Source organism: Panthera tigris, chromosome B2, assembly GCF_018350195.1.
Source record: "Panthera tigris isolate Pti1 chromosome B2, P.tigris_Pti1_mat1.1, whole genome shotgun sequence".
NCBI lineage: Eukaryota > Metazoa > Chordata > Mammalia > Carnivora > Felidae > Panthera > Panthera tigris.
In genome coordinates this window covers 18,431,018-18,503,106 of record NC_056664.1, presented here as the reverse complement: position 1 = coordinate 18,503,106, position 72,089 = coordinate 18,431,018, and the positions used below count along the sequence as shown (strand labels likewise).

General features: G+C 41.9%; 3 long non-coding RNA genes across 3 annotated transcripts; 2 read left to right on the top strand and 1 right to left on the bottom strand.

Moving 5' to 3' along the window:
• Positions 1-35,554: 35,554 nt before the first annotated feature.
• LOC122238560 lies at positions 35,555-37,354 on the top strand. Its single transcript, XR_006217494.1, has 3 exons — positions 35,555-35,674; positions 36,587-36,644; positions 37,006-37,354. It is a non-coding gene; the product is annotated as an uncharacterized LOC122238560 (long non-coding RNA).
• A 1,515-nt stretch (positions 37,355-38,869) lies between these two features.
• Positions 38,870-55,633, bottom strand: LOC122238562. Its single transcript, XR_006217496.1, has 3 exons — positions 54,976-55,633; positions 53,091-53,166; positions 38,870-39,037 (listed from the first exon to the last, which is right to left on the bottom strand). It is a non-coding gene; the product is annotated as an uncharacterized LOC122238562 (long non-coding RNA).
• On the top strand, positions 44,444-52,148 carry LOC122238561. The gene is made up of 4 exons (XR_006217495.1): positions 44,444-44,589; positions 44,949-45,102; positions 45,955-46,777; positions 52,110-52,148. It is a non-coding gene; the product is annotated as an uncharacterized LOC122238561 (long non-coding RNA).
• Positions 55,634-72,089: the final 16,456 nt, after the last annotated feature.

Below are 72,089 nucleotides of genomic sequence, written 5' to 3'. Positions count from 1 at the left end.
GCACCTCCCCACTCACGCTCTCTCTCTCTTTTTCTGTCTCTCTCTCTCTCTCTCGAAAATAAACATTAAAAAAGCTTTTTAATTAAAAAAATTTTAAGTGTGTGTATGTGTGTATGACTATGAAAAAAACATATAAAAAAGGAAAAATGAAAAGTTTGATCTACATGAATAAAACAGCACTTTTTCTTGATGCTTTGATGCTCTCTTTTTATGTTAAAACCTTCTGCATGAAACAGAGAAATGTCTAAATTCATATTCCATGAAATCTGTGAGCTCAGCTACTGCTCCTTCTTTAATGTGATGTCTTTAGGATATGAACCCATTACTATAATGATCTGATTGGTAAAGAGAGGCCATTAGATAGTTTTCTCCAAAGAGATAGCTGTCAGAAAGAAATAGTGATTACAGGGAGAAAAGCTTTTTTTCTAAAACTTCCATTTTGCCATTTTATCTACAGTAAAAAAATTTATTCTTCCGTGCCCAATAAATTCCCAAGAGTTTGGAGTTCTGATAATAGTAGATTCCTTTACATGCACAGTAATTGTTGAATACTCATTACAAATGGGTTTCCAAAGTGCATTTTTGATGCATGCATATTGTTTCAATGAATGAAAATGTGCTTGCACTGAGGGAAAAAAGACACTGGAATGCCTGATACTGATTACCTTGCATTAATCTATGAAACACAGAAAAAAGAAAAATCAAGCTGCTCGAATAACCTCTTCTTACCAATAGTGTAAAGTCTACCGTGTTCACTTAACTATTATCCAATGTATATGTCTTCCTTTCCAGATTTAGGGCATGTCTGAATATTTCCAGTTCCTTTCTGATATTATAAATTGGAAATGCTCACTTAGAACACATGGGCTCTTGGATCAAAGGTGATCAATTATTATGACTGCACAGGAAGGTATTTCTGTATTTTAAAACCACAGCAGTGGGTTTCCGGAGGGTTCTTTTGCAAAAAAAAAAAAAAAAAAAAAAAAATTTTTTTTGAATGTGTCACCTAGAAAAACCCAGAGAAGTAAGACTGGATGTTTCAATCAAGGAATGGTTGTTGGTGGGCAGATCAGTAAGGAGTTCAGACTCTGAAACTAGGAGATAAGTAAATCTTCAGCAAACTGCAGCAGAGAGCTAAGGTGGACAAAACGAGTTTCCATGAATCATTGATCAAATATTTATTTAGTGTCTACTATGGGCCAGACAAAAATCCTGGCCAGGAGGAAGCCCACATTCTTGTGGCATTCATATCCTAGTGAGACTTATTATAGTCTAGTGAATTTTGGCATCCCTCTAAAGGGATTAGACTCATCCCTAGTTTAATACAATTGTGGTCAAGTTCATAATAAATGAAGTTTTATTAAAAAAAAAAAACCCAAGTTAGTGAACATACTTCAGGAGAAATAAGCAGTAAAAGGAGAAAAAGGAAAAAAAGTGTGATTAGAGTTGAAGTTTAAGTGAGATTTACCAACTTTCTTATTTTTTATTGGGAAGAAGGCAACTTCTGATCTTTATTCCTTCTTAATGTTTCCTGCGTGTCGTATTTTTTTTTTTTCACATCCAGCACGAAGCCCAAGGTGTGGTGAACTCAAGACCCTGAGATCAAGACCTGAGCTGAGATCGAGAGTCGGACGCTTAACCACTGAGCCACCTAGGCACCCTGTGTTATATTTGTTTTCTATTGCTGGGCAACAAACCACTATAAAATTAGGGGCTTAAAACACCAAAGATGTATTATCTCACAATTTTTATGGATATGGGCTCTAGGTCTCACCAGGTTGAAATCAAATTGTTGGTGGGGGCTTGACCTCATCTGGGGCTCATTGTCTTCTTCCAAGGTCACCGGTTGGTTGCAACCAGAATTGATTGCCTTGCAGATGTGGGACTGAGGTCACCATTTCCTTGCTGACTGCTGGCTGTGGGTGGCTCTCAGTCCCTAGATTCTCCCAGCTTATAGCCCATCTCATAGCAGAATATTTACATCAGAGAATCTCTACTCTTGGGGACTCAACTGATGGAGTGTCACCCAGAATCATATCCCTTTGAATGAACTCAAAGTCAACTCATCTACAAAATCCCTTCACCTTCGCCATGTATCCATCATATAATGTAACCTAACCACAAGGGTGGACATCTCATCGTAGTCACAGATTCTGTGCGCTTTCAAGTGGAGGGAACCACACACCGTATACCCACCAGGGAAATCTTGGGAGCCATCTTGGAGTTCTGCCCAAGACGTAGTCTCCATCATCTGCTCTTTTGTGGTTACCTCCAGGGTCATGCTACCTCTCTTCTGCTTACCCAGTGGCAAGAGCCAGAGATCTGGAGTAGAATAAGGTGAAAGTAACGCCATGTAGTGTTTAAAATAAAGTGAGTTTGGCCTCAGATAGACTGTTCAGCTTGACTCGTAACTCTACCACTTGGCTTCGATGTTCTCCCTTATAAAATGGGCAGATCTCTTTTGTAAAGTTGATACAAGAAGGGAGTGTGTACCGAAGCATTTAGCACAACGCCTGGCACACAGCTCCATGCCGATGAGAACCATACCCGCCTTGTTCCTCCTTGCAACTCACCAAATGTTAATAATAATAAAAAAAAAAGTGGGTAAATGAAAAAGAGGAGCGCTGGCTTTTGAAATGAAGTCTGGAGGAGATAAAAGAAGATGGAAGGGGCGGGGGTGAAGACTGTGGTTTTGAGCATCTCTCCTTACGTTCAGTCAGAAACGAGGGAGCTGAGAGACGTATAGAGGGATAAATGGCTCAGGTGTCGGTGGGAGATTTTCGTGGGCAGCCGAAAGGCTGGACATCACAAGGCTTCAGTCGGACCCTAAAAGAGACTCAGAGGAAAGACGCACACAGCCAGGAAGGCACGAGACACTGGGGTGGCGGGGCAGACTAGGCTCAGCACCATACCGACTTGAACAAAGCGATTCACTCAGCCGGGATTCGCTAGAAATTCCGTGAAGGGGGCTGCTGAGCAGTTTCTCAGTAAGCAAAGGATGGCAAGTGAAATGCACAATACCACATCCTGTATTGCAGAGTATCACTGCTTTGGGCTTTATGTCGCGTTGGTGTTTATTTATATTAATGACCTCCATAGCATTTTAAAAGTCACTTTTGACTTCAGTCCCTCAACCATATATTTTTCCTCTGGTCTCAAGGACTTCGGATTTGGGAAGGAACTGCTCTGTCTGTGCGTCTTTGGATGCATGCATGTGCATCGCATTGGTTTAAAACATAGGCATGTGTGTGGGGCGCCTGGGTGGCTCAGTCGCTTAAGTGGCCGACTTCGGCTCAGGTCATGATTTCTCGGTCCGTGAGTTCGAGCCCCGCGTCGGGCTCTGTGCTGACAGCTCAGAGCCTGGAGCCTGTTTCAGATTCTGTGTCTCCCTCTCTCTGACCCTCCCCCGTTCATGCTTTGTCTCTCTCTGTCTCAAAAATAAATAAACGTTAAAAAAATAAAAAAAAAATAGGCGTGTGTGTATGCATGTCTATGTCCATATATATGAGAAATATATGTGGATGTACAAATACCATATATACTGAACATAGGGACACATACACACATGCAATGAGTCCCTTGCTCTCTTTCAGGATATCAAAACCTCTAGCAGAGACTCTGTATCATATGGTTCTCATATAGTCCAACATTTATAGCACCGGTTAAGTGCTGAGCACAACATGAACACTTAACAGATACTAAAAATGTTTTTCAACTTTAAGAGAGAAGACGTTTAAAAATCCAGTCCCTTTTAAAGGGTTTTAAGTGGCATAAAAATTCAAAGAAATGGAGGCACTGTTTGGTTAATTAGAGCATCTTCTAGTAAAAGCTGGATATGGCTGACTGAACGTTAAGTGGCAAAATGGCAGCTTTTACAAGATAATCCTGAACACAAAAATTCCTGAGACAGAGGAAACTACTTGGAAATATTTCTCTCTAAAGTAATTCAAAATTGTGCAGCATTTTCTGAATTTTATTATGCTCCTTAAAGCATGGAAGATTGAAAGAGAAACCACCAGGATTTATTTGAATGACTGAGAAAATATTTTCTCAAATAGTTTACAAGTAGAAAAGGGTGCGTGATTGTGGTAGCGCAGGAAGGAAGGAAGGAAGGAAGGAAGGAAAAGAGGGAGGAAGAGAGGGAGCAAAGAAACAAAAAGGAAGAAAAGAAACATTGTATCTATGAATTAACTCCAGACCAAAGTATATGCTTCCTTCATTCTTAGGTCATCTTAATTCATTCATGAAACTTCCAGAAGCATTTCCATAATTGAATGGACTACCATAGTCAAAGAAGTTCTGTGGTATTCTTGTCCAAAGGCCAAACACCTTCAAGGAGATTTAAGATTTGCCCTTAGGAGGTGCCTGGATGGCTCTGTTGGTTAAGCACCCAACTCTTGGTTTCAGCTCAGGTCATGATCTCAGGGTTTGTGGGTTTGAGCCCCACATGGACACTATCCCTTTTTTACTTATTTTTTTCAATTTTTTAAATATTTATTTATTTTTGAAAGAGAGAGAGAGAGAGAGAGAGAGAGAGAGTAAGTGGGGGCGGGACAGAATGAGAGGGAGACAGACTCTGAAGCAAGCTCCAGGCTCTGAGCTGTCAGCACAGAGCCCGACGCCGGGCTCGAACCGGGAGATCATGAGCTGAGCCGACTTCGGACGATTAACTGAGCCACCCAGGTTCCCTGACGCTATCCCTTTTTAAAGTCTTAATCTGCCTCCCATTTGCTGAACACTCAACAGGGAGAAACTAGGTAGCTCTTACGGTTTGCAGAAATTATAGAAAATGCCTAAACAGAGGTATAATGAAGCCCAGGGCCATGCCAGCAGTGGAAGTAAAATTTCTCGTCAGGCCCTCCCTTAGCAGGGAGGCCCCTACTACAGGCCCCTGTAGTGAGGACCTTCAATAACCAAACACACTCCCAGGGAGAAATGCCAAGGTCTGAAGGTAAAGAAGGTCATCTCAACCCTGCCCAGCGGGGAGCTAGAGGTGGGGTGGCAGAGGGAAAGAAAGGTGGCAGTATTTAACCGCTTCACCCCTGGAAACTCGAACCCATCCTTCCCCACCCCTACCACCACCGTCACCACCTCTTGCTCAACGGAAGGGCTTCAAAGGAAATGGGTGGAAAGGGTAGCTCATGGGCAGGGAGACTGCACACAGTTCTCCAGGCCACCTGGACAGCCAGCTCGGCCAACTCGCTGTCAACTGGTCCCCTCTGGTGGGGCTTCTGCGTCGCCCAAAAGAAAACCCAGTTGGTGGTTAACCAAGGCCTTTGATCCTCCGGTGTTTCCACTATCAGTGCTTTTCCCCTCTTTTCCTGTCTTGCCCCAAACTTTGAAGATAATGACTCTTAAACATTTGCAAGTAATTAGAAGGTGTGGCTGCCAAGAAAAAGTGAGTATTTTTCTTCTAAATGGGAAGAGTGGATGCTTTGGCCCTTCACACATCTCTAATTATATCCCATGTGCTTATTTGGTCTCTGATAAACTGATCTGGCCCCGGTTGGAAAACCACACCTAGGAACTAATGAGCCCAACCTGCAACAATAATAGCCATTAGGAGAGGAGAAGCCAAGTGTCATCATGAGTCAATTACTTGTCATTTACTGACAACTTGCTTTTCAGTTTTAATGCATTAGCGACTGAGGGGAGGGGACTGTAGATTCCCCTACCAAAAAAAAAACAAAAACAAAAAACCGATTTAAAAATTTATTATACGTTGTTCCCTTTTTTATTGTGCATGTAAACAACCTGGCTGAAAAGCGCTCTATCTACCTTCATTCTTAGAATTGTTCATAGTGTATGTGTTTCATGTGCGTGTGCAATAAAAGGACACATACATATGAAATGTGAGATATTCTTTATTCTCTACTGCTAGTGGTAAAGGGATCCGAAGGGTTAGAAGAAGAAAATATATCAATAAACCAATCAGTGGGATAAACCACCTCACCCATAAGAACCATCCAACAGCTGCCCTCAAGGATAAATCTATAAGTGATGGCTTGGCTCATTCAATCATTCTCCCACTTGACTGGTCCATCTCTCAGAGTCGGGAATAATAGATGACAAAATGGTCAAAACCCATGAAAAACAAGCAAAAGGGAAATCTTGGGGGAGGCACACAATTATCTCACTCTGTAGGTAGGTTTTGGCCAACGTCTATGAAGGAAACCTTGCCTCTTATATTTCTATCTCGGATGCAGAAAAGACATTTAAGGTCATTTAGCGCAATTCTTTCAGTTAACAAGGAGTAAACAGAGGCAAGGAGGGGCTGTCTGGATGACCCAATTTCACACGATTGGTTGATTACACGTTCTGGTCCTCTGGTCCCACCGCAATGATTGCTATCCTGGTCTGGCTGGTCTTGTCTATGTCCCCCAGCCACCAGGCAGGACGCTGTGCCTGCCGAGATGACTTGGAGGCTTCACTGCCTGTAGAACAGCACCCGGGAAGCTGGGTTGTTAGATGAAGGCACTTGGAGAGTTTCATGGTGATTTTGTAAAAGAAAACAAACAAAAAAAAAACGTACGTGGAGACAATTATTAAAGCAGCCAATTGGGGCGCCTGGGTGACTCAGTCGGTTAAGCGTCCAACTTCGGCTCAGGTCATGATCTCACAGTTTGCGAGTTTGAGGCCCGCGTCGGGCTCGGTGCTGACAGCTCAGAGCCTGGAACCTGCTTCGGATTCTGTGTCTCCCTCTCTGTCTCTCTCTCTCTCTGCTCCTGCCCTGCTCACACGCTGTCTCCCTCTCAAAAATAAAGAAAGATTAAAAAAAAAAAATTAAAAATTAAATAAATAAATAAATAAAGTAGCCAAATGTGCTTCTTCCTCTTCTCAAATATGTGACCATCTGGTGACTCGCCTATTCTCGGAAATTTTTTTAAGGTTTTATTTATTTTATTTTTTTTATTTTTGAGAGAGAGAGAGTGCTTACATGGGAGGGGGGGAGGGACAGAGACAGAGAGGGAGGGAGAGAATCCCAAGCAGGCTCCACACTGTCAGCACAGAGCCCATCTCGGAGCTCGAGCCCGTGAACCGTGAGATCCTAACCTGAGCCGAAATCAAGAGTCGGACAGTAAACCCACAGAGCCAGCCAGGCACCCTTGGAATTTTGTTTTCTTTTGTCTTATAACTGTCTCGTTGTCTTCACTACTCTAATGTGTGTATGTGTGTGCACACGTATACATGTATGCATGTGTGTAAATACACACGTTTTCCTCCTGGCTAAACTACTCAGTCCAGAAAGGCACATGAAAAAAATATTTATCTCACCTTTTTGACCTTAAAAACTGACCACAGCAGAGATATTTTACCTCATGTGCTACCGCTATAGGGTTTCTCAATTTTTTGCCTGAAGGCAGGTCTCTAAGACAAAATAAGGTCTCGGAATAGAGGGGTTGTTTGTTTGTTTGTTTGTTTGTTTGTTTTTGCGGGGGGGATACTATTTGTTTTAGTTTTTTGGTAGGAATTCAAAGTAGACAGGTGAGAGACTTTAGGGGCCTTAGGTCATCAAGAACAGAGGTATCCACAGGCACCATCATGAAAAGCAACGTTTATTGTTTTGTTTCTTCCTGTTCACCTCATGACTGGTCAGTATCTGTATCCTTAAGGAACATGGGAGTATGAGTCATTTGCAGCATTCGATTAACCTCTTGGAGTGGAAGGAAAAGTCAAAAAACTTTGAAAGCAAAGAAGCCACACAGTAATAAAACTAATAAATACTAAACGCAGCTAGATTAAAAATCCAGGCTTTCTAGATGTCAGAGATATCAGTCATTGTTTTCAATGTTTTACGTGTGTTAAGTCATTTAATGCTTGTGACAGCTGTGTGAGATGGACGCTATGAGTACACCCGCATAGCAGAGGAGGAAACTGAGGCACAGAGACGTTAAACAACAAGGTTACAAGGTTGGCACTGGACCTGGGATCTGAGCCTGTACTCTTGCACCATATTCCACACTGGCTCCTGATTAAAAGGTAGGCTTGGTTCAAGATACCAGGAAACATCAAGCTGACATTCTAGGAATGGAAAGTTTCTGGAAGCCTCAGGGGCCTCTTCGTTTGAACACTCAACCTACTCACAACCTGATATAAATGAGGTTTGAGAAATCCAGGCAAGACCGGGATGCCTACGGCGATAGAATTTGTGCAGGACACCGTCTGTGGAATGGGCTATGGCCTCATCCTGACGCCCATTTGTCCCGAACTAAAACAGAAATCTCTCTCCCAGGGGTTTCCTCTCTTACTCTCTGTTCCCAAGCCCGTTGGCCCAAGAATTCTCTGAGAAATGTTAATGATGGGATGAGTTTCGGCCAGCTTTTAGGCAGTAACCCTAACCCTGGACAAGCAAAGCAATGGTTCCAGAGAAGTCAGGAGCCTGTGATGCTCATAAACACAGGAGCATCCAGAGAAAAAGAGAGAAACCTAGAAGATCCAGCCAGGGCTGCTTATCAGAGTTCAACCAAACTCTTCCGAGTGAAGAAACAGACACATAAATAACACAAGACAGGCAGTGATAGGGACGCCTGGGTGGCTCATTCTGTTAAGCATCCGACTCTTGAGTTCCGCTCAGGTCATGATCTCGTGGTTTCTGAGATCGAGCCCCGAGTCTAGGAGCCCGCTTGGGATTCTCTCTCTCCTCTCTCTCTGCCCCTCTCCCCCACCGCCTGAAAATAAATAAATTAACTTAAAAAAAAAAAAAAAAAAGACAGGCAGTGATCAATGTGGTTACAGAGGAACAAGCTGGTAGTTGGAATATAGGAAGACAGTTCATGAAGAAATCATGGTTCTTTCTTCCCACCCACCCCTTCCGTTCCTCCTCCCCAGAAAGAGAGGCATTCGGCACGCGTAGTGAACACCAAATGGAATTAGGTCATTTCAAAAAGAAAGCGAATATTTAAATAAAGAGAGGCTTGACGAAGTAAGCCAACAACGTGCCTTCCTGGGTGGGGACCATATAAAACACGCAACGCTGAAAAGTATCAGTTCATCAAAAGGTAATACATGAGTATTGCAAGCTTTTTCCATGATTTGTCTGAATTTACAAACATGTGTGAGTATGTCAGAGAGGTCTGCTTCAGAGTATCTCAGCTTATTTCTGGAAGAAGTTTATCAAATTTTATACCACTTACTATCTTTAATTTAGGAAAGAATATATTCACCCAAGTATTAAAATGAAGAAAAGAGAGCAAATATACCCCTTTCAAAGGTGTCTTTTAAAGGAATAATAAGCAGACAAACTTTTTCCTTATTAAAGTATAGAAGCACTTTCGAGGCACCTGGGTGGTTCAGTCTGTTAAGCGTCTGACTTCTGCTCAGGTCGTGATCTCACGGTTCGTGTGTTCAAGCCCCGCGTCGGGCTCTGCGCTGACAGCTCAGAGCCTGGAGCCCGCTTTGGATTCTGTGTCTCCCTTTCCCTCTCGCTCTGCCCCTCCCCCCACTCATGCTCTGTCTTTCTCTCTGTGGTTCCTGGGTTCAAGCCCCGCGTTGGGCTCTGCACTGACAGCTCAGAGCCTGGAGCCTGCTTCGGATTCTGTGTCCCCCTCTCTCTCTGCCCTTCCCCTGCTCATGCTGTGTCTGTCTCTCTCTCTCAAAAATAAATAGTAAACATTAAAAAAAATTTTTCAATAAAGTATAGAAGCACTTTAATAAATACTCACATTATAAAGGATGAAGCTACTACCAAATAGAAATTAGCCAACATAATAATACACCTTTGTATCTCTTAAAGGTTTTATGGATTTTTAAGGTTTTCCAAAAAAACTCACAATTTAAGCTTTCACAGTGGCCCCTAAATATGAAATTCATGAACTGGACGCCACTATCTGAAGCTGAGGGCAGATAAAAAACAGTAAGTTCAAATTTTACCTATACATTTAAACGTTTTATTTTATTGTATAGACTGAGCCTTTATCCCACACCTGTGGACTTTACCTGTTTCAAAAATCTGTATCTATGAATCCAGGAGGGAAGTTGCAGTAATTTTCACAAGATTTTTTTTTAGGCCTTATATAACAAATGTTTCCATTTGATTCTGACAACACCGTGAGGCATTTTCTAGCTTGACTCTTAGAGAGTCAGTTGTTCAAACTGATAGGGGGAATCTTATCTCTCTCCAAGCTTTTTTTCCCTCAACCAAAGACAATCTTTGACCTACCACAAAGAAACCAGATTGCAAAAAATGCGAATTTTAGCACCTAGCTCAGTAAAATTGCAATGACTCGATTTTCAGGTTTGGTAAGAATTTAGGCCATCATTTGGGCCATTCTTACCCCATTAGGAAAAGGAATTCCCGAGATTCTCAATAAAATGTTGCTTTAGGTTTACATTCGTATATATTAGATAAGTGTATGTAATATATGTTCAGCTGTAAATCTGATAGACACAAAGAAATAAACTATTAAATTAAGGTATGTGTAGATAATAGGTCTTCACTCTTCAAATGGATGTTTTCCTTTTCCATGTTCAAACAGATCATGTTCCATATTTATCTATCATAGCCCCTGTCAGAGAGGCAGCTTTATAATAAAACATCAGCCAGCACCTCTTCTGTGCCCAACCTTGGCCCTTATCTTTATGTCCTGCTGTTATAGTTAAGACTCTCACGGCCTTGTTGGAGGCAAGAGAATAGAGATGGTTACTGAAAAGTACATGGGCAGTCCATTGTGCATCGAAAAGCGAGAGCTGACTTTCGTATAAAGTAGGTGGGAAGGGGAGGTGGAGGGGGGGGAGTAGGTGGGGGGGGGAGGAAGGAAGGAAGAAGAGAAATTATGCTTTGCAAGTAGAAAATTATACAAATAATTCCATATATTGTATTTTTTTGACCTGCGTATTGTGATAGAAATAAGAATTACTTACTTTGAGACCTCTACTACTGAAAAATTATTTGCTGATCATTAATTTTCATCATCTAAGTCCAGAAAGGCTAGATTAGGAACTAGAAATCTTTACAGTTCCTTCCAATTTTACCTCCCATAGTTACCGAAGTAATTAAAGAGTAACCATGCTGGGCGCCTGGGCAGCTTGGTGGGTTAAGTGTCGGCTCAGGTCATCATCTCACCGTTCGTGAGTTCGAGACCCGTGTCAGGCTCTGTGCTGACAGTCTGCTTTGGATTCTGGGTCTCCCTCTCTCTCTGCCCCCTCCCCCACACACTCTATCTCTCTCTCAAAAATAAATAAACATTAAAATTTTTTTTAAAAATAAAAGAGCAACCACTACTCCCACTGGTTCAAAGTTAAAAGCTATAACCCCCTGTTAACTAGATTTACTATAGTGATCGTTTTGCAATAGATACAAATATCAAACCATTGTGGGGTACATCCAAAACGAGTATAGGGTTATGTGTGAATCATGCCGTAAAATTCATACATACATACGTAAAACCTATAGGGTCTTCTAGAAAAACATTTTTATGTTTGCCTTCAAGTCAATACACACGTGAATAAGAGAACTTACCATATTGGTTGAGTTGCAAAATGTTCAAAACCAGCCGCGTCTTTGAACTCTATTACTTGAAGGTATTTGTCTTGAAATTGACAACTTGGGCACTTCCTGACGCTGTTTGTCCTCAGACCCACCCTGGAACTCTGTATTTCTACTTCTAAGAGTCATAGTGTTTGCTTTCAGGTGCAGTTCGTAAGACGCATTCCGTCCTCAGCAAAATCAAACAAGTTTGGTTATTAAACCCTTCGATCCTTGAAACTTGCGTTTTGTTGAAAGCCGGCCTATAAAAAGGCTCTCTAGCCCAGCTTTTTTATATCAGTTAGAACTTACTTCTCTTCTGCTGTCTTTCGTGGCAACCTCCTTCCTTTGAAGCCTCCTTGCTACTCACCCTGACAAAACTGTGAGAGGCTTGTTTAGAGAACCAAGTTCTAAAGCTCACCCCATCTGATCCTGACAGTGGTGGGAAACGAGCCTAGGATGTTTTCACAGTACAGCGCAGCCCAGACCACTTTCTATTTTATATGCTGTAGTTTCAGCCTCTCTCAGTCAAGGTGTAGAGCAACTATCCTCCAAAATCAGTCTCAAAATCTGATGATTTTTAAATTCTATCAGTGATCCTTCAAAGTTGCGATTTCTGGTATTAAGTCTAGAGCACAAAACTCATCATTTAAAAGTTGCAATTGTTTTTACCTCCTCATTTACGCTTCTCAAACACATCATTTTGCTTATGGCTCAGCTACTATAGTGATATTGATGACTAATAGGAAAAAAAATTGCAGAGGAGAAACAATTCTGGCAAACTGATAGGATGATCAGGAGTAAATAATAATTACACAATAGTGTGACTTGTGCTGATAAAACGTATTGTGCCTACTGAGCCTACAATTAGCACCGACGTTTTTAATACCAGCCAAATTAATTTCATAGTTGACATTTCCAGCACAAAGTATTAGTAATTTGCAGTCTTGTGGTTGCTAATCTCAGCACCACCTACTGATACTTAGGAGAATGTTCAGGGGGCGCCTGGGTGGCTCAGTCGGTTAAGCGTGTGACTTCAGCTCAGATCATGATCTCCTGGTTTGTGGGTTTGAGACCCCCATCGAACTCTGTGCTGCCAGCTCAGAGCCTGGAGCCTGCTTCAGATTCTGTGTCTCTCCCTCTCTCCACCCATCACCTCCCTGCTCACACTCTCTCTCTCTCTCTCTCTTAAAAATAAACATTTTAAAAAATTAAAAGAAAAGGAGAATGTTCAGAAGTACTAACAACATTGAACTAGAATGTTGGAATTCTAATTTTTATAAAATTACTTAGTGGTTTCCTCTTTTTATATTCTTATAAAACACCAACAGTTCTTTGTTTCTTGGAGTCCTCCGAAGTATAATAAATAAATAGATGAAAAGTAAATAAACAAAAAATATCTTTAACACTCTGAACGGAATCGGACAACTGATTGCCCAGAATGGACTATTGCTCAAGGCGGCAGAAGGAGAGACTCAACCTTTTCACTCTTACAAGTCTTGGATTTGCTTAAGCGGAGTGGATTTATAATAGGCTGTCTTTAAGAAAACGCAAGGGTCCTGGAATAAGACAGGTGTCCCCTAGAGACTGGAATGTGGGAATGAAGCCCTCCAAGCCCCCAGCCAGGTGGATAGCACAGGGAACTGACCATACCCGCGGCCTCTTTAGAACAGGGAAGAGTGAATGTTGTTATTGTCATTACGGAACGAGCCCTGGATGAAAAAGGGAGGGTACCGTATTTATTATCGGATTCCTGGAGGTGAAAAGTGCTGTGGTGAGTCTCTAGGCGGGAGGGGCCCCTGTGAAAATTAGAATAGATTTTGCTGATATTAGGATGTGTTTCCTGCTTGATCAGAATAGAGAGCAAGGCTGCAAGTATGCAAAGCAGGAATTTCCAAACGTGTCCCAGGATGAAAGCATTTGTTTCATTTCCCGAAGCCACATCATACCTGGAAAAGGATGGGCAAGGGTGTAGCAGTTGGAGCTGATGCACAGTGGGAAGGAACAGCACAAAATCTGCAGAGCAAACTGGTAAAACTTGGAGGTTCGCCAACAGACTATGCAAGGAGCTGCATTATCTGGAGAGTAGAGCACTCTTCACCCAGCCCCGGCCAGTTTCCTTCTCTCTTGGGGCAACAGAGCTGTGTCCGGACTAGCAGGGGCGGTGGAAAGAGCCCAGGATCTGTAAGCTAAGATTCAGCTCCAAGACTGGCCCTTCCTAGCTGTTCGACTTTGAGAAAGTGATATATTTGGCCTCAGTTTCCCCACTATCTGGGCACTTGGGTCACTTGACTGTTCATTTCTTTCATTGTTGTGGCTTCTGTTTTCCTTTCCCCTATGTTGGAAGACGTTGCTCTGAAGTCAACTGGTATCTTGTGTAGGACAGATGTGGAAAGTCGCCTGTAAAGATGCGATTCCCTTTCAAAAGTCGTGGTATTCCAACCACTCCAGCCTGTTTGCTTAAGTTATTGAGATGCTTTTTAATAATATTGTCACATAAATAAAAACATTGAAATGAATCTGATGAAAGGTGGATTTTATTTATTTTATTTCTGGCTGTATTTCAATCAGTGTGCTGGCTTTCTATTTATCTGAAACAAGGGAAAGCAATCATGTCCTACTGATTGGAAGTCTGTTCATGGAACTTTTAAAAATCAGGGGCTGACTCGGAGACATTGTTTTTATTGAGTTTAGAATTCTAAAGGTATTACGCTCTAGAAAACATAGGACAACTAAAGGAAATTCGGTGTGTTTTGGAAGCAAATAACTGCAACATCAGGTGCCCCACAGGACTGAAACTTAGGTAAAATTTTTGTATAATACGTATAATATTTATATATAATTCAATGTAATAATTATATACACTATATAATGTGCAATATGTAATATATATAATTCCGTATAATAATCATATATACACTACATAATGTACAATATGTAATATATATAATTCCATATAATAATCATATATACTATATATAATGTATAATATGTAATATGTATACTTTAGTATAATAATCATATAAACTATATATTATGTACACTATGTAATATACAATTCAGTATACTAATCATATATACTATATATAATGTACACTATTATAGTTATAGATACTATATATAATATACAACATATAATTCAGTATAATAATCATATACACTATATATAATGTACAATATTATATTTATATATACAATATATACAATATACACACAATATATACAATATACAATACTATATACACTATATAATACAATATAATAATTTATATACTATATATTATATATGTATATACTATATACTATACTATATATGTATATACTATATATTATATATGTATATGTATATACTATATATTATATGTGTATAATTATTATATTGTATTTCTCAAAAAATAAGGGTTTTTTTTAATATAAGAAATTGCATATTTTTTTCATAGCACCCAGGCAAATTAGGTAAGGGTTGTCCTCTGCTTCATATTTTAAAGTGGAAAATGAAATACAGGCAGAAAGCAAGGCAGAAGCACACTGCAAGTCTCCTAACCTCCTACTCCAGGGCTCTTCGTACTAGTTTTAGGATTATCCATACATTTTTCTGGTGATCTTGGCCATCTGTCGGTTGAACGCAAATGACTTCCTGGTAGAAAGTTGCTTATTTAGAATCACAGGCCATCAGGCCTAAGAAGTTTCATTGCAGGAAAGTGCTGTTCACCTACAGAGGAAGTAACCAAAGTAAACTAGTACAAACGACTACAACACTTTATCAATGTCAGATAGTTATTAACAACAGCACCGAGCCAGAGCCTAGGTCTTCTCATTCCAAGGCTTTATCTTAGAAGGTTGTCCCCCCAGGATGCCAATTTTTTTTTTATACAGGAAGAATTCAGTGCATTTCCCTAAGTGCCTGAATTTCCCCAGTGAGATTTCCGTAGGGAAAATAAAATTCAAAATTCATTAGTAGTGAACTTGGTTCATAACAAATTCAGGATGTCCCACTTTAAAAATCTGGCTACAATAAAATTTAAAAAGAAATAAATAATAATTTGGTTAGAACCAGTCCTCATATCTTATTTTATTTACTACATTTCAATTCTTTAGTTCAGTCTACTACTTTTGACCCCTGAATTATTCAGTTTTTTTGGAGGTGCCTGTTTAATCTACCTTAACATAGGACCCCGTCAGCCTTTTCTCTTGGTTCTTTGTGATAAGGGGTTGGTATTGAGTGGTAAACCTTGGGTGAGAAAAGTCTACCAAATATACTCAACTTGTCTTTAGCAGGCTAAAGACACTATAGTATCTCTTGTGCATTTTGCCTGGCATTTCATGCCTTGCCATTTCTGTTCAATGTTTTGTAAAATGGAAAATTTGTGTCGCGTGCTAGCCAGACGTTACTATCCTTAACTTTTAATGAGTGTTAACAGTGCTCTAGGCACTACACAAAACACCAAAAGGAGCATCACCTCTACTTAGTCTATCTAAATAATAGATTGAAGAACAGGTTGCACGTGTGGATATATTTTAATCAATATGCGTTTACTGCTGCTGTAAATTACATGAAAACACAGCTACTTCCCAGGTGTCATTACCACCCACAATAACCCAATGGGCATTCTCCCACTTTATGTTGTTAACTGTTCCTGAAAAGTTGCACGTAAATCAAATAATGTTAAATGCTGTCAAGGAACCCATTATCCTATGAAGAACCCTTTTACGAAGCAATAGGTAGCTTATTATTAACTTACTGAAATTTGGTATAAATTTCTGCGGTTTTCTTCTGTAGTCATTTATTTTGTATTCCGGGAATATATACAATTCATTTTTTGTTTCATTCAACGTTGTTAAATCCCCACTATCATCGAGGCAATATAAAACAGAGTGCCTCTTTTCAAAATAGGAGTAAAAAGCCATAGACACCTATCATGCAAGGGAAAAGGGATATACTCCAAAAATTATAACGACTATTCTAGGGATACTAGAAAAATTCACAGTGGGAAAAAAAACTGACAGCAAATGAATAATGCATTTTTACAGAAATTCGAACATACTTTTTATATCCAAATAAAGGTGACTGATATTAAAATTTGTGTAAGCTTTTACTTTTATTTTCTACCCCCCCCCCCTTTGGTTTAGCTTTCTGGCAACTTTGTCTGGATGAAATATTTAAATCCCCACATAAACTCATTGTACCTGACTGGAGAGCACATGACTCATTCATTCATTCATTCACCAGATATATGGCATCGCTGGGCTGTGCCATGACATATGTAAACCAGCTATTTGGGTCAGCTGGTAAAAGTGTCTGTTAATTTAAAATTACCTGTTTGTTAATTGCTTTCCACCCAAGTCGTTCTGTTCCTGCACTTTGAACCCTAAAGGTAGTTTGGAGTAAATGTGTCTGGGAACCAGAGGTAATTAATTAATGCAAGCAGGCAGTCGTGGCTGCAAAAGCCCGGATGGAGCGGGCAAAGCCCGGACCCGGTGTCTGTGCTCCAAAGAAATGATCCTGATGGTCTCTTGTTGGAATTCCCCAACACCCCCCCCCCCCCCGCTTTTCCTTCTGCCGCCTGGTTGCAGGCTACAACTGGAACCCTCTGCCAAAGCGGGCTCTCCCATCAACCCTCTGGCACACCGTGTTGATCAGTAGATAAAACCTTCCCAGCGGTCACAGCAGCCGCTGCCGTCGACTGAGTCACAGCAGCGAGCGAGCAGCTTGGCGGGGCTCACTAACTGCCTTTCCACCTGCCGTCACCTCCCTGGGTCCCCCCAGGTTCCTCTCGTGGCGGATAGTCATGCTCGTTGCTTGACCTTGGGCCTTTCAGCTGGCTGGCTTCCAGAAAGTTCCTCCTATGACAAGGTGTGCTGAAGGTCGTGTTCACGGCCTTCGGGCACAGAGCAGGGGATGGGAGAGAAAAATCTGCCGCAGTTACCTACCTAGCTGCCCCAGTTATTCCCTCCTGGGCGGCCTGTCTCCCCGCCCAGTACCCTGGGTCTGGTGACAGACCAGACTGGGACCACCTCCAGGATAAACGAAAGCAGCAAAAAATTAAAACAAAACAAAACAAAACAAACAGAGGAAACGAATTGTATTTCTCCAGTGTATCAAAGCTTATGTTGCTGCATACTCAAAAAAAAAAAAAAAAGAAAAAGAAAAGAAAGAAAAAGAATTTTTAAAAAAGACTGACCTGCTAGCTATTTAAACATGACTGTAACATTTTAAAACATAGGTGACACACACAGGTTTTATCTGATTGATGCTTCTCTAACTCTCTGAGGTCCTCGGGCCATCTAGAAAGTTATGTCAATTTATAATTTTCCAGTGACTCTGAGAATGAGTGTGTGTGTGTGTGTGTGTGTGTGTGTGTGTTTTCCCAAATGAGGAACTGGCATCACGACAACGGTTGCTCCAATATTCCTTGCTATGGCTGACAGCAAAAATTGCACTCAAAGATTGAGCGGAGGTAGAACCAGCCAGACTAGTTTTCCCACAACATGTGCTACGCCCTCTGAGAAAAGCTGCTTTTTCTTGGCAAACTCATTTTTGCTTTAATGTAGCAGGAAAGCATGTGTCATAATGGAGCGATTATGCCCAGTTTCACCACGGCTGGGAATGGGGGGGGGGCGGGGCGGGGGGGAGGTGCTTCAGAAAAAAACCGGAGGAGGCTTTCCAGAATTCAACCCAACATTTTGCCAAAATAATAGATTTTTGATGAAATACTTGTATTGATACCATACCTTTTTTTTTTCCAAGATCCCTCTTTCCCAAGGATTTCTAATTATGTCTCGTTTTTGGACCTTAAATACAGAGCCTTTGGCTCTGTATCTTAACTCAAAACAAGGATAATATTGGCCTACACTTCTAGTCACTAAGTCAAGCAAAAATTTGTGTTTTGTTTCTGTTTAAAAAAAAAAAAGTTTCCATTTTCACTTTTTTTTTTTTTATTTTAGACAGAGAGAGAATACGTATGCAAGTGGGGGAGAGGGGCAGAGGGAGAGAAAGAGAATTTCAAGCAGGCTACACGCTCAGCACAGAGCCCGACACCGGGCTTGATCCCATGACCCCGGGATCATGACCTGAGCTGAAGTCGAGTCAGACGCTCAACCAACGGAGCCACCCAGGGGCCCTTCAAACCTACTTTTTTGTTTCATCTTTACAATAACCCTGGTGAGAAACTGTCTACCTTTTGCAGGTGTGGTAAGTGAGGCTTGGATTTTAAAAATGACACTCACCCTGGCTAATAAATGGTGGCCCTAGATGTAAACACAGCTCTTCTGCTTTCAGACGGCAAGTTCCATTTTGCGCTGAAAATTCTCCACTTTTCCTTAGCCTCTCTGGCCTGGTGATGGTGCAGGGCCAGCCTGAGCCCCTGCTCCGGAGACACCTCCACCTTCGGGCCCGGGAATTTAACCAAACTGGCCTGAGAGCGGGGGGTGCTCTGCCAGGGAATTCGTTTTGGTGACAAAGTTGGCTCTTTGTCACACTCTGTGAATCCATCATTGTCTTCTTTCTTTCATCCCTTAGATTCAGGACTGGCCTTAAGGCAGAGCAAAATGCCAATTCCACTTTGTAGGTTTTTGTTGTCTTTAATTTTTTATAACCATTTTCACCAAACAAGGTCACAAGCAGCCTCTGTGTCACACAGTTACTTACGTACTCGTTTGATTAACCAAAAACGTATGAAAGGTTAGATATGTTCAGGACTGTAGAGGTCTGGGCTGCAGTTTTTATTTTAGGGTGATTCACTTCCCATAAGTCGTAACTGATAATCATCCTCCAAGTTAAAAACAAAACTGTCTGGAATATATTATAAACTTGCCACGACACCTGCCTGTAGTTGTAAATTGGGGTTTTCCTTTTCAGAATCACCCAAAGGAGTAATGATCATTTTCACAGCTCTGAGGTTAGAAGAAGCCTCCCTCCCAGATCAGATTCCTGGAAGGATGTTAAAATTCATCTTCCTAAGTGAATACAATTCACTTTCATTCCTTTAATACACAGTGATCCCCATTTCTTCTGTCCCCGCTTTTAGAATCCCGCCTGACATTCGCAAAGCGTCCCTTCCATCCTGCATTCACTGCACACCTTTCTTCCTCTCATCTTTAAAAGGCTTCCTAGGGGCACCTGGGGGGCTCAGTCGGTTGGGCGGCCAACTATGGCTCAGGTCATCATCTCGCGGTCTGTGAGTTCGAGCCCCGCTTCGGGCTCTGTGCTGACAGCTCAGAGCCTGGAGCCTGCTTCCGATTCTGTGTCTCCCTCTCTCTCTGCCCCTTCCCTGCTTGCTCTCTGTCTCTCTCTCTCAAAAATAATAAACATTGAAAAAAAATTATAAATAAATAAATAAGTAAATAAATAAAAGGCTTCCTAAAAATCCCTCCTCTATGAGGACTTCCATGACTAAGTCATGAGAAGGCCGTACGTGAAGGCACACCCTTTCACACAATAGCACCACGCACACACCATCTGGAATATGCAATCCAGAAACTGTCTTTCACTGTCCTGCCAAGCACTCTGGCCCTAGATGGAGAGATAAAATTATATGTGAGGCCTGAGCAGTGCTCAGAGACTGGTTCCAAGCTAAGGCTCCCTTGTATTTACATTGTGCGTCTTTTCCAAGACGCCCAGAGTGCTCTGTAAGTACCCTGCACATTTTTTTCACAACTTCTCTTTAACATAGGTTGTCAACAAACACCATTATTCACAGACAGGAGCTGAAGGCGACAGAACTTTGGGGAAGTCGGGTGGCTACCAGAGACAGAGAAGGACACAGATTGTGCACCAGACCACATGCTCAGAGCAAACCATGCACATAAGCAGGGACTCCAATAAAATACAGTCACTCAAAGGACAGAGCAAAGTAGCCAAAAATGAAAGAAAGAAAGAAAGAAAGAAAGAAAGAAAGAAAGAAAGAAAGAGGAAGGAAGGAAGGAAGGAAGGAAGGAAGGAAGGAAGGAAGGAAGGAAAAAAGAAGGAAAGAAAGAAAGAAAGAAAGAAAGAAAGAAAGAAAGAAAGAAAGAGGGAAGGGGGAAGGGAGAGGAGGGAAGGCAGGGAAGGAGGAAGGAAGGAAGAGAGAACAAAGAGAAGAAAAGAAAGCCAGAACAAACTCTTTTCTGCACCACTAATAATTTCGGTGGACAACTCCTATGTAGATTCAAAATGATGTTAATCAAATAAAATTGACTCCAATATAAGACACTCTGACACTGAGACAGAAAGGACAGCACAGAGAGAGAAAAGGCACAGTCCGGCCACCATCATAAACCGTTTCCTTTCCCTGGCCTTCTTGGGAAGACATCACTTAACTTTCCTGAAACTTCTAGACCCGGGTCACTCAGTTTTGCCAGGGGCATGAACATATCTTTGGCACTTTTCTGGACAAAAGAGGAGGAATGTTGCCTTCATGACCTTCCCGTGTGAGACCGGACCGAAAGTCAGGGCTGCAAGACACATAACCCTAAGCTGCTTCCTTCCACCTTTTCTTAGACACGGAGTGGATTTATCTTTTTCGCATTTATTCTGGTTTTGTTTGGTCTATTTAGGGATAATATAAATAATGATACATTTCCTACAGCAGAAACCTCTCTAGCACATCTGTTGATTACGACAGATGCTCCATTACAATGGAAAACCTGCCCCCATATTCAAGTCAGGGCGTCCTTGCTGGATGTGTTCCAGAAGGCAGCTGCTCCTTCGTCACACGAAGCTGGGTGCCCCTCACGGTGACTGTACGTGGAACACTAATTTCAGCGGAAGCCCGTGATAAGAGGTGATCTCATCTCAGGCTTCTTAAGTATACCATAAGAAGCAGAAGGCATTGGGCCCTACCTGTCTTCTCTCTGCTTGTATGCCTTTCCTTTAAAAATATGCCCTTCTTTGAATGGATGTCTTTTGTGGTAAGGAAATTCATTCAAAAGTCATAAAGTCTATGACTTTAGCCGCTTCCAAAGACAGGGGTGAAGGGAAAGCAACATATTCCTTTCTCTTCAGTGAATAAGGATTAAGAGCTATTTTACTCATTTCATTATTGCTGACATTTCTATTCTTCCCCCCGATTTTAAGCGAGCGATTCAGATTTACTTCATTGCTTGAGAAAACCTCATTTTTTCAATCATCCTTTCAGAAATTTAGAAGGAGTCCACATCCATATATTTTGCACGAAGAGGAACTTCCTCGCCAAATACGTTGTGGGTTTTTTTTGTAAGTTTCACAAAGCATTTTTGTATGAGTTACTCTTTTTTTTTCTGGAGTCTTTGAAAAGAAACTAAAACCTGTTCTCTAGGTAAATATTTCTGTTCGATAAAGAAGGAAAAGATTTTCTCATCCTTCCCTTTCAATTTTATTGTTGCTTAAAAAAACTGTGGTTGTTTTTTCGTTTGGGGGGTTTTGTTTTTTGTTTTTGTTTATTTTTTTGGTCCAGATACTTTCTTAACATCTACCGTGTGCTCTGTGGGTTTGACCTAAGAGAGTGCCAGTGCCTTCCTCGCAGGCCTGGGGGAGACCTCCAGTCATAGGCCCACAGGGACCTCAAGAGCTTGGAGATCTCCAAGGGGGGAGAGGACAGATGAACCCTTGGTCCCTACTCTCCCCCACCCTATCTCCCCAGAGTGTCTTTGCTTCTGTTTATCATCAGCCCAAGGCATCAGCCCTGCCTTGTTCATTCCCTACCCTTTCTTCCACATCAGCGTCCCTTTCAGCTCCAGGGCTCTGCTGGCAGGGATGGGGCTGGAAAAAGAGAGAGAGAAAAGGAGAGATTACAGTGCTCATCACCTCTAAGTGGGTTCCTACTCAAGGCTAAGGTCAGCATCAACTTCCAAGCAGCCTCCAAAGGACCCTCGAGGGAAACCCCTCTTCCCAGGTGGTGAACGAGCCTCAGGGTTCCTGACCGACCCCACCTCCTGGCAGATCCCATTCTTCCTTTAAGGGACTCTGCTCCACTCCCTTTTTTTCCTCTCCTCTTCTCTGGTCTCTGCCTTCAACACGAACACCAAGACGTTCTGTGGACATCTTTCAGATGTCCAGCGAAGGGACTGGAAGGGGCTGGCAGACAAGGATCAACACAGAAGCAATATCAGAACAGCCAAACACACTTTCCAGTATCTAGGACTTGATGGGAGGCTTGCTTTTTCCCCTTTGACACTGTTCATAGAAGCCCATGGGCTGAGGCTTATCTGAGAGGACATGACATTAAAAACCCCAAAGTAGGGGGGCACCTGGGTGGCTCAGTTGGTTAAGCATCTGACTTAGACTCAAGTCATGATCTCATGGTTTGTGAGTTTGAGCCCCGCATCGGGCTCTGAGCTGACAGCTTGGAGCCTGGAGCCTGCTTCAGATTCTGTGTCTCCCTCTCTGTCTCTGCCCCTCCCTGCTGGCACAGTGTCTCTCTCTCTCTCTCTCTCAAAAATAAGTAAACATTAAAAAAAAATTACAAAATAAAAAAAAACCCAAAATAAAGCAGAGTAAATGCATCTAAAGATTGGGGCCATCTTAGAAGTGCTAAATTGAGTTAGAGAATGATCTTACTATTTTTCACTGAATAAGAAGCTTATATGTGGAATCTAAAAAGCAAATGACAGGTGCCTGGGTGGCTTAATCGGTTAAGCATCCGACTTTGGCTCAGGTCATGATCTCACAGTTCGTGGGTTCAAGCCCCGCATTGGGCTCTATGCTGACAGCTCGGAGCCTGGAGCCTGCTTCAGATTCTGGGTCTCCCTCTTTCTCTGCCCCTCCCCCCCGCCCCCGTCTCTCTCAAAAATAAATAAGCATTAAAATTTTTTTTAATAAAAAATAAAAGAGGGGCTCCTGGGTGGCTCTGTTGGTTAAGTGTCTGACTTTTGATTTGGGCTCAGGTCATGATCTCATGGCTCTCGTGGTTCGTGGGATCGAGCCCCGCATTAGGCTCTGCACCATCAGTGGGATTCTCTCTCTCCCTCTCTCTCTGCCCCTTCCCTGCTCACACTCTCTGTCTCTCTCTAAATAAATAAACATTTTCCAAAAAATTTTTAAAAGAAAACAGTGATGTTAGACTCCCAAGTAGTCTTGGTCTTGGAGAGCCAAGGGGCTGTCCTGCGACCCACTCCGCTCCCTCGGTTGAGTCACTACTCCCATCCTGGTGGCGGGGGGACTTGAGACCACCAAGAGCCCTGATAAGAAGCCTGAAAAGATGGAAAGAATCCAAGTGAATCGCCTTCATTTATTTTACCAACAAAACTTCATTGTCAGATGCATCGGGAGAGAGAAAAGGCCGAAGTCATGGGAGTGAAAACCAGGGTTCCAAGGTCCAAGTCATTTCAAGGTACAAGGTGAATTTTTAAAACAGTTTTCAAAAAGCTTCAATCTTTCCCTAAGCTCTGCCTGTGTGCATATTTATGTACCGTCAGCTCGCCTATAGTTCAACTGCAAGTAGTTAAATGCTAATTAGAGCTAGGTCGCACCAATCAGCTTTGTAAAACGTAAAAAGGTGCCAGGTAGGGTGTCCCCTGGCCTGGCCAACTGACAGGCCTTTCCCATCAGTAGTCCATAATTTAGGATGTGGCCTCAGGTGGTTCTTGATCATCTCATTAGAGCTACAGTGAGAAGCTCACTAGAGATTTAAATTCTCAGGCAGGAGGCCCCTCAGGCTAAGGTGAAAAAGCCCAAGAACTCAATGCCATTACCCCATTAAATGTGGGATGAAAAGTAAGCTGGAAATTGAGCTGGTTTGAAAACCTGGCAGAAAAAAAAGAACTGAGAACCACCCAGAACTGGCCCCTCCCAGAAGGATCTGACATTTGGAACGCAAAGCTATAGCACGGCTCAACCCAGAGGTATTCTGGAAATGAGTAAGAAGAAAAGGCAAAGAATCCCAGCACCCAGAATATCAGAGCCTATAAGACCAAACTATCTAAGAAAGCAGAGAAAATTAAGCATCTAAGCCTATGTTCTACCTAAGATTAATGTTTGAGGCTTTGTTTGTTACATCATTCTACTCTGAGTTCATGTACAGTCTACTAATTGGCTTGAGACCCACCCCCCACCAAGCCTTCTCATTTCTTCTTTTCCAAGACTTTCTTCCCAACCTAAAGAATAGCCAAGGTATCTCTACGGTCCCAAAAAGCACATAGTTGGAACATGTAGGAGGTAATTATCACCATACTTGAGTAGGTCAAGCAGTGGCCCCGATAACTCAAAAGAAAATGCTTATCTAATTTTATTTTTTAATGTTTTCATTATGTTCATTTATTTTGAGAGTGTGTGTGTGCGTGTGTGTGTGTGAGTGGGGAGGGGCAGAGAGAGAGGGAGACAGAATCCGAAGCAGTTTCCAGGCTCTGAGCTATCAGCTCGGAGTCGGATGCAGGGCTCAAACCCATGAATGTGAGATCGTGACCTGAGTTGAAGTCAGATGCTCAACCGAGTGAGCCACCCAAGTGCCCCTAATTTTAGAGTAAAACAAACAAATGTTAAAAAGTCATAAGCCCAACGGCAAGACAAGGAGATGAAAACAAATCAATCTATTTAAAATCGAATCCTTGGTACGGTGCCAGCATTAAAGATAGGCTTTAAGAAAAACCAAAACCCTCCATCTTTGAAGGAAACTACATATCAACAAAATCTAGGAAATACCAGATAGGGATTTGGATGGGGCTGTTTTCTCCTACACACTAAAAATCCCATGTCTGAGGCACTCCAATTCCTAAAGGACAGCTTCCCCAGCACCTACAAGAAATGTCCCATTGAGCTCTGTGCTGGCAGCACGGAGCCTACTTGGGATTCTCTCTCTCCTTCTCTCTCTGCCCCTCCCCCGCTCACGCTATCTCTGTCTCGCTGAAAATAAATAAACTTAAAAAAAATTTTTTTGAGAAAAATTTTAAAAATATGTTCCATTCAGGAGACTCCAGAATAGACCAGCATTATGCAATTTCACTTATTGGAAGGTTAGTGCCCCTAGAGATGACCCCTCAAAGTGAAACAGGTTAAAGATCAACTCTAGCCAATGCTGAAACATCAACTCTAGCCAATGCTGGATTAATCTAATGTTACACAATATGAAAAAAAACCTTGAACATGATCTCATCATGGACATGCCCAAGGTTTATTTAAGTAAATAGATCTCCACCTATATTGCTTGGGCTGTGTGCCACCGCTAAAGCAATGGAAATTCTACCTCTCGGAGCATCAGTACTGGTCCTGCTGTAGGGTGACGTGGTGGTGGTTTAGATGGGAGATTTCCAGAGGGGCATCAAGGAAAAAAAAGAAGAAAAGAAGAAAAGAAAAGAAAAAAAAATAGATATATATATGTATATGTACACACACATAAACACCATATCCTAGAAAGAGCACTGGACAGTTGACTATTGCCCTAAATATTTTCTATGGAGCACAAATAGACCAGAAGATGGTAATAGGTCCTTGCCTAATCCCAAACCCACATTGCCCATTGGTGATGTAGACAATAAGCCTGGAGAAGACTGTCCCCTAGAAGGGGGAGACCTAGTAACATCAGTGGATATTCTTCAATGATCTTTTTCACAGAATTGGACCCTCGATATCTCGGAAGGATTTTTTAAGTTCACAAGACTCTCCATAAAGATCAGTCTGCGTACCTTAGAAGACCTCTCATTTATGTCTCATGTAAGCGTTAATGTTAGGGCCTCTTGGACATCCACTTTTTAAATGTTTAAGTAAATCTGTTACCTGGTAAAAAGTGAGTAATAAAAATAGTCATCATTTATTGAACACTTATTATGTGCCGGCCATGGCTCTAAGTCCTTTATCTATTAGGTCATATAATCATCACATAACTCTATCTATGAGGAAAAAACTGTATCTCAAGATGAGGGAATTGAGGCATTAAAAGACCAGGTCCTTTCAAAAGGCTACACAGCTAATAAATAACGAAACTAGGGCTTGGATCCGGATAAGGCATTCCAAAGTCGTGCGTTTCTCGCTCTGAGAGGTCCAGAAAATAAAAATAGCTACACAAGGTATTGAAAAACTGGCCCCTTTTCATGTATAATAACTTTAATTCTGTTTCCTCTCAACAGAGACCATGAAGTACAGGGAGTAACTGCACATTCTAGCAGGAGACTGCCCATAAATTCCCGGCTGCCACTTACCGGTTCCACGACCTGCTTACGATAGACTCTGTGACGTAAGTCACCAAATTGTTCTGTGCCTCAGTTTCCTCAGGTGTGAAATCGGGATAATGATGCTAATGGTTCCTACCTTATAGGGTCGTTGTGGGGCTCAAATAAGTAAATACACAGGAAGCACGTAGAAGAGTGTCAGACACATAGTAAGGGCTATATAAGCATAAACTATTGTCACTAAGAATTTGAGTGAGAAAGCGTTCGTCCAAAATGCTTTCAAGAACCATCACTGAATACATAATAAGCATTTCTTTCAGTGACGTAGTCCTACATTTCCAAAAGTCACCACTATAATACAGGACCTACCCCAGAACACTAAATCCCCCCTTTCCATGAAACCCGGATTCTTTCCCCAGTGATGGTAGAGGTCATGGGCACTGTTGGTGAGGAAGGGGTGAGTGAGCAGAGGGAGGACAGGCCTCTGCAGGAGAGCAAGAGGCTGACCACCGCCATGGCAGAGACAGGGTCAGGAATTGATTTCAAATCAGGTTCTTAAGGATAATGTTGAGGATAATTATAATCATTATTGTTATTGTCATTATACCTTGCAATTACCTTGGCTTAATTAATTCAAGCTTGTGAAGTGCTTTGAGATCCTCAGATGAAAGGTGCCAAGAAGAAGGGTCATTATTTTTCTACTCCTTTCATCCAAGGTGATTATAGCTCTTCATAAGCATTAATTCATCCTCATAACAGCCCTAGAACGTAGATAAGTGTAGGAGTCATCCACACTGGGTCCAAGAGAGACATTTACCCAAGGGGTTTAGTGGGAGCCATTCAGTAGTCAGTCTGGCTGGTGGGAGGCCCCCAAATCACAGGGCTTTGTGACTTGAGCACCTGAAATCTGGGCAAGCCTGTTTTCTGAAGGCTTGAACCAAATGTGAAGGCTTTGTTCAAATTTGTTACATGGAATTTGCAACAGTTCAATGAGGGACAATACTGACATGGCCCAATTTTTTAAAATGATTATGCAGTTTATAGCCAGAGAGATATAGCCTCAACTTCTTTGTCATGAGGTGAGGAGTAGAGAAAAATAAAACCCTTATCTATTATTTGTCAATGACCAGGCAACTTGAGCATCATTTTCTCATATTCTGTAGTAAAGGATTTTCCTGAGGTCACAAAACTATGGAGCCTAAACTTAGTTCAAAACCATAGACTGAGTCTGATTTTCACTAAGATCTGTTAATTGTGGTTTTTTTCCCTGCCGTGAATGCCCCCACTCTAGGATGAAGGGTACGTGTGAATAAAACACTGTGAAACAGGAATTGTAGAGACAGAAGTAAATACTCTTTTCAATAGAACTTTTGGAGAGATTTCTCTGACTTCAAATCCATTTTTAGCACAAATATCCAATGCGCAAAAGATTTGTTACAAGTAGGTTGTGTTTCCTCCTGACTCCCAAGGAAAGAGAGAGCATTTGAGAAAGGATTTAGAGGGATGTTGAATCCACTTGTGTTCCTTTATTATTGAAGCGTTGGGAGTCTTGTTCCTTTTGTTTAGAAATATATACGAATGTGTGATATCCTAGTGTACATCAGGCTGTGTCTTAAGACCACAGCAGGAAATAAGGCAGTCCCTGTCCCTGCTGTCACAGAGTGTCCTCTGTGCCACATCTCTGTCCTCTTTGCAAGAGGTGGCTGCATCCTGGGAGCAGTACTGGTAAGGATGAGATAGACAAGCTACCTAATCTGTTTGGAGCTAGACCACACTTAACAGGCACAAGAAACATTATTACTACACGGTCACAAATACTGATGCCTATTATTTTTATTATTATTACCATTACTATTGCTGCTATCATCAAATATAATAAACATAATTACCATTGGCCATTCATCAAGAATTACAAAGCACAACCTCAAAACAGGCTCCACCAAAGGTTTATGACTTAGATAGGCAACAAATGAAACCCCATCTAAGAACCACAGTTTGAATGGCCAGAATCTGTTGGGATTTTTTCACCACAGATTGCTTTTCAAAGAATGGACAGAATTGCTCACTAAATGTGTTTGCAAGCCAAAGGTCTGCTTTCTCTGTCAGTAGAAGGAAGTCCTTCAAGACACCGCTCTACTGCCTTTCCCAGAACTTCTTGGCATATAGTAAGTGTTCAGTAAAATGTGTTGCCCTCAAACAGAACTACATCAACACATGTGTTCTAGGTAGAATAATTTATTTAGGGCTAAAGGGTCACTAAGACAGGGGCGCCTGGGTGGCTCAGTCAGTTCAGCATCTGGCTCTTGATTTCAACTCAGGTCATGATCTCATGGCTCGGGAGCTCCAGCCCCACACTTGGGGTTCTCTCTCTGTCCTTCTGTCTCTGCCCCTCCCTTGCTCTCTCTCCCCCACTCAAAAAACAAATAAACTACAAACATTTTTAATAAAAAAATACAATAAATAAAAATAAAATGTTACGAAGACAATTTATTGAATTGTCTGAATTCAATAAATGAGTCTTGAATGAGTCTTTAAAATTGAAGACTCATTTTTAAAATGCACGTCAAGAAAAAGTAAAAAAATAAATAAAATGTACTTCAGTAGTTACATTCATGCTCTATGCTTGAGATTGTATCGGGCCCTTTCCAATGGTCCTTCACTGATTACCAGTTGTCATAATTCTAAGTATCATGAATTGTCAAAATCCTAAGACTCGAATGTCATCTCACCAAAGGGCTGATGTCCCATTAGCCACTATGCTAATCCCGACGTGTGCAGACATCCTAAAATGAGTGGATGAATGATACCCTAAAAGAACCAGTTTGCCGTGCCAGCCCAGCACATGACAAGGCCTCTTTTCCAATCTCAGTTCATTAAAGACTGAAAACCTTCCCCCACGGCACATATGAAACGCCCTCTCAAGAGACGTGTTTATGGCAAGTGTTCAAATACACGCCACCAAGGGTGACAGTGTGGGAGAACCCAGCTAACATTAAATGACGCTAAACTCACCGAATAACAAGCAAAATTACTAATGCTCACCTAATGTTCATCTCTAAAGGGTTCCACTGCTTTACTTAATAATTTAAGAAGTAGTCCATCAAAGTTGCTTAGATCTAATTAGTATGAAAGAACCAGGCCTGTCTATCTACCTTTTGATACTCTAAGTACCGTCTTCCCATCAAGAACAACTTTAATTTGTTTGATCAATTAGCTTAGGAACGTACAGATAGATTGACCTGCCTCCTGTTCACCTGTAAACACATTGTGGCCATCATGCTCCATCTGCCTCATCAAATCCATACTTCACCCCTTTTTACCCTGTTCTGTAGGCTGGGCGGCTTACCTCTGTAGACCATGACTCGTGATTTCTCTTGGCCTCTGACTTCTGGGTGGGTTTGGTCAACGTGAGGGACCTGAGAAATCATGAAAGGAAGAAGGAGAGAGAGATTAGGATATGGGGAGCATGGTCTTTCTTCTTCCCTCAAGGTGACAATTCTAACAGCAGTGCCTTCCTCTGACCACAGGCCACCCCCTTCCATGCCTCCTGCTCTCATAAGGTTCCAGTGACCCTGTCCTCTCCCCATGCCACTCTAGAGCAGATGTGGTAGTGGCTTTCTCTGCTTCTAGACCCTGGATGCCTCATCATTTCTTATAAGTTCTCTTAACTGTACCCCCCACTTTTCTAAACAGTCCCTTTATTAAATTCACTTCCGTTATCCCTTTGAGTATTCCATACGTGTTTCCTGCCAGCATTCCAACAGATATAAATCTCCTTGAGTTCTTCACAGGATGACCCCATTTTTCTCACTATGGCCCTCGAATCGGGCATGATAGAATGCATTAGTTGTAATAATGAGTGAAAATGTAGATATATAAAAAGAACGTGCCATATGTTAATACAAGTGTCTGCAGAGTTGTAATGAGGCATGCATATATGGTCACTTTAACTCCAGCAATCTGTTTGCTAAACTATTCTATAATGGCCTAAGTTAACATTAATAGATGTTTTCTGTCCTGGATATCAACTTGACTAGCCACTGTTATCTCGTCCTGAATAGGAAGGTTCTATTCCAATATGGACAGAAGGGTAAGGATTCATCTGCCCAGTTCTATGTCTTTCTAGGCCAATACCCAGACTCACAGTTTTTGTTGGGTTTTTTGTTTGTTTATTTGTTTGTTTTTAATTTTTATTTTAGAGGAAGAGAGAAAGCGAGCAGAGGAGAGGGGCAGAGGGAGAGAATCATAAGCAGGCTTAGTGCAGAACCCAATGTAGGGCTCGATCCCACGACCCTGGGATCATGACTTAAGCTGAAATCAAGAGTCAGATGCTCACTCGACTGAGCCATCCAGGTGGCCCAGGCTCACCATTTTTGAGCCAAACATTCCTTAAATAGCTTTTTCCCACACTGACAGACATGTGTACACACACACACACACACACACACACACAAGTTGCATCCAAGTTGGTTAGCATACAGGGCAACAATGATTTCAGGAGTAGATTCCTTAGTGCCCCTCAGCTGTTCAGCTCTTCCTCCCCCACAACCCCTCCAGCAACCCTCTGTTTGTTCTCTATATTTAAAGAGTCTCTTATATTTTGTCCCCCTCCCTGTTTTTATACTATTTTTGCTTCCCTTCCCTTGTGCTCATCTGTTCTGTGTCTTAAAGTCCTCACATGAGTGAAGTCATATATTTGTCTTTCTCTAATTTCGCTTAGCATAATACCCTCCAGTTCCATCCACGTAGTTGCAAATGGCAAGATTTCATTCTTTTTGATTGCCGAGTAATACTCCGTTGTATATATATACCACATCTTCTTTATCCTTTCATCCATCGATAGACATTTGGGCTCTTTCCATACTTTGGCTATTGTCGATAGTGCTGCTATAAACACGGGGGTTCATGTACTCTCCTCGAAAGAGCACGCCTGTGTCCCTTGGATAGATACGTAGTAGTGCAATTGCTGGGTCATAAGACAGTTCTACTTTTAATTTGCTGAGGAACCTCCATACTGTTTTCCAGAGTGGCCGCACCAGCTTGCATTCCCACCAACAATGCAAAAGAGATCCTCTTTCTCCGCATCCTCGCCAACATCTGTTGTTGCCTCAGCTGTAAACGTTTGCCATTCTGACAGGTGTGATGTGGTATCTCATTGAACACACACACACACCACACACACACTTCTTAAATCAGAGTGTTTGGTACAATGGTTTTCTTCCTATCAAGCTAACTTGGAATGTGCTCCTCAAGACCATGTCTGAACTCCAATGCCACCTCCACACCCCACCCAGTCAAGCACACACTATGGTAACAGGGCTCCCCTGTGAGGCCTCCTAAGCCCATATCCTTCCTTTCTCCTGGGCGTCTATTCTAATGGACCTTGGCTATTGCTTTTGGTCCCTAATCCAAGTTCAGTCTCCACTGACCTAGAAGGTGCCTTGTGCCATACCTATGATCACTTCAGATCTCCTAAATGCCTCCAGCTCCCCGATTTCTGAATCTCCTCCATCTAGGTACCCCACTGTCACAGTCTTCTCGGCCCTTGGGCCACCGCATTACTACATCTTGGTTGTCTGGTGCTGCTTTTCTGATCCATGACTAGATGTGATACTTGGAGATGGAGTTCTAAGTACTGCCTGCCTACTTAATCTCTGTCATCCAGACCCTACCCATCCCACAGACTTCCTTCCGTTCCCCACCCCCCAAACGGTGCCTGACCTGTCTGAGTAGATGGGCGCCATGTTGCTTTCCCAAACTGATACTCCTTGAATTAGTGTTCTCAAAGGGGTTGTAAGAGCCAAGAGTAAAGTTCTGGAAATGCCACAAGAGGATACGACATGGACTCATTCAAACCATCCTCCAAGGCAGCCAGTTGCTGCTTTGCTGTGACAGAAAAGCTGGTTTGACGCTATCCTGTGGAATCTCCTCACAAAGCATTTTATCTCACTGAATCTATTTTTTTTTCCATACGCAAAGGTGAAGGTTAGAAGCCAGACTCTGTCGAAACTAGTTCATTACAAATATGAGCAGACTATTATTTGGTGACGAGAAGTATATAAAACGAAATGAATTACACAGAAGCTTATGTAAAGTACGGAGGATACATTCTGAAGGCAAGTCCCATCACCCCTTAAAGTTGCCACCAGATGAATCATTTTCCTGAATGCGCTTGAGTGGCATAAGAAACTTCACAAAATGAAGACTTGCATTCAAGGGTAATATATGTCAGTTGTTAACTGTGTAATAATTCAATAGACCAAAGCGATATGTAGAATATGTAACAATCACATAGCCCAGCACCCAATAAACAAGAGTATATTTCAAACGTGAGTAAATGCCAAATTCAACATTCATTTACACCTGGTGGAATAATCATCAGAATGTCTGCTAACTCATCCCAAAGGCTACCTCCTGCCTATGGCCACCACTGGTCTACATTCTGCCCCATGTAACCCTCCCCACCTTTGGCTGGTGTTAAGTGGGTGAGGAATAAGCACCTGACCCAGAGGGACCCAAACCATAGTCTGTCTGTACAAAACCCGTGTCCTGGGGCCTCATAATGAACTGGTATAATCCAGTTCCCTCTTGGGGATTGAAAATAAGGGCACTGGGCTATAGAGGCCATCTGGGCCTAGTGAGAGCCAAAATTACGAGAGAGCAGAAATTCTGGATGAACAGACATATGAGGCATAGCTGAGTCACTTTAATCACAGAGCACTCAAGTGATGAATCATAATCCCGTGCTGCTCAGATCCAGAGTCACTGTCTCACTGAAGTCCATGTAAGGCTCAGCCGTATTAGAGTTCTGGAGCTTAGAGTCCATAACAATCATTTCCTTGCACTGGCTCCCTCCTCACAATGCTCCTTGAGCTAGCTTGAGTGGGTCTCCATTCCTCTTCACCAAAGCATGATCTCAAGCCCTGATAAAAAAAAAAAAAAAAAAGCATATAAACTTTTTTTTTCATAAGTATCACATATAAGCATAGGTGATACTCTAAAGTTTTAAAAATCAAAGTGAATATTTTATTTCCTCCTGGTTTTTTTTTTCTCATAGCCAGAGTAGCCAATAGAACTATCATATGCTCAGAGCCACAAAAAATCTGCATACCCCTGAATTTCAAGGATGGTAAGAGTATGCGTTGGTCCTTACACGTGGATTATTCAGGTAACTGCCTAACCTATGTGATGTTTGGGGGGAAATGAAGGGTCTTCAGCCACACGCACACAAATCTCTGCCGGAAAGCATTATATTTCAAAACTTTTAGTTTCATCTCTTGTGTTTGATCATTCGATTCATTTAATAAAAATAGTCCAAGGGTGAGAGAGGCTTAATTCTTTAAGTACTGGTAGTCATTTACACTTTAGTTAGATTAAAGAAGAGTTTTTGCTGAGGGCAAAGGAAAGAGCCTGAGGGTCCCTGAAGAAAGGTAAAATGAAGACAGCACAAAGTAAGAAAAAAGATTAGGAAGCTGACCTCACACCTTGCGGTGTTTCCTAAAACCAGACCTTGTAGTTTGGGGTAAAGACTATTACCAGAAACTTTCACTTTGCTGCTGCTTATTAAGCGTACACTCACGGCCCGATTGGCCTTATAAATCAAGTTCACATTTGGTAGAACTACTTCCCTTTCCCTCACCAACTTACTTACTCTTCCCACCAAAGCTCATCTGTCACATTTGTTTCTGACTGTCTAGGGAGCCCCCCCCTTTTTTTTTCTGAGTATGAAGGACAGGAAGTCCCACAGGACTGTTATGACTCACGCTTGGAAAACAGGATGAGTGCCGTGTCTATTTTTAAAAGATAATTACAATACATACGGCACTAAAATCAGCCATCCAGTATTTTATTTATTGTCTTTGTAAGAAGATGGCCCTCAGAGTGTTTAAGCACATTTGAACACGCAAGATCCATTATTTATGGCACGAGGCAGCGAACAGAGGCCGGACTTCATGTGGGCCATTAGCAGGTACCGAAGGACGAGGACACCAGAAGGCAGCCGGCTTCCATGCAGCCAGAGAGAAAGACGTCCTCTGGACACATTAGTTCTCTAGTCACCACGCTGTTGGACGAAAGCACACCGCCATTTCCACCAGAAACACCGTATAGATTTCTGTATGTGTGAACCTGTCTCTTCCTGCTTGGCCAGAATTCATTGGCAAACATGCAAGTTGAAAGAAAAGAGAAAGAAAGAAAGAAAGAAAGAAAGAAAGAAAGAAAGAAAGAAAGAAAGAAAAGAAAGAAAGAAAAGGAAAGAGAAAGAAAGAAAGAAAGAAAGAAAGAAAGAAAGAAAAAGGAAGGAAGGAAGGAAGGAAGGAAGGAAGGAAGGAAGAAAGAAAGAAGAAAGAAAGGGCAAACAAACCCACCAGACTTTGGGTGTCTGTTACCAAAAGAATGTAAAGGCCCAGGGAGTGGGAAGGGGGACTGAACTCGGAGACGGAATGAGAAAAAAAATAAAAACTAATAACTTTCTTAAAAACAAGCGATGGCCTGACCCCCACCCCCACCCTCCCTCCTTCTCTCCCGGTCGCCTCTCCTTCTTTATTATTGATACCTCTCTGCTTTTTGATCTACTCACGCCTTTGTTTTGGCTTCCCAGGTGCCAAGGGAAAATGGCTAGCAGTGAGTTCGTTCGTTTCCCGGCCTCCCTCGGCAGCCAGCCCCTCTGGCTCAGCCAGCTGGATCACACTGAATTAGTCAAGTACTTCATTACCGACCCTCTCTGCACATTTTGCTCCAGGTAATAAATGCCCAAACGGGAGCGTCCGTGCCTTCTGCGGCACTGCCTGTGAAGGTCCAGGGACCGGGCCAGATCTGCAGAGCAGCTCGGTGCCCCGCCACGGAGGGCACCGCTTTGCACCCTCGCCCGGCCGGGCGGTGCGTCCCCATCTCCGTCCAGGCCCGCTTCCCCGGGCAGAGCGGCTGATGACGCGCGCGCAGCCGGGGAGCCCTCGGGGAGCCCTCGGGGATCGCTCGGTGCTCCGAGGGGCCCCCGCGCGGCCCAGCCCGGCCGAGGGGGAGTGGGAGGGGGCAGCCCGATTACCACGCTGGGCTAGATGTCGCGCTCCGTGGACGTTAACAGGCAGCGGGGCCTGGGGAGCAGAGGCGAGGCCGTTTTGACAATGGGATGACAAAGAGCAGATCCCGGGCTTGGTGGGTAAAGCCACAGGGTGGAATTTAAAAAAAAATAATAATAATAATAAAGTGGCCACCCTTCAAGAGTCATGTCAGAATAAATCATGATGTTAATTGTCTGGCCCCTTCCCCCTTTGTTAGCGTATGTCCCGGAATAAGGCTGCTTAACCTTCGGGGGAAATTGGATCCAGGTTGAGATCTCCAAGGCCAGGCAAATTTTCTCCGCAGAACTTTCCTGGGGCTGCATGGGTCCCCCTCGCCCCCCCCCCCCACCCCCCGCCTTTCCCGGGAAGACTTGCCATTGAGTTTACTGCTGTAGGGAGGCTTCCAGGGTTGTTTTTTTTCTGGCTGGCGGTTGGCACGGTACCTAAACCCTGGCCAGCAGAAGCAACAGGGTTGAGCTCTGCTCTGGTCCTTTAAGGACATTAATTAATTTAATGCACATTATGGAGCCTTTTAGGGTGACCACGATGACAACGTTAGAGAATTCTAAATGCATTTAAGACAGTCGTCTAAAGACTAGCATTTCATTTTTTTTTTAATTTTTTTTAACGTTTATGTATTTTTGAGACAGAGAGAGACAGAGCATGAACAGGGGAGGAGCAGAGAGAGAGGGAGACACAGCATCTGAAACAGGCTCCAGGCTCTGGGCTCTGAGCTGTCAGCACAGAGCCTGACGCGGGGCTCGAACTCACGGACCGTGAGACCATGACCTGAGCCGAAGTCGGACGCTTAACCGACCAAGCCACCCAGGCGCCCCAAGACTAGCATTTCAAAGACAACACTGGCTCAATGTAAATTAATGGGGGGAAATGACGTCTAGGCAAGGTGAGAATTCAAGGGAGATGTGCAAGCCCTTTTTAAATCAAGGTGTTTTGTTTTGTTTTGTTTTGTTTTGTTTTGTTTTGTTTACATCCTGGCGTATTGCAGAAAGGTCCATGGAGGGAGAGAGGATGTGCAGATCAAATAAGAAAGAAGGAGGTCTGAGGTAAGAGAAGGGGCCCCCTCCTCCCCTACCTCCGTACCCCCCCCCAGTACCCCAGGTAGGTAAGGAGCAAAACAAGAGAAACCAGGTTCCCTGGCCACCAGGATCCACACTGCAGCATTTAGATAAAAACATCAGCGGCAAAATACTGCTAAATTAATCCAACTTCTTTTGATTATTGATGTCCTACTGTTTTGTGCCTGAAACAACATACAAGATGCATCAGTCATTTATAAATTATTCATTCAGTTATTTTGGCAGCGGTGTCTTTCCATTTATCAACTGATAAATGTTCAGAAGATAAGAAGGGTAATTTTATAGCCCCTTGACATTTACCTTTGACATGATTTTCATATTTAATAAGGGAAAAACACCAATGAAATACATGTGACGACACCGAAGGCATCACAGATTAACGCCAGCGAAATGAGCCACAGGCACCTGATCTCCCAGCTTTGGCCAGAACCTCCTAGAAACTCACCAGCTCTCTACTGTTCCTTGCTTGGCAGTCTCTCTCAGCTGTACCTGCGTAACAGAAGGAGACACAACTGGGGATTTTGCTTTTGTTTTGTAGTTTGTTTGTTGTTTATTTGTTTGCTCTGAGTAGTTTTACTCTGGTCTGAACAGGGAGAAGGCACTCTGTGTATTTTTGGTTTTCGGCAGGGCGCTGGTCTAAACAGTTTATTTTCTAAAATATATCTATCTGTCAATTATCATATGTTTTCACTGATATGTGGATCTTGAGAAACTCAACAGAAGACCACAGGGGAAGGGAAGGGGGAAAAAATAGTTACAAACAGAGAGGGAGGGAGGCAAACCAGAAGAGACTCTTAAATATGGAGAACCAACTGAGGGTTGGTGGGGAGAGAGGGGAAAATGGGTGATGGGCATTGAGAAGGGCACTTGGGATGAGCACTAGACTTACGTGAAGTATAAATACCTATCAAGAGAATAGTCTAAATGGATTCCAGAAGGAAAGTGGGGAAGACAGACATTTTTATCTGGCTGTCCTCTGGATATAAAACATCCTCGAATCCTACAGAAACTGGGATGCCAGGCAGAAAACCAAAGCAGGAATTCAGGAATAATACCTCACAGGTGAGTTTATCAGGATCGGAACAGCAAAGTGCATGATAGTGTTTGCAAACAATAATGTTACACAACTATTAGTCCCATTTCACTCGCAAGACTATGATTTCCTTGAGAAAAAGGAACCAAATTGTACACATATTTGTATGCTCATGACCTAGTACAACCTCAGGCAATCAGTAGGCATTTAATAAATATATGTTTTACATAGTTAGCATTTATTGAGGGCTTACCATCTGTCAGGCACTGTATTAACACTTGGCATGAATTATTTCATTTCATCAGCCTTACAATACTACCAAGATTAGTTCTCAAGGCTATAAAGCATTGAGAGATTAGGGAAATGACGGCACCTGGGTGGCTCAGTCAGTTCAGCATCCAACTCTTGACTTCGGGTCAGGTCATGATCTCATAGCTTGTGATTTCAAGCCCTGCGTCAGTCTCTGTGCCGACAGCACAGAAAATCTGACACCACAACCACACAGGCCACCTCTTGGGTTAAACATATAAGATGAGAATGGAGAAAGAAGGTGCTGGGTCCAAGGAGAACTAGGACAAAGCTGGCTTGATTCTGCCACTGGCTAGCATCCATTAAGTTCTTCACATATTACTGTACCAAGGGCCTCAAGCAGCAGCTTTCTGGAAGTATTTAGAAAATGAAATGCACAATTCAGAATTTGTACTTTGGTTTTTATAAGAGGGGCAAAAAAAAAGTCACCCAAAAGCAATAAACAGAATGAAAAGTATAAAGGCAACAACTCTAAATTCCTTCTTTGATAAACCTTTACCGTAACTCTAAACAACTTCTTTAAATAATAAATGCCAACCTGCAGCATATTAAAAAGAGATACCAAATGCTGTGAAGGTCAAGCTATTGAGAGAGAAGACCCTTGACCACAGATCTCAAGCAAATCCAACAGGGCACACTTCTCCAAAGTAAGTGGCACAGTCTGAAAAACCAACAATCCGTGTGTGTTACTTAGCAATTGCCGAGTAACATATTACCTCAAAACTCGGTGGCTTTAACCTTCATCATTTATTGCCTCACAGTTTCTGCGGGTCAGAATTTGGGCAAGGTCTTTGCTGATTTCTCTACTTAAAGATGCTTCATAAGCTGAAAGTGAGGTATCAGCCAGGGCTGCAGTTATCTGGAGTCTCGACTGGGATAGAATCCACTTCTGAGTTCATTTATGTGGTTGAGGGCTTTAGACTGAGGCCTCAGTTCCTTGCTGGATGTTGGCTGGAGGCCGCTCTCAGTTCCTCGCCATGTGGGCCTCTCCATAAGCAGCTCACAACGTGGCAGTTTTCTTCATCAAAACAAGCAAACAAGAAGAACCAGAGAAAGAGAAAGTGTGTGAGCAGGATAGAAGACACCGTTTTTAAAACCTACTCTTAGAATAGCATTCACTAATCTTTCCTTAGAAGGAAGTCACTAGGTCCAGCCCACACTCGGTGGAGGGGATTATACAAGGGTGTGAACACCAGGAGGTGAGGACAGACGGGGCCATCCTTGAAATCCACGGGTCTCACCTTGTTTGAAACTAAAGGAACGGGTATATGTACCAGCAATGGGAAATTCCTTGGAACCAGTTAATGCAAAGTCACGAAAAGCAAGGAACATGGGGGATGAGCAGAGAATTAAACAAGTTATATTTGCACAAAGTATTCTGTATTTAGCAAATGCGACAAATTGTGTCCATGGCCCCAATTCTGCAGCACTGTATCCACACTCGTCTTCATGTGACCTTTCAGTCCCTGTCACTAAAGAGGTAGGAACTATTTCCCCATCCTTTACATCTTGACTCAGCTGTGTTGATTTGTTTTGGCCGATAGGATAAGGCAAATGTGATGTCTCCATTCCAAGACAAGTTCTCAAGAATCCTGTGTGTTTCCTCTTGCCCTCTTCCACCTCTGCTATTGCTACAAGAAGGACAAACACAGACTAGCATGCTGGTCTCAGAAAGCGGGTAAAATAGAGCACAACACCATCCGCAGCCCAGCCTGACTTAGCCAACCTCCAGCCAATCACAGATTTATGAATAAGCCTGGGTCCACAACACTCATGATAACTAATAAATGGCATTTTAATCTGCTAGTTTTGGATTAACCTATTATACTGGAGTAAGGAAGTCACACAGCATGAAAAAGAAGGGAATATCTATATAAGCAGCAGTCCTTTGCTAACAATCTCAGCAGGCCTGGGTGAAGTAAATGAAAAACTCCAAAGGAACAACCTACAAGAATAAGTAGAATTCCTGCAAGAGTGAATCATGGTTTTGTCTTCTCTACAGCTGGTCCCCCAAAAAATGTGCTTTCTTTAAGAAAAAGAAGAAGAAGAAGAAGAAGAAGAAGAAGAAGAAGAAGAAGAAGAAGGAAGAGAAGGGGAAGGGGAAGGGGGGGAAGGGGAAGGGGAGGAGAAGGGAAGAAAATCTTTCTAAAAAAACGAACTGGCACAGAATACCAAAAAATGTGGCATAAGAGAAAGGAGGAGAAATGCCAAGTGAAATAACATACCCTCAGAAACCATTGCCATAAAGCAGATGAAAACTGTAAGACAACACATTGTCATAAATTTTGAAAGGGGAATGAATCAATTGGCCCTGCAAGAGCTCAAGCAAGATGCAAAAGACCCGGGAAGATACAGGGAATTAACATAAATTGACACATAAGCTTGAAGACCTAAGGAAAAAAGCAGGACAAAGAAGCAATAGAGAAATGAAATTCAAATTAGAAGTAATATAAAAGGAAATCAACACTATTGAAATCATAAAAGAGAAAAGTCAAACAAATTAAGATAGAATGAAACAGATTCAAAATATTAGAGAGGAAATAGTTTTCAAGTAAAACATCAGACATCAGATTTGCATTGTTTGTCTCTGCAGAAAAGAAATAAAGTAATAAAAAAGAAAGAAAAGAAAAAAGAAAAACAGAAAGACATAATTCAAGAAAAGTTTCCAAAGATATAAGGACTTGGACCTGAGGAATATAAATGCATAATGCATCAAAGGAAAACTTATGGAAATATCAACATATTGTCTTTGAGACATATCCCAGAAAAGTTCCTAAGCTTCCAAGACAGAGAGAGAATAATTTAGGGATCCAGAAAAAGCATCAAGATATTTATCACACACACACACACACACACACACACACACACACACACACACACAAATGCTAGCCTCAGAGTACAGAAAGACCCAATGCTAGAAGATAAAAGAACAACACCCAGAAGAGCTTTAAGGAAAGAAAATGTGACTGAAGAGTCTTATACCCAGATAAACTGTCATTCAAGTATAAAGGCAACAAACACTTTTCCACCCACAAGAAGATACAGACTTTAGATCCCAGTAGCTCTTCTTAAGAAACTACTAGAGGGAGCACCTGGGTGGCGCAGTCATTTGAGCATCCAACTCTAGATTTCGACTCAGGTCATAATCTTATGGTCTGTGAGATCAAGCCCTGTATCAGGCTCTATGCTGACAGCATGGAGCCTGCTTGGGATTCTTTCTTTCTCCCTCTCCCTCTGTGTCTCCTGTGCTTTCCCACCCCCTGCCCTCAAAATAAGTAAAATAAACTTTTAAAGAAAATTGCATGAAAGGAGGGAGGGATACACACACAGACACACACACACACACACACACGTGCACATGCACAGTGGAACATTATTCAACCATGAAAAAGAAGGAAATCCTGCCATTTGCAACAATGTAGATGAAACTGGAGGACATTATGCTAAGTGAAATAAACCAGACACAGAAAGACAAAAACTATATGATCTCACTTACACGTGGAAGCTCCAAAACGAAAACAAAAACACATAAAAACAGAGTGGAATATTGATTACTGGGGCAAGGGGAAGGGGGGGGTGGAATGGAGAGATGCTGGTCAAAGGGTACAAAGTTACATTTATGTAGGATAAGTAAGTCTACAGATCTAATATACAGGAATGATTACTTAAGAATGGGGTATTGAACTCTGGAAGGACGCTAACAGGATAGATTTCAGGGGCACTTATCACACACAAAGAAAAGGTAACTATATGAGGAGAAATGTTAATTAATTAGCTGGACTGTAGTAATCACTTTATTACATATATGTATATCAAATCATTGTGTTGTATACCTTAAATATATGCCATTTTTATTTTAAGAAATTAATTTCAGTTGTTCATACTAAGGAGTTGATAGATACTCTCTTAATGTTATTGTTATGAAGACAATTGTTAGAACACAATTTAAAACTTTTAAACTTATAAGAAACAAAGAAAATAGAGAACAAAATGAAAAAAGAACAGGAACTAAGAACAAAGGACAAGGCATAATGTAAGAGAACTGAGAGAGAAAATTCATCCTAAAACAAAACAAAGTAAAAACCCCAATCATCTGGAAATTTGTAACTCTCTATGAAACGAATTGAGTCAAGAATATGACTAAGCCTGTGTCAAATTATAGAATATCTGAGAAATTATGGAAGTCAAAATATTAAATATCACCTAAGAGATATTGTCAATGAAATGTATCAATCATGCTTCATGTAGAAACACTAAAGCAGTGACATTAAAGTCAGGAACAAAATAAGAACGTCCTCATCATCACCATTATTTAACATTGTTCTGGAAGCACCAACCACTAAATTTACTATTTATAGATGATACTTACCTAAAAAAACATAAGAGAAACTATTGGAGAACTACACTTACGAAAAACGCTAACCTTCGTATAAAAACAAGCAACTATATTTTCCTAGGTCTTGCTTATCTATAAAACTCACTCATACAGGAAAATCAAGAAATAAGAATTACTGGGGCACCTGGGTGGCTCAGTTGGTTGAGCGGCCAACTTCGGTTCAGGTCGTTATCGCACAGTTTGTGAGTTCAAGCCCTGCGTCAGTCTCTGTGCTGACAGCTCAGAGCCTGGAGCCTGCTTCAGATTCTGTGTGTGTGTGTGTGTGTGTGTGTGTGCGTGCGTGCATGTGTGTGTCTCTCTCTGTCCCTCCCTGCTCGCACTCTCTCTGTCTCTCTCTCAAAAACAAGTAAACATTAAAAGTTGCTAAAAAGAGAGAGAGAGAGAGAGAGAGAGAGAGAGAGAAATAACAATTACACATGGGATAGAACTACTCTCCAATATCAACAGTTGTGCAATTTTCTCCAATGAAAATGTGATATTTTGCTTTTCTTCCTTTTCATTGATATCACCAGCTGTTTTCTGCTCCAAGGTTTTATTTGTCTTGGAATGTTATATAATGATAAATTTTTCAGAAAACAAAGTTTTCTTCTTCAGAAATGTGACATTTTTGCAATTTATGTTAAGACTTCTGCAGATGAATCTTAGGACAAAGTTTATGCTCCTACAATGAAATCACAATTTAAGGTTGCATTTGCTTATGAAACTGTTTTAAATAAAGATAGAAGGTGATTCTTCTCTTTCTACCTTCCAGTCTCTTAATTCCATGGTCTTGAGAAAACCCTTCAGCCCCCAACCTTGGTATCTGTCACATACTGACCAGAGGGTAGATGGTGTGATGGCTCGTCATTTCTATGGCCAAGTTCAAGACCAAATAAATATAAATCAAATCCACCCCAAAACAGTTCCCCTAAAACATGGAAAGCAACAAGGTAACCATTCTGTGAATCTAATTAGGGGATATGTTTTCAACCTATGCTTGTAAAAAGAATATGTACTGTCTTCAGAAACTGAGAGAGAACAGAATTTATGCTACTGTGGTTAACATTGGTGGGGGATGACGGGCAGTTATTATTGTTGTTACTTTATATTTGAGCAATGAGGAGTGTTTGGATCTAATTTAGGGCTATTTATCTACTCCCTTGTTAACGGGAGCTATCTCTACCACAAGAATATTTACAGTTGCTTTATTGGTGGTAATCATTTCAAACAGGAAAAAAAACAAAAAAACAAAAAGTCCACGAACAGTGGAACGGATACTGCCATATTTCTTAAATGCACTACACGAATGTTTTTATAGGTGAGCTAGATGGTTGAAAGTAGTTAAATGTCATCCTGTGGAGGAAAGGGGTATAGGGAGAAGATTATAAATAATCCAAGCGCCTAGAAATGGCTCCGGGGACAAGAAAAAAGACACTGCAGTCATCTGAGCTCAGGGAAACCCAGAGGGCCATTTGGATGGACAAAGCCCCAACATGATATAGAAAAAGCCTTTGAATCCAAGATAAAGAATTCAGATGAGCAAAAAAAAGCAAGTTTCTAATCAAGCTCAGGTATCGAACCGGTACTACCTGACAATGGCCACAGTTAAGGTTTCCTGGAAAAGGCACCAAGCTGTGTTTATGTCTTCGAAATTTTCCTCCATAGATGTCACTTCAAACCATGCTTGGTGACACTGATTGTTTAGCGACTTTATTAAAAGCGCCTGGTGTTGTGGCCAGAACGAGACAGAACCGTCTACCTTACCTACCTAAAAGTCAACTTTCCAGCTGGAGGCTGGTTATGAAGTTCCTGAGCTTTAGTCTATTAATGTGTAAACTGAGAAGAGGAATAAATGGGGTTGTATTACAGATTAAAGAATGGAGCGTGTAAAGGGCACTACTCAGCAGGTGAGTGCTTCCTTCTTTCATTTAATAAAGTTATCTTGTTGATCTCTAAAATGTAGAATGAGAAGGAAGGCATTCTCCGAAGGTCTCTCTGTTTCTTTCTCTCCCCTCTGACCCCCCTTCCCTCTTCCCTATTCAGTCGGAGCATCCAAGAATCCAAGTGTGTTTAATGACAATTCCTTTCATCGTAAGTCTGTATTCCGTGAATGGAAAACAAACACGAAGGTTGACTCTGTGAGGCAAAACCTGTAAAGTTACAAATGGGAACACAAATTGCTGTAGTGCTCCCTGGTGAGTACACCCTCACGAATGAACAAAAGCACATGCATTAAATCTGGGCTACGCTAAAGGCTCAGCAGAGAAGGGTACATCTCCTTTCCTGTTACCCTTCCCCAGCCAAGGTCAAGTATGTAAAATCAGATCACTCTCCCTCGATGAGAAAAGCTAACATGTGTCCATCTCACTTAGGGTAGCCACTGAGTTTAAAAATTAAGACCTACACCTTAAATTATAAGCTTTCAGCTTTTTAAAAACTACCTCTGCCTACTTGAATGAACTATAATATATAGTCAGAATTCTCCGATCTGAAAGGTATGGAAATGATCCAATTTTTACCAATCCCAGTTTAAATGCATTATTCTTTTCCTTAGGCAGCCAAATGAAAGAAAATATCCGACCTGATTATTACCACCCATGCTTAATAGGATGACCCTGAATTTGTGTTTCAATGCTTTAAACGTCTCTTGGCACCCATTGGTGAAGTATCTCTAGGTGCATCAAGAGATTACCTTACTCTTCAAACAGGTGCGTTTTCAAAGGGCCTTTTTGTTTTGTTTGGTTTTGTTTACCCCAAACCAAATGTATCACCTCCTCCCCATTACCTGCACCTTCTTAAAACTTCTGTATTTCTCATCCTGATGCCACTCGCCTTTCGGCTCCTTGGGTTACTTCTTGACTCGTCCCCTTTTGCTGTGTTACGGGAGCAACGAGCCATCAGGTCCAGCTGATTCTACCAATGAAAAAGCATACATCCAACTCTGACCTTTCCCTTCCCGCTGCCAAAGAGCCACCTTAGACTTTCCCCACCTCCTGACTTGTACCTTCCACAAGAGTCGTTTCTCTAAGAATTCTGCTTAGAATTTGAGTCGTTTTGCACCTCGGATTCATGCCACTACCTCCAGATTACAATTGCCGCAGCACAGTACTGACTAAATTCGTCCTCGCTCCCTCATTCACTCAAGGCACTTTAAGGACAGCACTTTTAGCTCCCCGAAACAGCTTACTGGCACCTACGTAGACATGTAAGGCCCACGATTAGCCAACCTGATTTTACACTTCCAGACTTTTCGCCATACTGCTTTCTCTCCCCCTATAGTTGCATCCAGTGAAACTGCCCAACATGGCTTCCCTTCTCTGTACCTCTGCTCTTCCTGATGCTTCTATATATTCTTCCTTTCTTTTCTACCTTCCCTCAGTAGCTAAAATCTCAGAAATGCTTTAAATTCCAACATAAATTCTGCGATGGGATGTCTCATCTGTAGAGTTAGGAATACTTTTGCCTTCCTTTGAGCTGCCGTACCACACTGAATTTCCCTTTTCAGACTTGATGCATGAGGGTTATTGATATACATGGTTATATTTTTCTATTGTACCTAGATATGCTCCTCAGAGTCAAGATCTGCCCACGGAAAGATAATGCTCCATGAATTGTATGTGTCTGCACATCTTGCAAGCAGACAGTTGTTTTAGACTCTTTTTTCCAGGATGTTTGCAGAGTGAACAGTCTTGGAAGATAGTGGTGGTGTCTCCCTTCAGGGCCCAGGTCAGGCATGCTTATTTCCTTTAATAAAAGATCCAGGCTTCCAAAGCTCCAAGTTCCTTTCCTATAACACACTCCACTGCATGTACAGATATTACCTAGCCCTCTTTACGTTGTCCTTGGGGAACTGACACTCAGAGGACCAGCACAAATGTTGATCCTTGGGCTACTATTCTTGCTGTGAAAAGAGAAGTCCTTTGTCTCTCCCCCAAGAGTCTCGTGTCTTCTGCCAGCATTCGTGAATCTACGGTAGACTCTGGCAGATAGAGTGGTCCCCAAAGTCCCCATCTGCTCATATGAATGCCCTGTGATGTCCTCTCCCCTTGAGTGTGGGTAGGAGTGTGATTTGCTTTCAACCAGTAGCATACAACAATGTGACAAGAAGGTAGGTGATTATGTGTACATAATTATATTACATATATTTGTAATGTCTGCCTTACAAGGAGACTCTCCTGCTTGGTGGCCTTGAGGAAGCAAATGGCCATGTTGTGAACCCGCATAGTAAACAACTGAAGACAGCCTCCAGCTGAACTAGCAAGAATGGGGGCCCTCAGTCCACAGCCTATAGGAAACCGAATGCTGCAAACTACTCTGTGGGCTTGGAAGCAGATGGTTTCTAGTCAAGCTTCAGAGAAGAATACAGTCCTTGCAGAGGACCCAGTGAGGCCATGCCTAAACTGCGACCTACAGAATCTGTGAAATAGTAGATGTGCCTTGTTTTAAGCCTCTAATTCTATGGTACTGAGCCATTGATAATCAATACACAGGCTAAGGTGATAGCTTGAAAATTGGGAGAAATCTCAGACCCTTCACTGTTCTTGACTGTTTTGTCAACAAGGATTGGAGGCTGACAGGCATATGACTTTCTGGAAGGGGGCCACGTGGGAAAATTGATAGGAATTGAGGAAAGTCCACGGAAATCAGTAAGCAAGGTACAGTGTCGCTTCCCTCGCTGTAAAGCAATTGGATCAACTTTTGGCAAAAGTCCGAAGTCTGGCATGCAGTGACAACTTTGCCTCAAAGAACATGATGTTCTTTATTTTTTGCCCAGTGTAAGAGAGTGGATGTATTGACCAAACAAGGAAGAAATGTTTCTAACCTCCCAACCCTATAGTTAGCCAAGTCTCAAGAAGCAGATGCAAAGACAATCAGCTGAACAGCGCCCTAAGTATTGCTAACTCTTCCCTGGAAAGGGGGACTTCCTCACCAATCTGGCTGTCAGCCTCAAGTCTGCCCCATCGTAACAACGAATACTAAGATTCGTTCTGGTGAGGACAGAAGGTGTTGACTTCTCTCAGGCGACAATTACAGAGACACCCACTTACACTGGGTACAGAAGGAAGGAAATTTGCAACTACCATGGGCAGAAATTCATAGCATTGTGGTCATAACTGAACAATGGCAGTTATGTTATTGAGGGAAAGTTTATTCTTCGTCTCATTGCCTGAAGCAACGTTGATGGCCAATGGAATCCTTGGGCATGGGCCCGGTTCACAGATAGATGAGCTACGTTGAAGCCCCCTTGTGCCCACTGAGCTGCGATAGCTGTCCAGCCTCAACGACAGCGAGGCAAAACCAAAAATGCACACACACTTGCTCGGTCAGTGGGCATAATAACTCAAGTCCATTCTCACAATTCTGGTCACTATTCCCCTTGATAAACTATGTTTTATTTTTCTGGACTCTTAAACGGGAGCCAACGGCCTAATTCTTTGGTTTGTTGCTTGGAAACTACAAGACAGATTAAAGCTACTCTTATTTAGGGCCATGAAATGTGAAAACAAATCGTGCCACTCATGGAACCATCTGGGTCACTCATGTAGATGCCATGTAAGGGCCTATTCTCTGATGAAACCAACTGAAATCAAGTCCCTGACTAAGTCTGCATCATGCAGTTTGTCACCATTGTTGCCTGGATTCGTCATCATACTGGACATGGCAGTATATCCACCATCTTATACTGGGGGGAAAAAAAGAAAAGTCATATTCTTTGAGGCAGAATCATCACTGCACAACAGACTTCTGCCTTTAGCCAAAAGTTGATCCAATTGTCTTACAGTGAGGGAAGCAACACTGCACAGGTTAGGGCCCCCATTCATTCCTGGGAGATCCCTTAACCACCTCTCAGGCCTTAGGTGGAACCTCACTGCTGTTGACACTTTTTGGTTTATGGTGTTACTTTTCAGTCCAAGCAGCAGGATCGGGCCACAGCATTTTGGTCTTTAAAACTAAACTGAGTCATGTTTTTAGTTCTCTGGATCATTTACATGTTGATACTGTTGTGCCTTTATCTCCAAAGCCACTCAATAATGGGCTAATAGTCAAGATATATGAGGCATTGCTAAAAATAATAAAGCAATCATCCAGCAACTTAACAAATGCCAGCCCAGAGTGACCGTGGGCACATCCCAGGTTGCAATATCAGAGAGATAATACAGCAGAAGAAATAAACTCCACAAAAATATTTCAGCCAATCACTAAAATATAGCAAACAAATAACAATAACAAGTCCCGAGGTCAGGAGGGGGTCATCAGTACTAAGAGGTGCTACAGGTTATTACCCAAAATTCCCAGTTTCCAACAAAAAGTTACAAGATTTACAAAGAAACACTAGAGTATGACCCATATACCAAGGAAAAGGCAGACAACACAAACTGTGAGAATAACCAGATACCAAATTTAACAACAACAAAAAAAATCTCTAATGGAGTCATTATAAACATGTTCAATAATCTAAAAGAAAACAATATTAAAGAAATAAAAGAGCATGTAATGATAATGGACAATGTCACATCAGATAGACAATATCAATAAAAAGATAGAAATTATAAAAAAATCAAATGGAAATGCTGGAGTTGAAAAAGTACAATTACAGAAATTGAAAGTTCATAAAGGGGCTCAAGAGACTATTTGATTGGCAAAATAAGTAGCAGACTTACAGAGAGCTCAATAGAGGATATGCAGTCCAAAAAACAGAGTAAAATAAGAATAAAGAAAAAAGAACAGAGCAATGTAAGGCCTTATGAAGTGTACCTACATGTGCATAATGGAAGTACTAGAAGGAAAAGCGATAGAAAAAAAGTGGCAGAAAAATATTTGAGGAAATAATAGCTGAAAACGTGTCAAATGTACTGAAAACCACTACTCTACACATGCAGGAAGCTCCACAAACTCCAAGTAGGATAAACACAAGGAGATCGATAGACAAACACATCAAAGTAAAAACACCGAAAGTCAAAGACCAGGATAAACTCTTGAAAGCAGTAAGAAAAAAACAACCCATTTTTACAAGGAACCCCAGTAAGATTACTCATGAATTTATCAGCAAAAACAATGGAGACCAAAGGGTAGTAGGATATCATATTCAAAGTGTCCAAAGAAAAAAACTGTCAACCAAAAACCTTATATCCAACAAAGCAATCTTTTTTTTTAATGTTTTTATTTATTTTTGAGAGAGCACAAGCGGGGGAAGTGCAGAGAGAAAGGGGGACAGAGGATCCGAAGCGGGTTCTGTGTTGACAGCAGCGATCCTGATGCGGGGCTCAAACTCACAAACCATGAGACCATGACCTGAGCTGAAGTCAGTCACTCAACTAACTGAGCCACCCAGGCATTCCCCACCAAAGCTATCTTTAAAAAGTGAAAGCAGGGGCACCTGCATGGTTCAGTCAGTTAAGCATCTGACTCTTGGTTTTTGGCTTAGGTCATGATTTCACAGTTCGTGAGTTCCAGTCCCCTTTGGGCTCTGCACTGTTAATGGTGCAGAGCCCGCTTGGGATTCTCTCTCCTTCTCTCTCTGCACCTACCCCACTCACGCACTCTCTCTCTCTCTCAAAATAAATAAACAAAAACTTAAAAAAGAAAAAGTAAAAGCAAAATAAAGACATTCCCAGACAAACAATAACTGAGAGAATTTGTTGCAAGCAGATCAGCCTTATATGAAATACTAAAGGAAGTTATTCAGGCTGAAGTGACCTCAAACAGAAATTAGCATTCATACCAAAAAAATCAACAAGTACTGGTTAAGGTATTTATGTAATAACAAGAGGCTATATAAATACACATTCTCCTTTCTTCTCTTATTTAAAAATCAATTTGAAGTGGGGTAGGGAAGAGGGGAAAGTGGGTGATGGGCATTGAGGAGGGCACCTGTTGGGATGAGCACTGGATGTTGTATGGAAACTAATTTGACGATAAATTATATATTAAATAAATAAATAAATAAATAAATAATACTTCTTGAAACATAAAACAAGATTATCCCTTGACCAGTTTAGGAAAATGTTATGACTGGAGGCTCCCAGAAACCTCTCTTTATTTTACTTTTATTTTACCAAGAACTGATTCAATGTTTGCAGTGACTCTATAGAACCATAACTACAGCTAATAATGACAATTGGCTATAAATTTCTTAAAGCAAAGTCCATACTAGAAGACTACTGTGGTATTTAAAATAAGAAACAATTTCATTTCTGGGATAGATTCCTAAAGTATGCTCTTGAAAATAAGTTTTGAGCCTGATCTTGGAACTGTTGGATAGGTAAAGTGAAGGCTATTGGGAGAGCAAAGAATAGCAAAGGAAAAAACAAAGAAGTGAGATTGGTCGAGAGGTGTTGGATGTTGTTGGGTGGCCTGCATCAGGATTCCAGGCAAATGGGTGGATAGGTGGAAGCTGTAGGATCTAATGATGAAAGGCACTGAGTACTGAGCTGAGAACCTTGCGTTTACTTTACTTGCATTTACTTTAACAGACAAATGTTATGAGATCTAGGGTGAGAGAAGATTTGTTTAGGATTCAGATATATGTATACTATGTAAAATGCTATCAATGGAATAATATGTCTGTGGCATCCATAACAAATAAATTAGTTTGATATTTATTGCCAAAAAATAAAAAATAAAAATCAATTGTATAAAATGATATGTATATATTATCCTATTGGGCCCATAACATATAGACATGTAATATAATTGCTACTAACACAAAAGAGGTGGATTAAGAGCAAAACTGTATTGGGCTAAGGAAATAACTCCAGATGGTAAATCTGGAAGAACAAGTAAAGAGAATCAGGAATGATAAATACAAAGATTAATATAATGAAAGCTATAAATACAGATTCTCTGTTTTCTCTTAGCTTCTTTGAAAGACAAAATTATAGAAAGAAATAATTACAATATTGTCTTTTTTGTAATATTTATAGATTTGATATGTTAAAAGGGGAAAAGAAAATAGATTTTATATATAGCAATAATATCACAAAAAGGGGTAAAAGCAATAACCTTTCTATATCTCACTTGAAAGGTTAGTATAAATCTGAAGCTGATTCTGATCATGAAGATGTATACGGTTAACTCTAGAGAAAATGCAAAAATATATAGTGAAGAAAATCATGAAATAAAATGCTGCATGAGACAATATTCACTTAATGTGAAATAAAGCAATAAAAGAGAAATAGAGGAACAAAAAAGACACGAATCACATAAAAAATGAAAAGTAAAAGTGTCAGACATGAATTCAGCTGTTATTGAAAATAATATTAAATCTGAATAGATTAAACAATCCAATCAAAAGGCAGAGACTGCCAGATTGGATTAAAACCTGTGATCCAAATACATGCTGTCTTCAGCAGACGTACTTTAATTTCAAATACAGAGATATTGAAAGCAAAAGGATATTAAATAATGCCCCATGCAAACATAACCACAAGAAAGATGATGTCGCTATATTACTGTAAGACAAAATAGACTTTAAAGAAAAATAAAAGTTATTAGAGATAAAGAAGGACATTTTATAATGATAAAAGGGCAAGTGCATCAGGAAGATATAATAATTATAAACATATATGTATCCAATAACACAGCACCAAAATATATAATACAAAACTGACAGAAATAAAGGGAGAAACAGACAATTCAACTGTATAGCCACATGCAAAAGAATAAAGATATTTCTTTTTTTTAATTTTTTTGTTTATTTATTTTTTAGAGAGAGAGAGAGAGAGAGAGCACGTGCACGAGGAGGGAAAAGGCAGAAAGAAGGAGAGACAGAATCCCAAGAAGGCTCCACCCCATTAGCACAGAGTCCAGTGAAGGGCTCGAATCCACGAACAGTGAGATTGTGACCTGAGCTGAGATCAAGAGTCATCTTAACCATCAAGATGCTTAACCACTCTGCCACCCAGGCTCCCTAAGACATTTCTTTAAGGGAAGATATACAAAAGGTCAATAAGCACATGAAAAGATGCTCAACATTATTTATTGCATCAAAACTACAATGAGACACCACTTCCTCAAAAAGAATCAAAAAGTCAGTAACAAGAGTTGGTAAAAGTGTGGAGAAATAATAACCCTCATCTACTGATGATGGAAATATAGAATGATGCCATCACTTTGGAAAACATTCTGGCAGTTCCACAAAAGATTAATCGTAGAGTTACCATATGACCAACAATTCCACTCTTGTATATATATCCATGAAAATTAAAACCAATGTCCACACACAAAAACTTGTACATGAGTGTTTATAGTGGCATTATTCATAGGAGTCAAAGATGGAAACAGCCCAATTATCCATCAACTAACGAAGGGATAAACAAAATGTGGTATGTCCATATAATGGGTTGTTTGGCCATAAAAAAGAATAAAATAATGATACGTGCTACAGCATGGTTGAATCTGTAAATCTATAGAGACAGAAAGTATACTAATGGTTGTTTAGGGCTGGAAGTTGAGATGGATGGGGCTGGGTTTGAGGGTTGGGGATGGCTAGGGGATATAGGATTTATTTTTTAAGGTGACGAAAATGTTCTAAAATTGACTATGGTGATGGTTGCACATATCTGTGAATATACTAAAAACCAGTGAATTGTACATCCTAAATGGGTGAATTGTATGGTATGTGAATTATGGTCTCAATAAAACTAATTTTATAAATTTATAAATAAATAATATATCTGACTCAACATCCACATACCTTAGTGAGACAGTCTGGTCACTGAATGTGACTGGCCCCATGAAGGCTCATCTTCTCATCTTCTCTTAGATGTTTCCTGAGCAATGAGCAGGATGAGAAGTATAGAATATTATTTAGATCTCTTTTGAAAATTCAGGATTTCAGCCCAACATTTCCTGGACAGGATATTTCTTTTTCTTTCCCTTAATGGCAATCTTAGTCTTGTCTGCTTGGTACAATCTCTAGGAAGCAGCCCAGCCAAAATGAAGGATAAGGAATTCAAACGTAATTCTGGCCCAGCCACCTGGATTGTCTCAGTGGAATGATACAGCTTTAGACTATAAATGAAAGTATAATGACCACCTGTTTGCAAGTCTCTCTAAAGTCGTCCACACAGGTCAAAGTGGGATCCCTAATACGTCACTGTGTGGTTTTCTAATATGTATTTATTTAAGTACACCCAACATGGAGCTAGAACTCACAAACCCCAAGATCAAGAGTCACACGTTCCTCCCACTGAGCCAGCCAGGTGCCCCAAGGTCTCCATACATTTTATAAAAATGCTCCTGCCTGTTGCATACTTCACTTTTCCAGAAAAAAAAATGTAAGGGGTGCATGAAATAAAGGTGAAGTTACATTTCATGGAATGGGATGCACCAATTTTGTGGAGGCGTAAGTTGACCAACGACCTCAATACCTGGTGGGGAACCACTTATATACCTTGGGAGGTAAGGAGAAGAGGATTATTAATGATTTTTGTCTTTCAGAAACGCCCTGGAACCTTCTTTTCTAAAGACCCCCTGGTATAAGTCTCCCAAACTGTTGCTGGCTCCCTAAATTTCAATGACTGCTGGGCCTGGTCATGTCTCTGCTGGCTCTGGTCCATCTCCAACATTTGATCACCATTTCTCTTGGCTTTTCTTATACTTTCTCTCAGCAGCAGCAAGGCATGGCTACAGCTTCCTGTATCACCCACACAAAATACTAGACCCTGTTTCTAGATGTCTTTCCAGTTCCTATTACCATAGCCATTGATCAATCAGTCTAAATGACAAATGACATGTGGCTGGCGACAGGGACCAACAGGACAGGTTGGATTTACTGCCATCAGCCAGTTGCTCCAAGAATAATACTAAACTCAATTATTTGAACCAAACTGGGAAACTAAGGCCAACCAGTCAGCTAGGGGACAGTCCACCTGTACCCCAAACTGATAGAAATCCAACCGGGAGTCCCCCCAATTGTAAACAACACTTTATTTCCAGGAATACCATCTGTGGAAGCCATCATTAACTTGCCTCCCTACTGAAAACCTGATGACTTGAATCATAGCTGTGTGAGTTTGAAGGGAGGTCCTCCGAAACCTCCAGGTAGAAGGTCTACGGCCATATCACCCTGAACGCTCCCGATCTTGTCTGATCTCGGAAGCTAAGCAGGGTCAGGCCTGGTTAGTACGCGGATGGGAGAAACCTCCAGGTAGAAGGAAAAGAAAAAAAAAAAAGAAAAGAAACCTCCAGGTGTTTAAGGAAATGCCACCAGCAAATTATGAAGCTTTCCTTCTAGATGAATATAGAGATCTCTTCTAATGAGTCTACCAGGGGATTATTCAGAAGAACCTTCCAGGGGATTATTCAGAAGAACCTTCCAGCAGAGGAAAAGCTGACCTGTTCTTTGTGCTTACCCTTCAGGCAGTATCCCCTATGACAAGACCATCCAATTAGAAAAGGTGATACAAATTTTGACCCTGACTTTAACCGAAGTGTTCACCATTATCACCTTAGCCCTAGAAGCCACTCAAGTCAGCACAACTCACTGACTAATGTTGTTACGGATGACAGAATTGCTGTAGGCTTTGTCCCTGCAGGCAAGGGGAAGTCTGTGCGATCACTGATACATCCTGCGGTACCTGGATTAATGCCTTGGGCTGAGGAGAAAAGCCAGTATGGAAAGTTGAGGAGAAAGCTATCTGGCTTTCCAGGGTAGATCTTGATGATTTCCTGGGGTTTTGTTCGACTTGAGCCTCGGACCCTTGAGGTCACGATTGGTCGATACGGTAGGCTGGCCCGATCTGCTGCCCAGAAGTCCTGCTGACAGAGTGGAGTCCTGTCGAAAATAGTGTCAATTAAATGCCGTATGAGACAAATTAAATGGATTTGGTCCCAGCCACTGTTGGTCAGATTTATCAGTGTGGCAGATGGAGTGGATAAATTTACCAGAAGCCAGGATGGCATAGAAACCAGGAGTGGATATTGTTAAAAAACCATTTTCTAGGGGTCCCTCTGATTTCTGCACGTAACTGTTCTTGTTGCGATGTCTGTGTAGTGAACAATTTTGGAAGACAGGTATGGTGTCTCCCTTTGGAGCAAGGGGCAGGTTTGCTTACCACCCAGAAGGATATCTTCTTCCAGGACAAAGGGAGGTAATGCTTATTTCTCATTAAAAAAGATTCTAGTTCCCTAGGCTCAGTGTTCTAGAATGCAACCTACTATACGTGCAGGGTCACTTGGCCCTCTTCGTGTGGCCCTGTGAGAATTGGGATTCAGGGAATAAATGCAAATTCTGTTTGCTGCTCTCACTATGACTAATAAAATCATTTGTTTCTGACTGAAGAATCTCACGTTTTCTGCCAACATCTATGAAATTCCGGCAGGCTAAACTTTAGAGTTAAGAGGTTGTTTATAGACCCTTTATAGTTTTTGACTGTGCCCGTGGCTCTTTTATCTTTATGTACTCCCTTCCATCTATACTTGATGGGTAAATAAATATAAGAATCTGTATTCGAACATATACGAACACCCAAAGATAGACATCCTGTCCACAGGTCAAATCTATGCCTCTTATGAGCTCTACACTATAGGTGCGATATAAGGTATTGAATTTATGATCGGATATGGTCTATGGGAGAACAAAAGATCACTTCCAAAAGACATTTCCCCAAACAAAATCCTCCACATTGCAAGTCTATTCATTTCAGCTATCATAACATCCCCAGAGTCAAAACGTTGATAGCTTGATCCTTAGCAGTCTCTGCTACTGCTAAAATTAACACGTTGAGGCGCCTGAGTGGCTCCGTCGGTTAAGCATCTGACTTCTGCTCAGGTCGGGATCTCACAGTTTGTGGGTTCAAGCCCCGCGCCGGGCTCTGTGCTGACAGCTCGGAGCCTGGAGCCTGCTTCGGATTCTGTGTCGTGTCTTCCTCTCTCTGTCCCTCCCGACCTCTCTCTCTGTCTCTGTCTCAAAAATAAATAAACATAAATAAATAAATAAATAAATAAATAAATAAATAAATAAAATTAACACATTAATGCCCGAGACAGCTCCTCTTCTGCACATCAAAGATTCTCATTCTCTCTCTCCCCCCCTTCCTCCCTCTGTATTCTTACAATTCTTTGTGTACTGAGAAAAAAACAACAATGGTGACGTTTGAACCCTGAGTTAAGGGTTTGCCAGGGTAGCTCCAACCATAACTTCATCGAACATCTATACAAAACCAGTCCCATTCAGGGTAAAAACAGATTTCTTTACCCCATACAAATATTTGCCTCCTAAGATAAAGTGCTGGCTGCCTTCCACACCTTCCAAAAGAATTGCTACTCTTTTTTAAGCACTCGTTTAAAAACAACAACAGCAGCAACAACTAACAGTGGATCACAATAGGTTTAGAAAAGTGATTCAGCTCAGCTCATCATGGGTCAGATGAGCAACCTCCCTCCGTGGTCGGGGAAGCTCTGCTCCAGCGCTAAATGGCTGGAGACAGACAGCATGAGGCTGGGCCACCGTCAACTGGGAGATGGAAAAAGAGTGTGGACAGCACACAGGAAGCCACCTTGTGTGGGCAACGTATGTTCCTTCTTCTCCTTTCTCCTACACCGTGGGTCAGCCTCGTTCTGGGCACCAGCCTACGACTAGTTGCTGTACGAGTTTCCCATCTGTTCAGAATAAAATAAAATAGAACCAACATCCTCCCCTCTGCTCATCGATAACCCTCTTGGCCTTGGAGTGAGAGTAGAGATGTCACCACGCTCAAATCACATCGTTTCTAGGGATGAAGCTAGCCTTCCTCTGGAGATTCAAGAGAGGTGGCCTTGTCTTCATGCTCTTCCCCCCTACCCCCTGCCTGTCTGTGTCAAGCACTTGAGAGCTGTTGAGAGAGACAAGGAGAGGGAGAAACTCATGTTTGCCATTCTAGAAGTGGGGCACCGTGAGGCTTCCTTCACCAATGTTCCTCAGACAGAAATCTTCCAGTGAAAGGTGCTGGGCAAGTAACAGGTGGTGATTCCTGGGGTTTATCTCACTCTCTCTGGCTTGCAGATCAGCTTCGATTTTTTCACAGGGTCAAAGTTCCTCATGAAATTTGGGGCACCCAGCAGTTGTCCTTGAGAATGTCTACGCCCCCTTCAGTTCTTTCCAGTTCTAGGGTCCACCAGAAGTACGCCCAACAAGAAGTATAAAGAGAAAGTGTACGGGTATTCAAACTTTGCAAGAGTGGCATCATCTGCAAAATGCAAAACCAAATCCTCAAGTCAGGGCCTCCAAATCCTTCTCACCTTTGCCACTGTTACTTGGTTTCTATTTGAACCATTTCCACTTCCAAGAGCGTTAATGGCACAGAAGTAAACCATGCACTAGGATTCTACTTTTTAATTACGCCTTTAAGACAGGTGTGTAAGTATCTTTATTCTTACTGTTAACGTTACCAGCGACGGTACTTCTCTTGTGGATTTTACTGGTGTGGTTTAGGGCACCTGTGAAATCCTCATTTTGCCACAATTTGCTGCCAGAAAACTGATCATCGAATCAGCAAGTGGATCACTGAGCCCCAGCACCTTTTCCCCTCTGTTGCGATAAGGATCGCATCTCGCTTTTCTTTTTCCAAACTCAGCGACAACAAGCAAGGATTCCAAAGGGGCCGGGTCCTAAAGGTCACCCTGAACAACTCTGAGAGCCAAGCCTGCCTGCCAATATGTGGCTGTTCCCTCTGCGAGGGGAGAAAAGATGGCAGTTTCAGACTCTCCAGATTTGGCAGGTGTTGGTGTAAACCAAGCTAAGGGAGCTAGCCGAGAAAAGAAAAAGCTTTTCGAGTCCTCTGACCCCTGCCTGGAAGTTTTCAGATGCCGTAGTTAAGACCAAAGGATAGTCTCGGGCCCATGGAACCCTGACCAAAATGGATTTCCTGTCCAATGCAGCTGGAGTCCTAGGTGAGCTCATAGGGTCTTAGCGTGCCTTCGTTAGGCACAGAATCCTAAGCCACGAGGGACCTTTGTTACAAGTTGCCCAGGAGTGACTTTTTATTCCCTCCCCATCTTCCCCGGAGTTTTCTTTTGTTTGAAACTGCGACCTCATTTTCAAAAAACCCCTTGAATGGAAAACCATGAACATCAATTTTAGAAAACATTCGGCTTATGAAAGTGGCCACATTTGTTGATTTCTTAAATAAAGCTGGAGCTCTCTCCCCGTTACTGTATGGTAAGCCCTAGGGCTCAATTCAGATAAGTGTGCTGTGTTTCACTGCCAAAAAAAACATCCGTTTTTGTGTTTTTTTTTTTTCTACACTCACCATAAACCAACCACCCTAGAAAAACCTGCTTTGTTGTCCTGAAGGAGCTATTATCGTTCAGAATATTTTCCGTGTAAGTGAAACCTGAGAGTTGTTCTTCCTTGGGTTTATAATTTGTCATCGGGAACTTCCGGTTTTATTTATTCTTCCACTTTTAGCACCTGAGCACTGACGGGTTCTGCAAAGGTACACATTGAAATATGCAAATAGTATATGGCATGTGAGTGTCAGATGCATGGAAATTAAATCAAATACGGGGCGGAGGGGGGGTGGTGGGTGCGGAGAAAAGAATCCGAGTGCATTAAAGCTAACTTTATGGCCCCAAGCTGTAGATAAATTGTGGTCTGTGGTAGTTAAACAACAGCTGTTCAGATTTAAAATAAAATTATGATAAGGATCCCCAGAAGATAACACTTCTTGAGGTAACAGCGTTTACCTCGATGCATCTGTTAGCAACCGGCAGTGACAAGAGTGTTTATGTGAAGGTTTATTCGCATTTGTCTGCCTGTGTTCCATCATTCCCGTTCGCAGGGGAGAGCGATTCTTACCCGGTGGAATCTAGGTTTGGGCCCGAACGCAACCTTTTCTTCCAGGTCGAGGCAGGGACATTTCTGCCTCAGCTGCCTGTGGTCCATCCTAGCAAGGGAATGTCGTCAGGACGACCCGGGGCTGCGGAGCAGGCAGGAAACCAGCAGGGAGAAGGCTTCTTTAGCAGGGGTCCCTTCATTCAAACCCAGTCATCCCTAGACTCGTGGTGAGCAGCAGTTTCTTAAGAGCTTTACACCCAATAAAATTTAAACTTTTATATATTTTCTTCATTTACTGTGCAAGAGTTTTATGGCAGACACGTAGGAAACCACCCAGATGGGGATTTCTAGGGGCGACAACTGCCAGTTCCCCTCAGCACTTCAAACCCGTCCGTGTTCAACTTCAGGCCGGTTCCCTTGCTCACGCGTCTCTCTGTCTCTCTGTCCCTCTGTCTCTCTCTCCGGACTTGCTTCATCTTTGGCTCTCTCCAGATCTGAGTCTCTGTCCTCTCCCCTCTCCTTCCACACCATCACAGCCCCCAAAGGGTGTGTCCAAGGCTGTGTGCCTAAAAATAAACCTCCCTTCCAGTATGTTCTTCAGGAAATAAAACTCGCCCAAGCCACAAGAATGCATAAAGTCTTTGAACAATTGCTACTGTATTTACAACATGATATCAATTCATATACTTTAAGCTCTTCGACACATTAATTTTGAACAGGAAACTTCCCCACAAAGCTGTGTGTATAGACAGAAAATCTAAATGTAGAAGCATCCTTTCCGCACGCCCGGGTGCCGAGAAAAACCCTGATGGAGGGTTTTGGAATACAAATGACTTTTGAAACGCTGCATTTTTAAACGAACTTTATAATTTTTTAATAAGGACGAATTTTTGTTATTAAAATACTAGTGCGCTTTTAAAAATGAAATTAACTTTGTAAAATCTGTCCGCACATTGAAATGTTACCGTGTGCGTTCTTTTAGGATTTGAACTTTTTTAACAATAAAGAGATGTTTGTTAATCATCCTGTTGGTGGCTCGTTAAGGTGAGAATAACATTTCTTCTGAGCCAGGGCGAAGCCCATCTGACAATTGCAGATTGGGACTTAAGTGAAAATATATTCTGCAAGGAGGCTTAATAATAGGAAAATATGCACCTCTTTATATTTAGCCAAATGACGAAAGAAACAAGGTGCATTAAATAAGCAACTGGATTAATGGAAGGTAGATAAGAAATGTTATGAATTCACATGTATTTATTAATTATTAACCTATCTCAAATACCATAAGGAAATGTAATGTATTTTAGATTGAAATGAATCCTCGACGTTACTGACACGTAAGCCAAACAAATGAATGAGTAAATATTGACATCATGTAGAAAAATCAAGTGAACCCGGTCATTGCTAGAAAACATAAAGTATGTAATTCACAAAAGAAATGCAATTGTCCCGAAAGACAGTAGGACTCTTGGGGCGACTATTGGTGGCTCTGTTGGTGAAGCATCCAACTCTTTTTTTTTATTATTTTTTTAATGTTTATTTATTTTTGAGACAGAACATGAGCGGGGAGGAATGGAGAGGGGGGTGGGGGGGATACAGAATCCAAAGCAGACTCCAGGCTCTGAGCTGTCAGCACAGAGCCCAATGCGTGGCTCGAACTCACAGACAGTGAGATCATGACCTGAGCCAAATGCTAGATCGACTGAGCCACCCAGGCACCCCAAGCATCCAACTCTTGATCTCAGCTCAGGTCTTGATCTCAGAGTTGTGAGTTCAAGCCCCACATCGGGCTCCACGTTGGGTGTTGGGCCTACTTTTCAAAAAGAAAAGACAATGAGGGGCTCCTGGGTGGCTTAGTTGGTTAAGCGTCCACTTTAGCTCAGGTCATGATCTCACAGTTGTGAGTTCAAGCCCCACATTGGGCTCTGTGCAGACAGCTCAGAGCCTGGAGCCTGCTTCAGATTCTGTGTCTCCCTCTCTCTGCCCCGCACCCCCCCTCCCAAAAATAAAATAAAAACATTAAAAAATTTTTAAAGACAGTAAGACTATTAACAAAAAATATTACAACTTATATCAAACAGATAAATGCAAGCCATATAAACTAAATTATGCTTTCCCAGTTGTTAGCCACAGTTTACAATGATCTAAATATTAAGACAACCAAGACAAAAACTAGTCTGTTTTAAAGGCACCTGCCAATGCGTATATTAGAAAATAAAAACTGTCCAAGTGAAGAAAATGGCTTTGCTCGGAGTTTAAAGCACCCTACTGGATAGCCTGTTAAATACCACCAGGAACGCAAAAGTTCTCTGCATCAAAAGACAAGTAAAAAGAGAAACCACAAACCAGGATAAGGGTACATATAACCCAATGGTTCCATATCTCGAATATATAAAGGACCCCTGTGCTATCGAGCAAATGTTTGTGTCCTCCCCAAATTCGTATGTTGTGATCCTAATGCCCCAAGTGATGATCTTAGAAGGTGGAGCCTTCGGGAGGTGAGTAGATTCATGGGGATGGGACCCTCATGAATAGGATCGGTGTCCTTACAAAAGAGACCCCACAGAGCAACCTTGGCCTTTCTGCCGTTTTAAAGGTACATTAGGATGGCTGTCCATGAACAAGGGAGAGAGGCCTCACCAGACACCAAGCATGCCAGTACCAGGATCCTGGACTTCCTAACCTCCAGAACGATGAGAAATAAATTTCTCTCATTTACAAGCCCCGTAGTCTATGGTATTCTGCTATAGCTGCCCAAACGGACAAAGACACTCTAGAAATCACCTTTAAAAAGACAAACAGCCCAACAGAAAAATGGACAAAGTGTAAATACATTGTACCACTTTGATTTCCAAGACCCATGATACAAAGGTGAAAAAAAAAGAATGTAAACAGAGAATTCACCGGAGCAAAAATTCACGGAGTCAAAAACATTGTAAAAACTTCAATTTCAAGAATTATTACAGGTATGAAAACTAATACCATGAGATTTTATACTCATCAGAGTGATGACAATTTTCCAATTCTGGCAACACATTGTGTTGGCAAATATAGGAGAGGACAGGGGCTCTCACCCCCAGCTGATGGGCATACAAATGGATACATGCAAATCAAAGAAAATTCTGGGCTACATGTAGCAAATTTGAAACTACTAACAACCTGTGACTGGGCAACTCCAAACTCCAAGAAACTCTTGTCTGCGTGCACTAGGAGACATCTTCCCAAATTTCCATAGCAACATTGCTAAATAACAAAAAAATAAAAATATTCCAAAGTTCCATTAAGGTTATAATGTAGAAGAAAAGCTGAAGTATTCATGAAAATTTTAAAATAGCAGATACAGCATAATGTATACTTTCATCTTTCGATGAGAGAGAGAGAGAGACATAGCAGCATGAATAAATCGCAGAACAGGAAGTTGAGAATAAACCCCCAGAACAGGAAGTTGAGAGTAAAAAGGAAGTTGGAAAGACAAGTACAATTCAATAATGTTTATATGAAGCTTACAAATTCATGATGGGGCGCCTGTGTGGCTCAGTGGGTTAAGCGTCCGACTTGGGCTCAGGTCATGATCTCGTGGTTCCAGACCGCATCAGGCTCTGTGCTGATGGCTCAGAGCCTGGATCCTGCTTTGGATTCTGTGTCTCCCTCTCTCTCTGCCCCTCCCCCTGCTCACGCTCTGTCTCTCTTTCTCTCTCTCTGAAAAATAAACACACACAAAAATTGTTTTTAATCCATGATGAATTGCTTATTAATACAAATATATTATAAAAATACAACTAGATGTATGGAGGTGGAGATGATAGATACCAAATTCAGGAGCAAATGGTATCCATTGGGGAAGGAGGAGAACAGAGCAGAGGGATAGGGGCTTTGACTGGACCTTTAGTGGTTTATTTTTTAAGCTAGGTGATGAGTACCTTGGTGTTCATGATATTACTCATTATGAATTTTGTTTACTGAAAACACTTTATAATTTAAAAATAAAAATGCCGTCTCTCAGCCCCTAACATGGCCTTTCTGGCTTCCCTCTGAAATGCATCAATGAAGGCAAATAAAAAGACAATATTCAAAATAACATTTGTATTAGCTTGCTGGAGCTGCTGTAACAAAATACCATAGACAGAGTGGCTTTTACACAATAGAAATTTGCTTTTAAACAGTTCTGGAGACTGGAAGTCCAAGACAAAGTATGGAGAGAGCTGATTAATTTTGAGGTCTCTCTCCTTGACTTGCTGTGTCCTCACATAGTTTTTCCTGTGTTTTTCCTCCATAGTTTTCCATAGTTTTTCCGGCTCACATCCCCGGTGTCTCTTTGTGTGTCCAAATTTCCTCTTCCAAAAAGGACACTAGTCATATTGGGTGAGGGACCCACCCCAACGACCTAATTTAACCTTAATTACCTCTCTAAAGGCCCTATCTCCAAATATGGCCACATTCTGAGCTCTTGGGGGTGAGAATTTCATCATAGGAATTTGGGACACACGTGATCCCATTACAGTATTGGCATCTAAGATCAATAGACAATTCATTCTTGGAATCTGGAAGGAAATAACAGTTATTATAAGGACAATGGAGGAGGTTGAGAATAAATGATCAAAAGCAGGAATCAGAGAAGCACTACTATACTTCCAACCCCCAAAGGTAGGAGGAAGATGGTTCACCTCCCATTGGGTGTTCTTACCTGAGAACAAACGTCCAACCACAGTCGTCTGTATCTATTGAGAATGCCAACCCATTCTATTTTTATTTAATTTTTTAAGTTTATTTATGTAATTTGAGATTGAGAGAGGAGAGAGAGCAGGGGAGGGGCAGAGAGAGGGGGAGAGAGAGAATCTGAAGCAGGCTCCACACTGTCAGTACAGAGCCCGATGAGGGGCTGGAACTCACAAACAGTGAGATCACGACCTGAGCCAAAACCGAGTCAGACGTTTCACCAACCGAGCCACCCAGGTGCCCTGAGAATGCTAAGCCATTTTCTAAAATGCTCTCTGGTTGCCTGAAATAGGTAATATTTCATATTTCTCTGAGACCCAACAGGGTGATCTTCTCCCCTCATTCTGCAGTATTTTTCCATAAGTTTCCTACTGGTATTTTTCTGTTTTCTCATTTTCATAAAAAGACAAATCTTGTCAGATAGGATCTTATTTGACCCCCCAACTTGCTCTCCGCCCCCAAAGCATACTACAAGCATGCTGGGAATACTACACCATCCTGAGCAGGGGAAGTAGAGGAAAAACCACATCTCCCAGAGTGCACTGTGCCTGGTAAGGACCATACCTCCCAGGATACGACATACCTCTGCCGGTCTTCCCAAATGTCTGCATCATTGTTGTTTCGTTTCATTTTTTAGTTACAGTCTCTAAATGCATATACAAAGTGAAAAGGCAGAAATAGCGTCGGCAGTGGAATAAAAATCAGACTGTCTTCAGAAAATTTTTCCCTTCAGCCCTAAATGCCAGAACACAGTGGAACATTGTTTATAGTATTTTGAGACAGAGCGGGGGGAAAACCCTATGACCCTTGAGTTTATATCCAGCCAAGTTTTATTTGACGGGCAGAAGGCAACAGAAAGAACCTCTATCATAGGGCGGTTTATTGGTCTTTACTAATTAAACAAAACCATAACTTTGCTTTTTCAGTATACATTTTAAAGATGCAGGAAAAATCATCACCCAAGGATATTGTTTTCAAATTGATTCTGCAGCCGAGGAACAGAGTTTTTCCCTGCAATGTGCCACCCAATTTTTCCCTTGCTGCTTCTGATGCTGTTAATTTCCCAGAATTACCCACTGTTCTAAATTCTTGGCTTCTTTGATGACTACTTAAAAAAAGAAATAATGCTGTACTGTGCCAGCATTTACTAACAATGACCAAACTTTTCACATGGCTGATACAAAAAGTGCTCTTTTTTGCCCTGCACGACAGCAGAACTGCTGAGGCCAGCATAAAGGCCTTGGCCATTGCCAAGTTTCTTGGATATTGATTTCTTCTTCCGCGTCTTTCAAAGCACATTGAGAAACCTAAGTGTGGCTTTATATACAATTGGGAAAGACCAATAAACTGGCCTATGATATATCTTAACTGACACAAATCCCTCTCTCTTATCAACTTTCTTTTGAGACTTGAGAATATTTCTATTTAACTGATTTTAAAACAGTCGATTCAACGGTATCGTCAGGTTTCGGTCGCAATGAACAAAATCCACGCTCTCTAGTTTAGCAGAAGCAGCCTTATTACAAGTTTTAAATGGGTTACTGGATTGTTGAAAAGGCTAAGGAAAGAGCCTCTAGGTTGGGTAGGCTTCAGGAATGACTCCCAAAGTTACAAAACTCATCATCAAAGGAGCCTCCTCTGGGATGAGAAAGCCTCTTGACAAACAAGGGAGCAACCACCTCCTGAACTTGACCACCGCGGCCCCAACCAAGAAGCCTGCTGTCATCCCTACCAGCAAAATGGGTCCCCTCTCCACTCACGCCCAACCCTCAAGTCCAACAACTATCACGACTCCTACTGATGCTGAGAAAAGCCAGCTTCCCGTGCTTCCATGCTGGCTGAGGAAATCAAGGAACAGGGGCACCGGGGTGGCTCTGGTTAAGTGTCTGACTCTTTTTTTCAACGTTTTTTTTTTTTTTTTTTTTTTTTTTTATTTATTTTTGGCACAGAGAGAGACAGAGCATGAACGGGGGAGGGGCACAGAGAGAGGGAGACACAGAATCGGAAACAGGCTCCAGGCTCCGAGCCATCAGCCCAGAGCCTGACGCGGGGCTCGAACTCACGAACCGCGAGATCGTGACCTGGCTGAAGTCGGACGCTTAGCCGACTGCGCCACCCAGGCGCCCCAGTGTCTGACTCTTGATCTCGGCTCAGGTCACCATCTCACAATCTGTGAGATGACGCCCCAGGTCTGGCTCTGTGCCGATGCTGACAGCGCGGAGAGGAGCAGGACTCTCTCTCCCTCTCTCTCTGCCCCTCCGCTGATCCCGTGCACGCTCACACTCTCTCTTTCTCTCTCTCAGTATAAAATAAACTTTAAAAAAAAAAGGAAAAAGAAAAAGAAAGAAAATCAAGCAGCAGAACCACAGCCTCTGTCCACCTGCCAGATCTTAGACGGAGATCTAATTCACCCACTTACTGAAACCTAAATATACTCAGAACCTCAGATACAAAGGATTCTGAGAAACGTGCAAGCTGGCACACTAGGAAAAAGTTGGAAGGGATATTGAGCACTATTCTACCATAGTCACAATAATACAACCCTAATCTTACTCTTTTTATAAAAAAAATGTTTGTTTATTTTGAGAGAGAGAGAGCTCACGCACGAGCTGGGGAGGGGCAGAGAGAGAAAATGCCAAGCTGGCTCTGCACAGTGCAGAGCCAGACGCAGGGCTCCATATCACAAACCAGGAGATCATGACCTGAGCCAAAATCAAGAGTTGACTGACTGAGCCACGCCCCTTAATCACATTCTTAAATAGATAGGGAAAAAGTCTAAGGACACACCATGATTCTAATGGCTCGCTAAAATCAGCTGGAGAACTTGTTGTAACTGCAGATAAGGGTTACAATAATATTAATAAGAATAATATTAACTGCTGGGGCACCTGGGTGGCTCAGTCGGTTGGGCATCCAACTTCGGCTCAGGTCATGATCTCGAGGTTCATGGGTTCAAGCCCCGTATCGGGCTCTGTGCTGACAGTTCAGAGCCCGGAGCCTGCTTCGGATTCTGGGTCTCCCTCTCTCTGCGCCCCTTCCCTGCTCATGCTCTCTCTCTCGCTCTCTCTCTCTCAAAAATAAATAAACATTGAAAAAATTAAAAAATAATAATAATAATAATATTAACTGCTGACATTAGATTTTGTGCTATGTGCTAATCAATATTCTCTGTGCTTTATGGGCATGATGCCATTTAATTTGTATATCAGCCCTAAGGTATGTACTTGGGTTTTTTTTCTGTAATTTACAAATAACAGAACTAAAATAATATGCTCAAGGCCACATACTGTTGAGTGATGGGAACAAGATTCTAACTTGGTCAGCCCTGCCCCAGAGATTGCCTGTCTGCTGGATATTTATTCAGCTGTTCTGAGGTGGGATCCAGGACACTATGCTTTTAATAAGCTCTCCAGGGTGATTCTCACGGACACCAAAGTTTTAATAATCTCCAGTATCTCCCAATTTTTGAAAATCGTCATGTATTAGTTTTATAACCGGGAAAATGCTCTTAAAATTATAATATGTATAATTCTGCATATGCCTTAAAATCTTTGCCATGTAAATAATCTACTTCTTGAAAACAAATGCAGCAAAGTGTTACCAGGGGTTAGCTTTCTAAGGTAGAGCAGTGTATGATATTTTGCTGTTTTCCACCTTTTTGAATTTTCCAAGAGTTTCTACCATTAATTTTCCAAGAGTTCAAACATTATTTTTATTTCGTGTCTGCATTGGTCAAGTTCCATCTATCTATCAGTGCTCAGATGGCTCCCACTGGCATCCGGGTGCTGAAGATGTAATCTCTTTTTTGCTTGTTTTTTTACTTCTTTTTTCTTTCCCTTCCCAATGCAATTTCATAATATATGATTTAACACTGGAGTGGTAACTTCACATCTCCCAGTCTTCGGATCAGACTAAGAAAAAAAAAACAAAAACATTTACCGTATACCTCAAGTATTTGATTTTTATTTCATACCGTAGTGACTGTAAAAAAAAAAAAAAAAAAAAGATTTGCAATCATGCCAATTCTGAACAGGTACATCAGTACCTGTTGATAATCGTTTATCTCTCTGCGTTTCCTCCTTCTCCTGTCTACTTCATCCCCTCTTGTCTCTAAGTCTCAAGAAAGCCCACCAGGCGGCGAGCCCGGCGATCTTCTGGGGGCCCAGCTCACCAGAAAGCGAGCCAACACCGTCCGCTGGGCCAGTCCAGCCACTGCACGGGCACGAGCACACCTCACACGTGGCATCCAGTGGTTCAGTGAGCCTGGCTCAGCAACCCTCATACATCATCCAAGCCAACATTAATATTTTACCTCAGTGATCAAGTGTGCCCGTTCAAACTTTTATCTAAAACATTCTTTATCATCTTTTCATTAAGTTCTCAAGAGCTAATGGTTTCTGAGTTCCCCGGGTAAGGATGATGTTCTGAATAATGAAAGCTCATTATTTCTCCACAGAATGCTTGTTAATTCAAATGATGATATTAAAACTATAGTAGCCTTTAGCGCTGGGGTGATTTCTAGCATACTTTATCATGTATCAATATATACTCTGTTTGTCAAAACTGCCCAGGGCTGGGGCTGACATTCTCTCTGGAGGAGCCCAGTGCTTCAAAAGGCACTGAATACACCAAGGTGACAACTCACAGAGTGTGCGCCTCTAGGAAATGGAAAGATGAAACTTGAAATGCCACTGTCTCCCTTGATTTCCTTATTAGTATTCATAAAGAGACAGTGCCCTCCTCTTTCTACTCCGCACGGGTCTCCCTTTTGAATGGAATAAAAGGAAATCAATATTTTGAAAAGGAAGCCCACATAGGAGGTTCGACACATGACAAGTTATTTATTTCCATTTAACGGATCCCCAAGTAATCTGCACACGAGAAAAGGCTGGTTTGGCTGCCGCTCAGACGCACACACATGCACGCAGACTGCATTCAACTCAGGGCTTAAGGTGGTTGATGATATTCTTGGGCAGAAAGTGTTGGTTCTCTGGGTTATGTTTTACAGGGCACTATTTTGTTCTTTGGGTTTTGGGTCTCTTTAAGTACCTCCTACTTTTATATCCTCCCGGTTTTTATGGCCAAGCGGATTCCCGCAATTGCCGTATTGCTGTAAGTTTCTTGAATGGGTCCCTTCTTGTCCACTTCGGACAGCAGGATACATCTGATGTTGCCAAAGCCGCACTCCTCTCCTTCTTAATCTTTCGATTAAAAGGTTACAGATGACAGAGAAGCAATCCACCGAGAAGGCCACACCGAAAGAGTCAGCCAAGCCCGTTATTACCTTCGTGAGCTCCACTGGTCCCAGTCAGTGGACTTCCTACCTCCGCAAGCTCTCCGCCTTCCCGTTATCGTAAAGCTTTGCACAAAATAGAACAGCTCTGCTTCCTTCTGGCAGCTTTTCAGATTCTTCTGTATGCCCCGCATTTTTGAAGCACCTGATATTCTAGTACCCTCTCGGGTCTGCGAGGAGAGGGCGGCTTTCCCCAAACTGAGTATTTTACCTCCTTGCAGTGGCATCAGATCTGAAGAATCCTATCTGTGCCTCCCTCCAGAACCTGAGAGGAATTGTAATTTTCAAAACCAAGCCGTTCTGTAAGTGGCTCGGAGCTGCAAGGTCAACGCACAGGAGCCCCGTGTGTGCTACAACACGCATTTCTGTACCACTGTCTCTTAATTATCTCTCCTGTGGAAGGACTAGCTGGGCGTCTGCCCACAGGCACTAGCACACCAACATGGTGAACTTCTGCAACAACATAGTTGCACTTTGAGAACAGTAGCTATCCAAAAGAAAAGGATCTGGGTGCATTACTCTAATTATATTAATTATACCGCTCAATATGTTTTGCATTGTCCATTAATCATGTTAGGCAACAGAATGATGCTTGTTTAAAAGGAATAAAAGTCACTCTGTTAATCCAATACATTAAGGGTAAGGTGCATCTGAGCTAATTTATGATAGAAGAGCAAAGGTATCCCTGGAATATTCCGGTCACGGGGTCAATTTAAGAAAAATGTGGTCTAAGAACAATATGTAGGTCATTTCCCGTTGCATATCTGACTTTAAATATTCTGATATCGGATGCTAGTGCCAAAACATCTTTAGGGTACACTTAGATTCCAATGTGGGGGGCAGAAAATATGGTCAGCATACATGCAGGGAATTGCCTGAGCCTCCTCCCCACGTACAAAAGGAGCCTCAGTCCGAATGCAGATAAAAATGAAGTAGACTTACATGAAATTGATATATAGTTGACTGATCATTCCATTTGGTCTAGAAGCCTGGTAAGCATCTTGTTCCATATCAGACTCCGTAAGCAGGCCCGGTTGAGGTTTCATTAGGCTTTCCTGCTCCTCTGAAGATCTTTGCTGATTTCCATCTAATAAAAATATCTTTCCTGGGAATCGGTAGATTTTTTCTAAGGAGGAAATGTATTCCCCTTCTCACACTTTTTAGCTGTGCATGTTGCCCTCTAGACTGTAGAGCAGGGATCGGCAAACTTATTCTATAGGGGGTCAGAGAGTAAATATTTTAGGATTTGGGGACCACACGGTCACTGTTGCAGCTACTGAACTCTGCCACTCTCCTGCAAAAGGAGCCACAGATTATACAATAAATGAATCAGCATGGCTGTGTTCCAACTAAACTTTATTCATAATAACAGTCAACATGGGTGGCTCGGTTGGTTAAGGGTCTAACTTCAGCTCAGGTCATGATCTCACGATTTGCAGGTTCAAGCCCCACGTCGAGCTCTGTGCTGACAGCTCAGAGCCTGAAGCCTGCTTCGGATTCTGTGTCTCTCCCTCAAAAATAAATAAACATTAAAAAAAATTGTTAATAAATAAATAAAAACAGCACCAGTCCAGGTGAAGTCCATAAAACATAACTTATTGACCCTCTGAAGGAAAATATGTCCGAGATATGTCAGAGTCCTAACCCTGTGAATGCGACTCTCTAAGGGGACAAAATCTTGGAAGGTGTGATTAAATTAAAGATCATCCTGGATTCAGGGTGAGCCTTAAATCCAATGGCTGATGTCTTCTCTGTCCCTCCCCTCAACTGTCCTCTCTCTCTCTCTCTCTCTCTCTCTAGCTCTCTCTCTCTCTCAAAAAATAAATAAACATTAAAAATGTTTTTAAAAAGGAATTATGTGGCCACACGCTACCAGAAGCTGGAAGAGGTAAGGACAGATTCTCTCCTACAACCTTGAGAGGGAGCACCCCCCTTCCGTATGGATTTCAGACTTCTGGCCTCCCGAATTATGACACAATACATTTCTATGGTTTTAAGTCACCTAGTTTGTGATAATTTATTATGACAACCCTAGGAAATTATATACCCCTCAAAAAGCTAAGACCCAAAGTCACTCCAAAGGCCCATCAAGTGTTACAGCAGTATCCTAAGATAATTCGGCAGCTCAAAGATGGTACAATGGCCTAGAAATCAGGTCTCTTTTCTCCAAGTGCTTCTTCCTTTGCTACATCGTAATACCACGCGCTCACTTCTGGGCTAGACTGCACGCAAAAGCAAAACAGTCTAGGTCTTGTCACTGCCCTCGGAGATCGTGCAATCTAGTCATGGATAAAATACACAAATTGGTTCATTATCCGACAATAAGTGTAGCAGCTACCAGCACAGACTCTGAACTCAGACTGCCTGGGTTCGAACACCAGTGCTGTCCCTTACATGCTGTGAAAACTTGGGTGAGTTACTTAACCTTTCTGTGTTTCCGTTGCCTCATCTGCAGCTTTGGGTTAATGATGGTACCTAGCTCATAAATTTGCTGCAAACACGGAGGGTGCCGATACACAGAAAGACCTGATGACAGTAACTAGCCCAGACTAGTTCTTTGACTTCAAAGAACTTACAATCTTATGCTCAAGGAAACTGTCATTATTCCAGCAAGTAATGGAGGTCCTGCAACGATCAGGCAATTTCAATGTAATATATGAGAAGTAATGTAATAGGTCCAATCTTGGGAGCATATACTCATGGGGTCAGTGTGGGTTTCCTAGAGGAGTGGTTACTACACCCAAAATAAGGGTAGTAGTTAGCAAAAACAACAACAACAACAACAACAACAACAAAACTATTAGTAAAGAATACAAAATAGTATACAATCCAATCGAAATTGTAAATAATTGTAAGTACTTATGGGACCTGAGAGATAAACAGATTGGAACAAGCCTGGAATCATATAATCAGAGTTTCAGAAGGGT